This window comes from Hyperoodon ampullatus (genome assembly GCF_949752795.1).
Source record: "Hyperoodon ampullatus genome assembly, chromosome: 15".
Taxonomy (NCBI): Eukaryota; Metazoa; Chordata; class Mammalia; order Artiodactyla; family Ziphiidae; genus Hyperoodon; species Hyperoodon ampullatus.
Genome location: NC_136928.1, coordinates 25,118,334 through 25,190,207, shown reverse-complemented (window position 1 = coordinate 25,190,207; position 71,874 = coordinate 25,118,334). Strand labels below are relative to the sequence as shown.

General features: G+C 44.5%; 4 protein-coding genes and 1 pseudogene across 5 annotated transcripts; all 5 read left to right on the top strand.

Annotated features, from left to right (window-relative positions):
* The first annotated feature begins 889 nt into the window (after positions 1–889).
* On the top strand, positions 890–3,654 carry LOC307064178 (ferritin heavy chain-like; annotated as a pseudogene). The gene is made up of 2 exons: positions 890–910; positions 3,041–3,654. The product of its transcript is annotated as a ferritin heavy chain-like (transcript).
* A 14,300-nt stretch (positions 3,655–17,954) lies between these two features.
* On the top strand, positions 17,955–27,396 carry LOC307064177 (uncharacterized protein C2orf78-like; the record flags this gene model as incomplete). The annotated part of the gene is made up of 5 exons (XM_079720668.1): positions 17,955–18,109; positions 22,412–22,583; positions 22,680–22,743; positions 23,325–24,071; positions 25,502–27,396. 5 exons carry the CDS (start codon positions 17,955–17,957, stop codon positions 27,394–27,396), a joined length of 3,033 nt encoding a protein of 1,010 aa, XP_079576794.1.
* A 1,090-nt stretch (positions 27,397–28,486) lies between these two features.
* On the top strand, positions 28,487–37,925 carry LOC307064175 (uncharacterized protein C2orf78-like; the record flags this gene model as incomplete). Its single annotated transcript, XM_079720666.1, has 5 exons — positions 28,487–28,641; positions 32,941–33,112; positions 33,209–33,272; positions 33,854–34,600; positions 36,031–37,925. The coding sequence occupies 5 exons, from the start codon at positions 28,487–28,489 to the stop codon at positions 37,923–37,925; spliced, it is 3,033 nt and encodes a 1,010-aa protein (XP_079576792.1).
* Positions 37,926–39,015: 1,090 nt separating this feature from the next.
* On the top strand, positions 39,016–48,454 carry LOC307064174 (uncharacterized protein C2orf78-like; the record flags this gene model as incomplete). Its single annotated transcript, XM_079720665.1, has 5 exons — positions 39,016–39,170; positions 43,470–43,641; positions 43,738–43,801; positions 44,383–45,129; positions 46,560–48,454. The coding sequence occupies 5 exons, from the start codon at positions 39,016–39,018 to the stop codon at positions 48,452–48,454; spliced, it is 3,033 nt and encodes a 1,010-aa protein (XP_079576791.1).
* A 1,090-nt stretch (positions 48,455–49,544) lies between these two features.
* LOC307064173 (uncharacterized protein C2orf78-like) lies at positions 49,545–58,982 on the top strand (the record flags this gene model as incomplete). The annotated part of the gene is made up of 5 exons (XM_079720664.1): positions 49,545–49,699; positions 53,998–54,169; positions 54,266–54,329; positions 54,911–55,657; positions 57,088–58,982. 5 exons carry the CDS (start codon positions 49,545–49,547, stop codon positions 58,980–58,982), a joined length of 3,033 nt encoding a protein of 1,010 aa, XP_079576790.1.
* Between the last annotated feature and the right edge of the window lie 12,892 nt (positions 58,983–71,874).

Below are 71,874 nucleotides of genomic sequence, written 5' to 3'. Positions count from 1 at the left end.
ATCAAATTTAATCCAGTATCTGTAATAATGAGGTAATGCAGAGTGAACAGCCCAGAGATATAGAATATTGATGTATCACTTTTCACTACCTCTCATTAAATGATTTATTTATACATATGTATACACACACACACACACACACACACAACACAGAGAGTGAGATAAGCCACCAACTGCTGCTACTTATGGTCTACTTCCTTAAGATTATACCATTGATCCTACTTCATGTATTAATTTTCAAAGAAGGAATTATATGTAACATTTACTAGCACTTAGCTACAAAAGAAATACAAATATGAAGAGCTTATAGAACAAGTTTTTATGTTTGTACCTATAAAGTACCTGTCATATAATAGGTGCTCAATAGAAATATGCTGAATGAATGAATGAGAGCTAATCATTGACATGGAGTCAGAACTTATTGTCTAATATCAGTTGTGTAACTATTAGTTCTGTAACATTTTTAAATTAATGAAGGGAACTGAAAGTCAAAACAGTTTCTGCAGATTATAGCATGAGAATTTTTATTTGTTGACTCTGCATTTATCATGAATAATACTGTGATAGCTAATTTTTATATGTCAACTTGAAAGGGCCAGGGGGTACCCAGATATTTAGTCAAATATTATTGTTTGTGCCTGAAAGGGTGTTTTTCCATGAGACTAACATTTGAAGTAGTAGACTCAGTAAAGCAGATTGCTTTCCTTAAAGTCGATGAGCCTCATACAATCATTTGAAGGCCTGAATAAAATAAAAATGCTGACCTTCCTCTGAGTAAGACGGAACTTCTCTTGCCTGACTGCCTTGGAGCAGGGACATTGCTTTTTCCTGCCTTCAACTTGAACTTCCTGGGTCTTGAGCCTCCTGGCCTTTGGACTGGACCTACACCATGGACTCTCCTGGATCTCAAGTATGGCAACTGCAGATTTTGAGACTTGTCAGCCTCCATAATCACGTGAGCTAATTCCTTATTTTATATAATATTCAAATATATCTTCTATTGGTTCTGTTTTTCTGGAGAATCCTAACATAATGCCAACACTGACCACAAACATTTCAAAGAAAGCTTCATCTTATAGTCCTATACTGATATTTTAAAAGACATTATCTTAGCACAGACCAAGTTATAAACTATAAAATTTGATTATCAAATTTTTTTTAATTTGGGGGCTTCCCTGGTGGCACAGTGGTTAAGAAACCGCCTGCCAATGCAAGTAACATGAGTTCGAGCCCTGGTCCGGGAAGATCCCACATGCTGCGGAGCAACTAAGCCCACGTGCCACAACTACTGAGCCTGCATGCCACAACTACTGAAGCCCGAGCACCTAGAGCCCGTGCTCCGTAACAAGAGAGGCCACCGCAATGAGATGCCCACACGCTGCAACAAAGAGTAGCCCCCACTCGCTGCAACTAGAGAAAGCCCGCATCCAACAAAGACCCAATGCAGCCAAAAATTTAAAAAATAAAATAAATAAATTTAAAAAATAAAATTTAAAATTTTTCTAAAAACATGATCTGCTCTGAAGTTTTTTCATTCTGTGCTTGTATTTAGCTTTACTTTCCTCATTAAAGAAAAACTGGATGCAATGTTTTTGTTTATATATATGTATATTTCCTTCATGGAAATTTGAGGTTACAGTTCATGCTAGTTTATTGATTTCCCTTAGAAAAGTTAGATTTTAAACCTTAGGTTTCTCTTAGTTATAACATGTATTTTAACATTATCTTCTAACCTAGGAAGTAATGATGAGGGATAAAACATCTGAGAAACACCATTATCACCCCTTAGTACACATATAACCATTCAATAGTATTATTTTAATATTTGAAGAGTAAAGTTGTCCAGATAAATTAATTATTAAATAATCTTGGGACATAATGAGAAAATGTTCTACAAAATCAAGATTTCTTCTATTTAAATAGATTCTTCCAGTGAAGTCTACAATGGACTCTTCCAAGGAAATTTTTGAAAGACTGCAATTATATTAAGACTAAACACTGGTGTTAAGCAAACATAGAATACAATTTTATCTCACTGAGAAACTGATCATGTAGTTCTTTTCCATCTCTAATGTATGATCCTATCATTAAAATCAACTTATCAAATAGACATTGTTATTATTCTATTTCTTTACAGACTCAACAATTAAATGCCTCTAAAATTGCTTAGATAAGTTTACAATGTGACAGTTGATATTTGATCCTTTGCTTCCTTCATAAACAATGATTATAGCACAGCATGAGCTTTCAAAGAGAAATAAAGAGACCCCCCCAAAAAAAGTACATTAGTCAAAGCCATGGTAATAAAACTTTAAGTGAAAACAGCTATTTTATCCAAAAACTTTAAAACCATTGAGAGCACTTAACACAGTCCATCACTTTCTTGTACCTTGAGAACAGAGACCATGTTTGATTCTTCTGTGTATCTCCAGAGTCAAACAGTGACACATATTTGGAGTACTGTATGTAAATGGCTGTTGAATTAATGTTGAATTAATTAATTATAAATACCTAGATTGGTCTTATGTCTTCCACTATAATATCCTTAACTTCTAAGAAACTATTGACATTTTAATATCATATACATGTGTAATACCTTATACGTATTTACTTGAGACAATAAAGGGAGAAAAACAGCAGTTTTTTGTTTTGTTTTGTTTTGGTCTGCTTCTCCACTAGAATACAAACCTCATGGGAACAGACTTTGTCTCTCTTTGTTACTAATATATGCCCAAATCCCATACCAGTGCCTGGGCCATATTAAGTAATCAATAAATATTTATTGAATGAATGAATGAAAGATAATTTGAGATCAGTGGTATTCCCTACCTCTGTGGCTCATTCCATACAACATAATTGAGGGGTTAAAAAAAATGCTTGCTGAGTGGCAGTGAAAGGACAAATGAGGTTGGAGGGGATAAATACATCCACACAGTTAAGTTCTTTCTCTAAGAATGCATCTAAGCCTTTTGTTTTCTGACAAAGAAAAGAGAAGTCTGCACTTACCCAAGAGGAAGGAAATTGGTAAATCACGGGAAAGGGGCTCCGAGGCAGCTACCGCAGGCCCCGCGGCTTCGCTTTCCCCTTGGCCTTCACGCCCGCCACGCTGCCCGCGCCGCCCTCGCAGGTGCGCCAGAACTACCACGCCGACTGCGACGCCGCCGTCAACAGCCATTTCACCCTGGAGCTCCACGCTTCTTTCGTGTGCCTGGCCACGGCCTTTTACCTCGACCGCGACGACGTGGCCTTGAAGCACTTCAGCCGGTTCTTCCTGCGCCACTCCCACGAGCACAGCGGGCGGGCCCAGGGCCTGAAGCGCCTGCAGAACCAGCGCGGGGGCCGCCTCAACTTCCAAGACATCAGGAAGCCAGTCAGTGACGAGTGGAAGAGCGGCCTCAAGGCCATGAAGTGCGCCTTGTTCCTGGAGAAGCAAGTGACCCGGAGCCTGCTCCACTGCACCAGCTGGCCACCGACAAGTGCGACCCCCACCTGCGCCACTTCCTGGCAACTCACTACCTCGGCCAGTAGGTGGCGTTCATCAGAGAGCTGGAGGGTCATGTCACCACCCTGAGCATGATGGGGGCCCCGGACGTCGACCTGTCAGGGTGCCTCTTTGACAAGCTCACCCTGGGCGACAGCGACAAGAAGAACTGAGCCTGGACTGGACTTCCCCAGAGCCACGGGGTGACCAGAGCCCTGGTCACCGTGCCTGCCATGCAGATGGCAATAGTGCCCTTGAAGAAGTTCACTTAAGTTTTGGGTTTGTTTTTTTTTTTTGCAACAAGTGCAGGATTCTCTTTTCCTGGACTTTATCACTTAAGTTTTTTTCTTCCAGTTTTTCCGTTTCTTCCAATAAAGTTATTGGTTCATAAATAAATAAAGGTCTCTGGTTGATTCATGTGGGCAAATCTCTCATTTTTTAAGTTTTAAAACAGGTATCCAGGAGTTTCTGAACACAGCCATACCCCAACCATATGCAGCTCAGGATCTCCACAGTGGGAGGGAGAAGGTGTTCCATGGGGCCCTGGAAAACACAAAATCAGTCTTCCCCTTATAAATAATGTAGGTATATGGGGGTAGACTGGGGTGGGGTGGGGTGAGGTAGGGATCCCTGGTGAATGTGGGTGCATGTGCATAGTAAAAGTATAGAACCATAGACTGAAAATCATGATTGCAGTTGCCTCTGGGGAACAAGTGAAGGGAATGGGATTGGGCAGGGATTAAAATAAAGGGTGTCTTCAGTTTCACCTGAAATGTTTATGTGCATTAATTATGCAAATACTAATGGTTAAGTATGAGTAGCAAGATGGGGGGTGGAGGGGTTTGGAAGTCTGAATGGTGGAGTATCTCTTTGACAAGTTCACTCTGGGCAATAGTGATAATGGAAAAATGAGTGTTAGGCTGTCTCGCTCAGAAACACGGGGGTGACTTCCCATGGTCACCAATGCCTGGCATGCATGTTGTAATAACAAAACATCCACTTTTATGTTTTCTTTCTTTGTATCATATGTATATATGCATGCTTGTGTGTGTGTATATATATATATGTGTGTGTATATATATATATATATTTTTTTTTTTTTAATTCCAACCAGCAGCAGAGTTCATTTTGAAGTTCATTAGGAAGACGCCCTTTGTTGAAAAGCAGTTCGGTGATCAGATTACTGGAAATGATATAGCTGCTTCCTAGACCTTTCCTGAGCCTGGCTGTATTTCTGCCCTTGGGTTTCATATATCCAACTTTGATTTAGTTTTTGTTATTTGCTACCAAGAGAACCTAAGCTAATATGTCTTATTATCAACACACTTTTACCAGCCTCCACTGTATTTACAGTAGAGTAATTGGCTCTTCTAGGGTACTAAATGACATTTTTCCCTTTATCCCTACCACAGAGTCCACTGAAAGGAAAAAGAATCAAGGGTGGAAGGGATCAAATAAGAACAAGTTCCCGAATGGAAATACAGAATACTGAAGACTGCTACCATATGCATCTCTTCTCACCTAAACGTGTTTTCCTCATAATTTACAGAATTTTAATTCCTTAGATCAGCCTTCCGAAGACTGTGTTCAGTATCAGCCAGTCCCTCAAAAACATTCACAAGTGTTCGGTGGAAACCTTGTATTAATCGAATTAGCAGGATTTTTTGTTTTGTTTTTTCAGTTTTTGTTTACTCTAGGAATTTTATGTCTGATGTAAAAAATATACATTTTGAATGTATAACGTGTGGATAAAATATTCAGTGTTTCCCTAACATTCTGATCATGGGATTCGTTTTCTACCAAATCTCACAGAACAGTATTCCAAAGAAAATAGCTTTGGAAACAATGTTAAAAGGTCCCACTGTGGCCTTCTCTGGTGGCGCAGTGGTTAAGAATCCGTCTGCCAATGCAGGGGACACGGGTTCGATCCTTGGTCTGGGAAGATCCCACATGCCGCAGAGCAACTAAGCCCATGTGCCACACTACTGAGCCTGTGCTCTAGAGCCCGCAAGCCACAACTACTGAAGCCTGTGCACCTAGAGCCCGTGCTCCGCAACAAGAGAAGCCACCGAAATGAAAAGCCCATGCACCACAATGAAGAATAGCCCCCACTTGCCGCGACTAGAGCCTGCATGCAGCAACAAAGACCCAACACAGCCAAAAAATAAAATAAAATAAAAATAAAGTAAAAAAAAAAAAAAAAGGTCCCATCGTGTGTTGTTCCAGAAGCACATACCTCGTAGCTAAACCTCATTCACTTTCACTTATAGGTCATTATGAGAAACTGGAACCTTTGCTGTGAAAGTTTCAGCACAGTAAGCTTTAGACAGTAAGTGTAATGCAGGGCCCTCACCATGACAGTGGGGAGATATCACACACATCCATTTTGTTTCCTGATAGGTAACTCCCAACACTGTATTTTTCCATCTATTCTCATTTCCATTTCTAAATGAATGGCTTCTGGGAATGATAACACTGATGTTTCTCCAGCACTTACATCAAAGTCAAGAGAAAGTTTAAGGCTGCTAAGTAGTTTATATTCTTCACCTCCCTCTACCTATGTATTCATCTCACCAGCAGCAGAATTCTTCATTTATTTTCCAGACTAGATTGCTGAATTTTGGTCAGTAATACACCTTTGGATCAAAAACAGTCTGTGCCTGCATCTTTTTGAAAATAAGATGACTGTTCCTCTCACCAAAGCATGCTGAAATTTCTCAGAATTCAGATATTTAACTATAAGAAAAAAAATAAGGCATACATACTACAAAACATTGTATTAATAAAGTCCAAGATTGTTAAATAAATATATAATAAGTAATGTGTTTCATGTGTAGCGTGTTTTTCCTCCAGTAGAGATGATCAACATTATTCACATCATTATTTGATTTTTGAATGAGCACCTTATTGCAATGCATTCCTCTTTAGGTTCAATGCAGGACTTACTAAGTTTCTCTCCAGCCCTAAAATACATGATGCAATTCTATAAATTGAAACTGCATTATTCCCAAACAATAGTGGGCATGAGACAATATCAAAAATCTTGCATATTTTTAAAATTTAAATGTGCTCCCACAACAACTCTTAGGTATCAATTCTCATGACACCTCCATTGAATTTGATAAGGTGTCTATTTTATTCCCAGGCAGATTCAGCATAATACACAACTATTATTTTCTCAATATGAGAAATATTCTATCATTTTAATACAGGATTATATAAGGCTGGAAAATAAGAAGGTGATTAAAGTAAGCTTCTCAACAAGAATAGTATTTGTCTGGCCCATCTTATTAACCACAACTTTCATTTGTCTACCGTTTGGCTGATTAATTCGATTCAACAAGCATTTACTCTTTTTTTAAAAAAATAAAGTCCAATATTCTTGACTGTTTATTCTATTTTATTTTATTTTATTTTATTTATTTATTGGCTGCGTTGGGTCTTCATTGCTGTGCATGGGCTTTCTCTAGTGGCGGTGAGTGGGGGCTACTCTTCATTGCGGTGTGCAGACTTCTCCCTGCGGTGGCTTCTCGTTGCAGAGCAGGGGCTCTATGCATGTGGGCTCCAGTAGTTGCAGCACGTGGGCCCTAGAGAGCATGGGCTTCAGTAGTTGCGGCATGTGGGCTCAGTAGCTGCGGTGCACGGGCTCTAAGGTGTGTGAGCTTCAGTAATTGTGACTCATGGGCTCTAGAGCGCAGGCTCAGTAGTGTGGCACCCAGGCTTAGCTGCTCCGCGGCATGTGGGATCTTCCCAAACCAGGGTTCGAACCCGTGTCCCTGAATTGGCAGGTGGATTCCTAACCACAGCACCACCAGGGAAGTCCCAAGCATTTATTCTTAATAAATGAGTTTGTGCTGGGGAATCAAAGTTAAATAAGACACGTACTAGGTCCAGTTAAACTAAATGTATTAGCACTTTGCCAATTTTCTAAGAGTAAAATACAAGTCCAATATGAGGTTATTTTAATAAACAATTAAATCAATAGTATAGCTAGGGAGTGTTTTCATTTATTACTCTCCATTTTATCTTTATAAAGAGGTATGCTACCCAGTCGTTCAACAAACTCACAAATGGGAATGCAGCAATTTTTAATAAGTATGAGAAATAATGTAGGCCAGCGCTTCTTCCTCTCTGAATGGTGGACTCTAAATGAATCTAAAGCATTATCAAAAAAAAATAAAATAAATCAAAAAAAATAAAGCATCATCATAATGACCATCATCTGGGTAAATTATGCTGTTGAAATAATATGTTAAGGAACTTCCTCTTCCTAATAATAAGGAATGTTACCTGACGGGGAGAGAGAATTTGGGGAAGAGCAATAATACAACATGCTTAACAGATTAAATTTTAGCAAACAAGGACACTCATTTGTTTACATATTTTACACTGCTGTTGCCTAGAGACAGAGGAGGCACCTGAAGGTATATTTTACTAGTGTGGGTCACATAGGAGTTTTCTAAGGAACTGGTTTAAAAACATCTTTCCAAAACTAGTAAAAAAAAAAAAAAAGTTATTTCCACTGTAGATTTGAACCTGTAAGTTATCTATAGGTAAATGTAATCTAAAAAAAAATTAGGGCAGCCTTAATGGCAGTTCTTTATATAAGAAAGAAATACATACTTGCTGAAAGCTTTTACAGCATCACTAGCTTGCATCCACTAATAAAAACAGCCTACACTTTTTTTTTTACATCTTTATTGGAGTATAATTGCTTTACAATGGGGCGTTAGTTTCTGCTTTATAACAAAGTGAATCAGTTATACATATACGTATGTTCCCATATCTCTTCCCTCTTGCATCTCCCTCCATCCCACCCTCCCTATCCCACCCCTCTAGGTGGTCACAAAGCACCGAGCTGATCTCCCTGTGCTATGCGGCTGCTTCCCACTAGCTATCTATTTTACATGTGGTAGTGTATATATGTCCATGCCACTCTCTCACTTTGTCACAGCTTACCCTTCCCCCTCCCCATATCCTCAAGTCCATTCTCTAGTAGGTCTGTGTCTTTATTCCTGTCTTACCACTAGGTTCTTCATGACATTTTTTTTTCTTAGATTCCATATATATGTGTTAGCATATGGTATTTCTCTTTCTCTTTCTGACTTACTTCACTCTGTATGACAGACTCTAGGTCCATCCACCTCACTACAAATAACTCAATTTCGTTTCTTTTTATGGCTGAGTAATATTCCATTGTATATATGTGCCACATCTTCTTTATCCATTCATCCGATGATGGACACTTAGGTTGTTTCCATCTCCTGGCTATTGTAAATAGAGCTGCAATGAACATTTTGGTACATGACTCTTTTTGAATTATGGTTTTCTCAGGGAATATGCCCAGTAGTGGGATTGCTGGGTCATATGGTAGTTCTATTTGTAGTTTTTTAAGGAACCTCCATACTGTTCTCCATAGTGGCTGTACCAATTCACATTCCCACCAGCAGTGCAAGAGTGTTCCCCTTTCTCCACACCCTCTCCAGCATTTATTGTTTCTAGATTTTTTGATGATGGCCATTCTGACTGGTGTGAGATGATATCTCATTGTAGTTTTGATTTGCATTTCTCTAATGATTAATGAGGTTGAGCATTCTTTCATGTGTTTGTTGGCAATCTGTATATCTTCTTTGGAGAAATGTCTATTTAGGTCTTCTGCCCATTTTTGGATTGGGTTGTTTGTTTTTTTGTTATTGAGCTGCATGAGCTGCTTGTAAATTTTGGAGATTAGTCTTTTGTCAGTTGCTTCATTTGCAAATATTTTCTCCCATTCTGAGGGTTGTCTTTTGGTCTTATTTATGGTTTCCTTTGCTGTGCAAAAGCTTTGAAGTTTCATTAGGTCCCATTTGTTTATTTTTGTTTTTATTTCCATTTCTGTAGGAGGTGGGTCCAAAAGGATCTTGCTGTGATTTATGTCATAGAGTGTTCTGCGTATGTTTTCCTCTAAGAGTTTGATAGTTTCTGGCCCTACAAGTAGGTCTTTAATCCATTTTGAGCTTATTTTTGTGTATGGTGTTAGGGAGTGATCTAATCTCATACTTTTACATGTCCCTGTCCAGTTTTCCCAGCACCACTTATTGAAGAGGCTGTCCTTTCTCCACTGTACATTCCTGCCTCCTTTATCAAAGATAAGGTGACCATATGTGTGTGGGTTTATCTCTGGGCTTTCTATCCTGTTCCACTGATCTATCTTTCTGTTTTTGTGCCAGTACCATACTGTCTTGATTACTGTAGCTTTGTAGTATAGTCTGAAGTCAGGGAGCCTGATTCCTCCAGCTCCGTTTTTCGTTCTCAAGATTGATTTGGCTATTCGGGGTCTTTTGTGTTTCCACACAAATTGTGAAACTTTTTGTTCTAGCTCTGTGAAAAATGCCAGTGGTAGTTTGATAGGGATTGCATTGAATCTGTAGATTGCTTTGGGTAGTACAGTCATTTTCACAATGTTGAGTCTTCCACTCCAAGAACATGGTATACCTCTCCATCTATTTATATCATCTTTAATTTTGACTCTTAATGGACATTTGGTTTGTTTTCAGTTTGTGCTAATGCAAAACATGGACAGAGGCTTCCCTGGTGGCGCAGTGGTTGGGGGTCCGCCTGCCAATGCAGGGGACGCGGGTTCGTGCCCCGGTCCGGGAGGATCCCACGTGCCACGGAGTGGCTGGGCTCGTGAGCCATGGCTCCTGGGCCTGCGCGTCCGGAGCCTGTGCTCCTCAGTGGGAGAAGCCACGGCAGTGAGAGGCCCGCATACCACAAAAAAAAAAAAAAAAAAAAAAAAACATGGACAGGAATCCTGCTGTACCGGTTATTTTGGTGCATTTACACAGGGCGGGGGTGAGGGCTGCTGGCTCACAGGCTATTTATATACCTTCAGTTGATGGAGAGTGCTAAATGTTTTCCAAAGTAGTTGTGTCGATTTATACTCCAGTAAAAACAGGGTAGAAGATTCCCATAGTACTCCAGGTCTACAATACCTGATACTACCAGATTTTATGTATTTGTCCATCTCATTGGCATGTAGTTTACTTGGCTTTGACTCACTTTTCTCTTATTACTTAATGGAGTCGTACACTGTTCTGTGTTTACTGGCTGTTTGGATTTCCTTTTTTATGAGGTCTACATCAACTATTGTTATTTTTTATTTTTTTATTATTCTTTATTTATTTTTGGCTGTGTTGGGTCTTCGTTGCTGCGTGCAGGCTTTCTCTACTTGCGACGAGTGAGGGCTACTCTTCATTGCGGTGGCTTCTCTTGCTATGGAGCACAGGATCCAGGTGTGCGGGCTTCAGTAGTTGTGGCACGTGGGCTCAGTAGTTGTGGTTTGCAGGCTCTAGAGCGCAGGCTCCATAGTTGTGGTGCACGGGCTTCGCTGCTCCGCAGCATGTGGGATCTTCCCGGACCAGGGCTTGAACCCGTGTCCCCTGCCTTGGCAGTCAGTTTCTTAACCACTGCGCCACCAGGGAAGTCCAATTATTGTTATTTTGAATTCTTCTCCATTTCCAAGTGATACTCTTACATGACTATTTTCTCACTAAATTGGAGACATTATCTGTTCACTTTCTAACTTACTAATAAGTAAGGGTTTAGTTCCTTTACACTCTTTCCTATGTCCACACTGCTCAGTAAAGTTATGTCATCATGAGTTATTCCACTGCTCATGATCTCTTTGACTTGGAGTGATATACTTAAAAAACTTACATTGTTCATCAACTATAAACTCTCTCAACATCACGCTTTGTAAAATGAGGACATTCATACCATCTTCCCTTTTTTCTACCTCCTGTCTACCTTCCAAACCTAGCTTTTACATTGTCAAAGTTGAAATTTATATTCTGTTCTATGTGCAGTTAAGTCTTGTGTTATTTGAGAGTCAGTACGGAGTAAGGTTTAAGAGAACAGGCAGAGAGCCTAAACTCAAAGCCTCGATCCAACCTTAAATTAGGTAAAGCCTGGGCAAGTTCCTTCCCTGTCTTAGCTTCCTGTTCTCAAAATCGGGAATGATATTAGCACCAACCTCATAAGGCTATTCACAGGATTCAATGAGTTAATATATGCAAAAACACTTAGAGCCTAATATATACTAAGTACACACTAGTACACAATACATTTCAGTACACACCAAGTTAATACTAATACATACTAAGTAGAGTTTACTTTAGTTATTTGTGATTACATGCAAGTTGACAATAAAACCTGCAAACCAAGACAATATTGCCATTATTACAATGAAATTAATATTGCCCACTGCAGATGTACTGTGTCTCTGTGTATAGACTACACCTCGTTCCATACTGTGCTAGTGTCACTGCCCTTGTGCAGGGTGACCACATACTCCAAGCCACCTTGGGCTGTTCCAGTTTATACCCGTTGTCCTGATGTTACAGCATTAGAGTGCCTCCTTACACTATTGAAGTGTAAGGAGTTTGGACAAGTTCTGGTTTGGACAACAAATTAGATAGGTGGTCATTACCCCTGTGTGTCACTGAAAAGGGGGACATCTATAGTGTCAAGTTTAAGTGGATTCTTCTCTTCCTCACCAATAGTAGGTTAAAAATCAACCACAGCTTAGTTTGCTTCAGGTTTATGTCCATATAGCCTTTTCTCCTCTGGAGTTCAAGTTCCTTCTCCTCTTCCTCTCCCTCCTCCCTTCCAACAGTGCCTAATACCTAGTAAGTACAATATGCCTCAAGGTGTTTCTAAGCTCTCAATCACACAATCAATAGAAGCCTCTCCACTCTAGACTAGCTGCAATCTGCACTGAATCCCCTATTACCTTCCTTCTTGGTTTATTGCCTCATTTTGCTGGATTATTTCTATAAATAACTTAAGGTGTAGCACAGGAGGTCAATTTTTCAAATTTCCTTGTGTACAAAATATCTTCTTCAGCCTCCACTTATGACTCATAGTTTGGCTGGATACAAACCCCTAGGGTGAAAATTATGTGCCTGAAAAACTTTGGAGGTATCTTTCTAATGCCTTCCAGGATCCATGGTGCTGATGACAAGTATGATAAAGTCAGATTTTAACTTTTTTTTTTTTGGGTGACCAGTATTTTTCTCTCTGGAATGGATGTATCCTCTCAGTATTTTATTCTATGTTAATTTATTTTTTCAGTATTTTAAAGTTTCACAATGAAGTGTGCCTAGGTATGAGTCTATTCTTGCTCATCTTGAATAACTATTTTCAATCTGAGACCTGATGTCTACTTTCAGCTGTGGGAATTTTGCTGCCCTTTGACAGCTTCCCTCCATTTTTTTTCTGGGTCTGGAGTTTCTAATAGTAACATGTTGGATCTCCCAGGTGCAGCCTCTCTAACATATTTCTATCACATTTTCCATTGTGTCTTTCTTTTTTATATACTGAGAAATTTTTTAAATTCCTACTGAATTTATTTCAGCAACCATATTTTCATTTCCAGGAGACCTCTCTTGCTTTCTGACCATTCTCTTTTTAGTTAACACCCTAGTCTTATTTTATAGTTGCTAGCTCTTTTTAAACCTCTCTCAGGATATTAATTAGGGTTTTTTCTTAAATTATTTTGTTCCCTAAATTGTCCCTGGTCCTACTAGGATATGTTTTCACTCTTTTTCCCCCTCTCTCATGTTGTAAGCTTTACTCAACTATCAGGCAAATGACAGTTCTTTTCTATTTAAGAATGAGTGCAGAAAGCTCCCTGAAGTCAACGATTGATTGGCTTCTATGCAGGAAGAAGCAGGGAGTAACTGTAACAGGATCTCCCCCAAACACAATTTTCTAGGGTGTAAAAACTCACACTAGGGCTTCCCTGGTGGCGCAGTGGTTGAGAGTCCGCCTGCCGATGCAGGGGACGCGGGTTCGTGCCCCGGTCCGGGAGGATCCCGCATGCCGCGGAGCGGCTGGGCCTGTGAGCCATGGCCGCTGAGCCTGCGCGTCCGGAGCCTGTGCTCCGCGACGGGAGAGGCCACAACAGTGAGAGGCCCGCGCACCGCAAAAAAAAAAAAAAAAAAAAAAAAAAAACTCACACTAGCTGCCCTAGTTCTTGCCAGTTTCACTGTTTTCAAAATGAAATCATCTCATTTCAGGAGCGTGAGGGCAGGGCTGGGAGTCCACTCCTCCAAACACAACCCTTCAATGAGCTCCCTTATTTCAGTCACACTTTTAACTAACTCCACCCTCTCTCCTACATGAGCATCTGAGCATGGGGCTACTTCTGCAGGTGGGGTCAGAATCCTCCTCAGTTGCAGGTGGTCCCTGTACATATTCTAGGTGATGCTTTTCCTCAGTTCTACTGCTTCAGTTTCACACTCTTCCACCTGTCTTCCATCTTTCAAAACTATGTTGAAATCTCTTGATTGTTGTGGGTTTATATACTTAAACACTTTGATACCATCATTGCAGTGTCTTGTCAAAATGGAGAAGAGCTAAAAGGGTTCTCAGTGCATTCTGAATCTGCTATTCTGTGGTCCCAGTGTTTAAACATCTTGGTTTTCGCCAGTGTCTATCATTGCTTTTAGAAATACAATCTCCTGGTCTACTCGTGAAGGAAATGAATACACCACATCTAAAATGACAAGGAATGCGGGTTAGATGCTCTAGGGTCTTGTCGTACTCTGCCATTCACTAATAAACAACTTACGTGCTACAAATTGTAGGTGCTCATTTATAAAACGAAAGGGGGTAACTCTACATGCACTATAGATTTCTCCTACTCTAACATTTCATAATTTTCTAAGTTCTTTTCTTAAAATTTCTCTATATTATCATTAATTTTAATTAAAAAAATAAAACTCTAACTTTCTCTTTTGAAAATCAAAGAGTAATTCCCATAGTTCTACAATAATGGGATAATTAGTTCTGAAACCTGTCAAGTTTCATGTTTCATATGAAAAGAAAATCACATTAAATAATTTTTAAAATTAAACATGGACTTTGTAACACAAAGACAAGGTCCCCCCAAATGGTGTTCCTTTATTTACTAGAAGTGTTCAGCTTGCATTAAAGTTGAAATAAAATAAATATATTACTTATGAGGTGCAAAAATTTCTTATGAAAATCAATTTTTCTTTTCTGTCCATACAAACAAAAGTATGGAATGACATTAGAGGTCAGGTTTATTTGGTAATAGAATGTAGCTTCTTGATAATTTTGATTTTAGGAAAGGAGAATATCAACAACAAAACTTTTTTCAACTTTACTTTTATTTAAAATGAGGCCATATTTTCCTCTTATAAAAAGATAGTTCAACTAGAACTGTCAATTTTCTCATCTGTAAAACAAGAGCACTGAATCAGCTGATTATATTCATTCAGAACTCAATTTCTTTATCGTATGATCACTAAGGTTCTCTCTAAATCTAATATACTAAGGTTCTAAGGAAAGGAAAATAAATTACTAACGACATGTTTTGATTTTTATTTCTTAGAGTTCAAATGTCCACCATTCACCTTGGTCTAAGCTTAAGGAACCATTCAAGGGGATACAATGCAGATGGGAGGAGAAAACAGAACCCTCACACAAGCTGTGCAGTGTTGCAATCAGCCTTCCATTTGAAAAATAATCTTCTCTATAGCTTTAAAGTGATATCTTTGTACCTGCAATGCTTCTTGTTTCAAACGGATTTTCTCTGGCTCTTCCTGAACACGTTCTGAGGAATCATCGACCTCTTCGATTTCTGAGGAGGAAGGACTCTCTACTGTCACAGTCACAGGAAATTCTGATGGACCTGAGTGTCTGAAGAAGATAGGAAATCACAGAGTTGTTACACTAAAGTGCAAAGAAAGAAGACAAGATTGTAAAAAAGATAACACAAGCCAGATCCAAATATCCAAATATTAGAGGACATTTAACAAAAGTGATCTGAGGTATCATTATTTATAAATGTCTCTCACTGCTCCTTAGTCTAAAACAGGCAATGACTAAGTAAAATTACAGGAACTAATTTTTGCTATGTTACTCTACAGACCTCTGTTGTATATGGTTAGGATTAGTATTGGGAATTGCCCATATTATTTTATTATGTTTCTTTCACAGGAGCCAAGTGAAGATCCAAGGTAAACATTTTTTCTCAGATCAACTTTATACTGCAAATGAAAAATTTATTCTTCACCCTCAGACAAAAACAGTCTGGAAGAAAATGTAGTTTTTCAGAGGAAAATACATCACTAAAGGGACTGATGAATAATCAGAAAGTCAACATAAGCTGTGAATAATAGACATTAGAATTTTAAAAAATAAATCACATACACATACACAACTAAAACTGACCCATCAAACATTTCATCTTCTCACCACCCTTAAGCCAAAACTAGGGTAACAGTAATACAATTCTCCCATCAAGCTTCACTGTCACTGCAATGTTGTTCAATTGGACATTTCCAAATATTTAAAAACAGACCTGGCCACAACCCCATAAAAGTCTACAGATCATAAAGAAGTGTGCTGGGATTATTTAACCACGCAGAAGACAAATCACTAGGACATCATCTTGACAACAAGCAGCAAACCCTGCAGCATAGGAAAACCCTAACAGGAGAACGAGGTGCACACCCCTCTCTCTGGGCATGCAAGGGCAGGACTGACACCCAAGATGCACTTCTCTCAACCTCAGCAGTGGTGCCTTTCGCAGAGCAACTATGCAGTCTCCCAGAACCACTGGGAAGGAGAATCTGATACTGACAGTATTAGCTTGCCATGAGGCCATAAGCGAGGGAATGTGTGTGGCCTTGGTGAGAGAGCAGAGGTTTGGGAGATGTTGCTTTATATTGGCTTTCAGATCAGGAATTTGTACATATAGCCCGCAAACAACATTTCTTGAAAACATGTGAACATTCTTGAGTATGACAGCTCCATGTGAGGGGTCAGAAATGGCAGTCAAGTTCGTTTCACTGGGTAACAGCTGACTGGCGGACTGGAAAACAGGCTTCCTTGTTTACAGACATAACCACAAGGCTGCCAGTTGTGTGCCAAATCCACACAACTACACACTTGCATTGGGAGAGCAACCAAACATGTTTTACATGGATTTATTTCAGAGAGGGAAATGCTTCTTGTAAGGCTCTGTCAGTTTAAAAAGCAAGAAGAATGACCATCCACCTTTCCCAATTCAAGCCATATATATCATAAATATGATAGCTAAACACCAGCAACTGATTACATACATCACGAGCTTTGATGAATGGAAAGCGACTAAAAAGATAACAACAAAACGAAGTTAGATCTTCACGTAAATACATCACCAGTTAAACCCAGTTAATACAACTATTTAGTATTATGTACAGTATGCATAGAGAATTGTGTATAAAAATAAACAAGCTCAAAACAAGGACCTGGAGGGCTCTGCTACAGAGAAAACTGAACAGAATTCAGCCGACTGGCTTGGTAATAACTCTCTGAACTGCTGAGAGGCCCCTTCAGTTCCTATGTTCAGGATGGTTGAGATTTCAGTCTCACTTCTTTAAACGGTGATATTAATCGTTCTCTAATTTACCACCCTGTGTGACGAGGATGGACCTGAGGTTCTGTGTGTTTAGCTGATTTATTACAGTAAAATATTTAAATATTTAAAATATTTAAATATAAATATTTAAATATTTTACTCTGTTCTCAAGGTACAAGAAAGTGATGGACGGTGTTAAGTGCTCTCAATGGTTTTAAAGTTTTGGACTCAAATTTATACCAGGTTAAATGAAGGAAAGGGGAGGAAAGGGGTAAAACCTGAGCAAAGAGGAAGGAACGTGGCCCAGGGCTAGGAAGGCCAGAAGAGATTTATGGATTTATGAAAGGAAGCAGGAGTGAGGATGAAATGGCAGAAGTAAAGAGCAGGGTCAGAGGTCAGGGTTGAAAGAACAAAGTGTGAGTAGAGTTGAAGATGACAGAATGTGAGTCTAGGTTTACTAGGAGAAATAGAAAAAGTCTCTTGGGGAGGTTGGCCTTAAGTCTCACAACCACCACACAGGTATTTAAGAAAACAAGAGGTTCAGGACACATCTCTGAAAGGTTTGAGTTGCCTTATGCAGGTGTGATTATAGTGGGGGTATAGGGAAATCTACCAGAGAGGTGGCTAGGGCTCAGAGTTATCCTAGGGGCAGAGGCAAGGGAACTGCTGCCTCAGGAGGCCCACGAATAGGGCCTGGTATGTAAATTCACCATGTACTCAACACCTAAGCACCAGGGCAGCTAATGCACTATTCAGTTAATCCTGGCAACGACAGGCAAGGCCAGTATTCCTGTGCCACTTCACTTAGAGACGTGCAGCAAAGGGCTGAGGTCACATTGCATGTGGAGGTACAAGGCCTCAATCTGAGGCCCAAATGCCTCTGAAGTCCGCAGTATTTGCAAGTGCCTGCAAGCGTCCAACCTGGCTTTCAGAGCACAGCATGCTGAGGTTACTGCTGGACGATATCAAACTTCTGGACAGGCCTAAGTATTAACTTGAGGGGCTTCCTCCATTGACCAGGGGGTGTGCCACCTTCTGTAAACATCACCATCAACTGAAATGCACGAGAAAAATCCGACGGAAGCGTCCACTCTCACCGGTGAGAGCGGTGGGGGCACGCGCACTGGGCAGCCGCTCCAACAGCCACAGGACGCAGGTGCCCAGCGGTTCAGGGGCTCCCTCGGAGGCCTCGTGGGGCAGCTCGAGGGCGTGAGGTTGGGAGATAGAGGCAGGGGTGGGCGTCAAAAGGAATGACGTGGGGAGAAGGGAGAGATGGAGGCAGTGGATAGTGGATAGTGAAAATGGGAAAACTGGCAATTTTCATTTTCAAAATTATTTTTTTGAGATGTCATTCACATGCCATAAAATTCACCTTCTGAGACCACAAATTCAGTGTCATTTCGTACATTCTCAAGCCTATGCAACCATCACCATCATCTATCCCATCACGTTTTCATCACCCCAAAAAGAAGCCCCCGTAACCATCAGCAGGCCCTCTTCATCCCCTCCTCCTTCAGTCCCTGCAACCACACATTTCCTTTCTATCACTATGTTTTTGCCTTTTCTGGACATTTCATGAAATAATACAAATGTGACCACTGTGTGGGACTTCTTTCACTTAGCATAATGTTTTCAAGTTCGTCCATGTCGTAGCACGTGTCAGTACTTCATTCCTTTTTATGACTGTGTAATATTTCACATATACACCACATTTAAAATATCCATTCATCCATTGATGGGCATTTCGGTTTTTTACACTAATAATCTCCATTTATTGACAGTGTCTTCTGTGCCAGGCAGCACCAGGCTAAGTTACTGACCTTATTTCACAGATAGAGGCTTTGAGAGTGTGAAGAGTTTGCCCACGATTAAGAGCTGGCAATTGGGGGAACTGGGGTTTGAACTCAGGTGAACTTCAGAGGTAATAAATTCACATGACAGAACATTAGAAAAGGTACACAAGGGTATTCAAAGGAAAGACACCCTTTTCCCCACATTCCCCAGCCACACATTTCCCTCCTCAGAGACATCTGCTTTTGCCGTGCCGTGGAATCTTCCAGAGAATTACTTATACCTCAACATGTATGTATCACAATTTATTGACTAATCTGTCCCACTGATTTGAAATGTCACTTTTATGGTATAATAGATTCTTATACGTACTTATGTTACTCTTTTCAGAGCTGTCCTGACTCTTTTTTGCCTATCTTTTATGTTTGCCATTTCTCTAAACTTCTTTTTATCTTCTTTTTGATTTAAAAAACTGTTTCCTTTTCTTGTTTGTTTCTCTTAAGGCATTATCCATTATGTTCATTCACTCGTATTATTTAATTTAATTTATTTCTCTTTGGCAGTGTCGGGTATTAGTTGCAGCACATGGTCTCTTCGTTGAAGTGCGTGGGCTCTTTCTTGCGGCTCGTGGGCTCTTTAGTTGTGGCTCGTGGGCTCCACAGCACGTAGGCTCAGTAGTTGCAGCATGCAGGCTTAGCTGCCCTGCGGCATGTGGGATCTCAGTTCCTCAACCAGGGGTCGAACCTGCATCCCCTGCATTGGAAGGCAGATTCTTAACCACTGGACAACCAGGGAAGTCCCCACTCTTGTATTATTTTAAATTTAGCTGGCTTTTCTGAATTTTTTTCTTTTATTTTGAATTCTGTCCTGAGTTCTATCATCTTACCTAATTCTGGTTTATGCTGTTCGTTCATCTGATTTTTTATTATGGTAAAATATACATAAAACCAAATTTAGTATTTCAACCATTTTCAAGTATACAATTCAGCGACATTAAATACATTCACAATGCTGTGCAACCATCAGCACTATCCAAATTCAAAATGATTATGTCAAGGGCTTCCCTGGTGGCGCAGTGGTTGAGAGTCCACCTGCTGATGCAGGGGACACGGGTTCGTGTCCAGGTCCGGGAGGATCCCAAATGCCGTGGAGGGCTAGGCCTGTGAGCCATGGCCGCTGAGCCTGTGTGTCCGGAGCCTGTGCTCTGCAATGGGAGAGGCCACAACAGTGAGAGGCCCGTGTACCAAAAAAAAAAAAGAAAGAAAGAAAAAGAAAGTCTAAACCACTAAATTCAATCATACAGGAATATAACATTTAAAAAAAATTTCTTTGGCTGTGCAGCATGTGGGATCGTAGCTCCCCAACTAGGGATTGAACCCATGCCTGCTGCATTGGAAGCACAGAGTCTTAACCACTGGACCACCAGGGAAGTCCCAGGAATATAACTTTTAGAGGAGAAGTTATAAACCCCTTGGTTATATGAACTGCAGATTTTTAGTAAGAAGTCATGTATTTTAAATGACTTGGAGCTTTAAAGAAAGGAAGGAAGGAAGGAAGGAAGGAAGGAAGGAAGGAAGGAAGAAAAAGGGACTTCCTTGGTTGTGCAGTGCATATAATATCAAAAATAAATAAATTAATTAAATATATTTAAAAAAGAAAAAAATGCTGAAATCCACTGACTATTTATTCAGGCTGTTATATCTCACTATTTCCAGATACATCCCTTTACAAACTTTTAGTAAAAGGTTATCTTATGTCAGAAAAAATGAATTACAAACTTTTCTCTTTTTCCAAAATTTGAGAAATTCCCCTACACTTCTACCTTCAAATTTTATAAAAACGGAAAAGTAGTGACAACCCTTATACTTATATCCAAATGCATCATCTGGCCACATGCCTTCTACATCAATCAAATAACTACAAAACAACAAAATTCGAGTCATTTGTAAATAAAAAGGAAAGAAAATCAAGTTTTTGCAAAAAAACGTACAATTTCGCTTTACAAATATAGGTAGAAAAATCCTAAGAAAATATCTGCATGTCTAATCAATAATTATTAAAGAATGATATACACCATGACTACAGAAAGGCGTTATTCCAAGGACTCAAGGGTAACGCAACTTTAGAAAATCTATTAATATAACTATTTACATTAATACAACAATTTAATTAATAAATGAAAGAGAATAAAATACAGGACCAAACTGGCAGATGGTAAAAAGTTATCTGATAACATGCAACAGTCAGTTTCGGTGAAAATGCTCTGCACGCTAAAAACAGGAGACTTAATAGGACAGAGTATTCATCAAGAACCAACAAATAACAAAAGACAAATTAGGATAAATATGAACATCATATCTAAAAAACCCTATCCAACCAACCATAGGAGCCAGAAACTTAGGAATCACCATCACTGACGGCTATTTCTCCCTCGCCCTCATCCTCAACCCACCACCAGTGCTAACAATGATACTGCCTACATACCTCTAGAATCTGTCCACATCTTTCCACCAAAATGACCACCATACCCTGGTCCAAGCCACCATTATGCCCAATTTCTACAAAAGTCTCCTAACTTGTTTCCTCGCTTCCACTCTTTCTCCCTGCAGTGCCTTCTCCACTCGGTAGCAAAATGATAGGTTGAAAATGCAACTGGGTATGTTCCACACACTCACCTTCAACAAAAAAAGTTCCACGCTTTTCTATTACTCTTAAAGTCTGAAACCTTAAACAGAAGCCTGCACGATCGAGCTCCCGGTGGTGTGAGCACTTCTGCTCTTAGCGGCTCTCCCCTCCAGTGCCGCCAGGGAAAAGGGCAGAAGGACGCAGAGGCGCTGCTGCCAAAGCTGCCGCCTCCTGTGGGAGCTGCACAGCCAGCAACCTTGCTCCACTTTGCTGGGCAGGGACCCCGTCCAGTACAGTTAGTTCCCCCGACAGCACTGGGGCCAGGCCAGGGGGGAAGGGCCAGCTGTCCTGCCAAGAAGCTCATCACCCTCAAGGCAAACACCTCCAACCCTCAGACCCCGGGATATTCAGAAGCGCTAGACGATCCAGGCTCGCATTCTCACCTGTGCGCCTCAGGGCGTGACGTGTCCTCTGCGCATGCGCCACCCCTCCCTAAACTATTGCGTCCCGCAAACGCAAGCCCATTGTTCGCTCACAGGTTGCAGAGCTATAAATACCGGCAACAGCCCAAACAGTGCGCACTTCGCTTTTGGCCGAGTTCGCAACTGAAGGAGAATGCTCGGAGCCCAGCTCTCTATCCAAGGACCGATCTCACCCAAGTTCTCTATGGGCAGTTACTTAGGTAGGCCCTGCCCCTCACACCTGCCCCAGGCACTGGGGGACCAGCACCTGCCAGGAGGGCTCAGCTGCCCCCAGCCCACTCCCCGTGCCCACCGACTTCCCGTGGCCGGCCCGGGTCACCCAGCTGTCTATGGCCGGCTATCCACTCGCAGGCCAGCCCACGAGTGTCCAGTGACTCTGCATCTGCGCTTTGCCACAGAGTCTCTGAGACCCCATTCTACCATCCCGCAGGCCCTGCGCTCCTTTCTGGGGTTCCGTATCTCCATCTGCAGGCGAGGCCATCGGAAGAAGGCGGTGATGGGTGCTCTCACCTCCATGATGTCCCACAGCTCAGTGTCCGCAGTGGTCACAGTCACTGTCAGTGTGGCGTGGGGGCAGCCAGTGCCGCCCACGACACCCAGCTGTGTCCCGAACTGCAGCACAGAGCAGACGGTGTTGAGGGCCCTAGGAGAGAGCGGGAAAGGGATGGCCAAGCAGGAGGAAGTCCCCATTTTTATTGGTGGTGGTGCTATAACCACTTTACAGATGAGCAATCTGAAGGAATCAGATCGCTTTTTTCTTTCCAAAAGCACTTCAGAAATTCACTTTCGGGTAATCATTTTGAGGTAGGATGAGAAACCAGGCTTGAAGAGGGTAAAAATGACTCTTTAAATTTACCACTTGGACTGAGCTATATGTGAACTCTAGGTAAGAGCGTGGGAACTGCACAAGCAAAGTGAGACACTGAAGATCACAATGGTAATTAATAGCCGTACTGTTTTCTAACGGACAAAGAAAATGCCTATATTATAAGTTCTATTGCTCCTGCTTTCTGGCAGTGTCATGCTCAGAGCAGTGTCCTGGCAAGGAAGTCAGGATACCTAGGTTCTGAAACCTGGTAAGGATACTAACATAATGAGAGAACTTGAACAAGTCAACCTGACCTCTCTGAGCCTCAGTTTCCTTCCTCATGAAATGAGACTGTGAAAATAGAAGTTCTCTAAGGCCCTCCTAGTTCTAAAATGCTTCCAGTCTAGGAAACAGCATAGAAGTCAATACTAGTGCAGGCTGAAGGGAAAGATAGGGCAGGGAGAAGGTTGCTTCCATCCTAGAGAACAATGTCTGAACCATACCACTTGGGTCTTCTGCCCATCTGTGCCCAAGATGGGAGCACAGGCAGTTAATACAGAAGAGTGTAAAACTGCTCAGTCCTTACAACCATCATAACTGTCTGATTTTTGGATTCTCAGTAAGTATTGACAGTAGAGGTGTCCTGATAGCAAGAACCTTCCTCAAACATAGTGAGAATTTATCAATCTCCCTGATTTTTTCATCACCCCCTTGTTCTTACAGAAAATTGCCAAAATCCATCTGTACTTGGAACTCTGAATTCTCTGCAGCACTCTCTTCCTGTGGTGAGCAATGCAGCTTCCCTAACAGCAAGTGTCTGCAACTTCTCCAGAGTCTCTGCTCCTGCCGTCAGTTCGGCATCAGCTACGGCCACCTCTTTCCAGACACACATGGGTAGTGCCTACCTTCACCAACATTCTAGCACAACTCTGTTATCTGGAGTTACTGACCAGAGCCAGATCTCCACTTCAGCTGCTTCCTATCCAGGTGTTTTTGAGTGGGGCATCACAGGAAGCACTGAAAAGAATTCTTCTTCACTCAGAGACTTTACTCTGGCACTCACTGAACAGCACACAGCTGCTTCCTCCATGTTTATGGCAGCCCAGTATGATAAAACTGCAGACACCAATAACATGGCCCCTCTATATCCATCACTTTCTGCCAGCCTTGCTCAGGGAACACCATCTCAGATTCCAAATCAGGGACATAGCCTGTCACTTCCCTACCAGGAAGGAAGCCAGGTATATTACTATAACCACGGCACACTGGGGTCTTTACTGTATGGAGAACTTGGCTCCTGCCTGCAGTCCTATGGCTCTGTGTCATACACAGGAAGTAGGGCCTCTGTGCAACCAGAAATGGTAATGGTACTAAAGGAGATTCAGCCCACAAATATCTTACCACCAGCTTCCACCTCTGGAATCTACTACCCTGTGTCTGCTCACCGCATCCCAGAAACAAGTTTTCAAGGTGAGTACAAACAGCAAGAAAGTTGAACAATGAGGTCAGCATTCAAAAATGGGGTCAAATCTACAGCTGGGGGGCTTCCCTGGTAGCGCAGTGGTTGGGAGTCTGCCTGCCAATGCAGGGGACACGGGTTCGAGCCCTGATCTGGGAAGATCCCACATGCCGCGGAGCAACTAGCCCCGTGAGCCACAATTACTGAGCCTGCGCGTCTGGAGCCTGTGCTCCACAACAAGAGAGGTCACGATAGTGAGAGGCCCGCGCACCACAATGAGGAGTGGCCCCCCCACTTGCCGCAACTAGAGAAAGCCCTCGTACAGAAACGAAGACCCAACACAGCCATAAATAAATAAAATAAAGAAAGAAAAATTAAAAAAAAAAAATCTACAGCTGGGAAGTGGTGTATAGACAGGTAGAATTTAGATCCTGAGTCTTTAATAACCACTACCTTTGCTCAGGGCTGTCTGTATTTAGACTCTACATAAGAACACCTAGGGCTTCCCTGGTGGTGCAGTGGTTAAAAATCCGCCTGCCAATGCAGGGGACACAGGTTCGAGCCCTGGGCTGGGAAGATCCCACATGCCATGGAGCAACTAAGAGTAGCCCAGCAACTAAGAAGATCCAGTGAAGCCAAAAAAAATACATACATAGAATAAATAAGTTCAAAACATAAATAAATGAGTATAAATTTTTAAAAAAAGAACACCTAATGCAGGTGGGAAGGTGGGAGTGACACTGTAAAGGTCATCTATGCTACATGTACAAGAACCCCAAGAGCATACCAATAGGTACCACATTTTTCACTGCTGTAGCCGATCATTCCCCCTGTACTAACACACTGTATCTCTCCCTTCCCTAATCTACTGCTAGAGTCTCTTTGGAAGAGAACTCTTGTTATGATAGTGCCAGTTTAACTGTCCTCACTTCCTTAATATATACCAGGATTTAAGACCTTAGGGTCTGAGATCCTGTCCAGAGCAAGCAGGCTAAGACTCTGTCTTTGTTTATCTATTTCATCAGGAAGGGCTCTACTCCCTCTCCTAGTTCATGGTGTGAAGTGTTCTTAGCCTCTCAGGAAAGTGGGGAGAATTGAACGGACTCTATATGAGAATGCTAGGCTTTGTAAAACATTTCATTTTTGAAAAATAAGACTCATTGTTTAATTGACTTGTAACAATCCTATGAAATACAAAGAAAACCAAGAATCAGTGACAGGAAATGATCACCAGTAAGAATTACAACAGTCACCACTTATCTCGTAGCATAGAACACTGTCCATGATCCTTAAGAAGAGTTAGTAGAAATGCCTTGCCCATCTTGCCCCTAAACACCAACACAGCAAACATGTACCTTGAAAGGTACATGATTGCTGTGTTGGTGTTTAGGGGGAGCATCTCACTTACGAGGGACTGACTTCTACCTTGACTCCTTTGTAGGGATGGAGACTTCCCTGGTGATGAAAACTTCCCTGGGATGGCAACCTCCAATCCAGACATTTTGTGTGACACAAACTCAAGAACTCCCCGAGTCCTGCAGGAGCAGAAGTATTCAGATACTTGAGAGAAATCCACCACCCGAACTTGGGGACATTTCAGGGACAGCTCCAGTCCAGACTGCCAGTAGTCTCCTGGCCCTGCCTCCAGCTCCAAGGCAGGGACAAATAGAGAGTAAGAACTTGGAGGATATTACAACCAAGCTTTCAAGGCCTCTGGATGCCTATCAGATCCCAGGAGAAAACCAAGAGCTTCCACTACTCCCTTCAGAAATCCCTGATATTCACCAGCTCCCGGGCTGCACTGACCCCATCAGCCAAGAGGAGCAGCCTGGTTCTGAAAATGCTCATCTGGGAAAGAACAGCCTGAGTCTTGAGGACCTAGGGACACTTGAAAATGGGATGGAATCTAGCAGTGGTTTTGCAGACACTACTACACTGGCGGAGCATATTCACCTTCCCCAGCTCTTTAATTCATTGAAAGATCTTGATCAATCCAAAGGTCCCAACGTGATCAAAGCCAAAGACACCAGGGTCATTAAAGTGAATCAGGTGCAGGAAAAGCCAAGTGTCATAAAGGATCCCTCTGATCAACCCAGGAAGAACAAACATAAAGCCTCTGAACCTATCAGTGGTGCTCCCAAGGCCAAAATCCAGCCAAAGAATCCACAGTGCCTGTTAGGGGGACAAGTGGTTCTATGCAATGCTGCAGTCAGTGACAGGGCTCCTGTGAACACGGCCAAGCATTCTCAAGGCAACCCTCAGAAAGCTGCATCCAGAAAGATCAGCAAAACTAAGAGCCACGGGCAGGAAAAGACCACAAGGACCAGAGGAAGAAAGAAGGCTGAAGAGAAGAAGCAGTCAGGGAACAAAGTCAAGGCAGAAGAGAAGCCAACAATTCCCAAGACGAAGCGAAAGGAACACCAAACTGAGCTTATCCACGAGAGCATTAAAAAGCCTCGAACCTCCCTAGGCATGCGCATGCTGGAGTCTGTGAAGGTTTTTCATGCACTGGGGAAGAAGAATGATAAGAGAACTGGGCTCTCTTCCTGTCGGGTCTTGGGAAATTCAAGGAACCCTAAAGACCCCCAGCCACCCCCAGCTATCCAGCCATGGTGGCGTACCCCACGTGAGGGTAAGAGTCCTGAGAAAACTCAAGTCGAAGCCCAGAAACCAGGCAGCAGTGCTGAAAAACAGTGCCCATCTCCATCCCAGTATGAGCTGCCTCCACCTAAGAAGGTCAAGTTTTCTGCCTGGGACAAGCCTCAAGCTCGACCTGCTCCTCGGAGGCCACAGTCTCTGGCCTCACATCGGCCTGCTCTGGCGGACCATGCTCAGCCTGCTTCGTCTAACTCAGCTCAACCTGCTGCAGCCAGTTCATGCCAGCCAGCTCCTGCCTCTTTGCCAGGTCCTGCCAAACCAGCTCAGCCAACTGTGACCAACCCAACCCAACCGGGTTGGACCGCCCATATCCATCCTAGTGTCCCTCAGTCTGCTGCTCCTAGGCCTGCACCCTACAAAACTTCATCTTTCGCTTTTCTCCAGCGGGGGCCAGTTCCCCCCGCTGTGACTAAGCGTCAGTCCCCACCCAAGATCCAAACCCCATTTCTACTCCAAGACTTCAGCAAGCAACGAAGACCATGGAGGGAACCCAACGTTTCTGAGCCAGTCATGTCAAAGCCCATCGAACAAGAGCAGAGACCGGAGCGGGAGGCCATGAAGAGGCGGGCTCAACAAGAACGTGAGAATGCTGCCAAATACACCTCTTTGGGGAAACTGCAAGTTTTCATTGAGAGGGAAAAAGAAATGGAAATTGCTGACTACTATGGATATTTATAGTAAGAGCTGCTAGGATTGTTGGTGCCACCTTGGGTACCAGGTATAAATTTCTCTATTTATTCTCTAATTATATATTTCTGGTTTTATTTCTGTATATTTATTAAAACAATAAAACTGAATAAATGAATGTCATCGAATTAATAGATGAGTAATAAACCTTTTGAATTTTGAGATACTGCTAACTGTGGTGTGCTTTAAGCTTTTTTGTTTTGTTTTGTTTTTGATGGGGTTGGAATCAAAGTCTGCATGAGAAAGGAAGGACTGAAAGTCGGATGGGAGACTGAAGGAAAGGGGAGGAAAGGGGTAAAAACTGAGCAAAGAGGAAGGAACGTGGCCCAGGGCTAGGAAGGCCAGAAGAGATTTATGGATTTATGAAAGGAAGCAGGAGTGAGGATGAAATGGCAGAAGTAAAGAGCAGGGTCAGAGGTCAGGGTTGAAAGAACAAAGTGTGAGTAGAGTTGAAGATGACAGAATGTGAGTCTAGGTTTACTAGGAGAAAGAGAAAAAGTCTCTTGGGGAGGTTGGCCTTAAGTCTCACAACCACCACACAGGTATTTAAGAAAACAAGAGGTTCAGGACACATCTCTGAAAGGTTTGAGTTGCCTTATGCAGGTGTGATTATAGTGGGGGTATAGGGAAATCTACCAGAGAGGTGGCTAGGGCTCAGAGTTATCCTAGGGGCAGAGGCAAGGGAACTGCTGCCTCAGGAGGCCCACGAATAGGGCCTGGTATGTAAATCACCATGTACTCAACACCTAAGCACCAGGGCAGCTAATGCACTATTCAGTTAATCCTGGCAACGACAGGCAAGGCCAGTATTCCTGTGCCACTTCACTTAGAGACGTGCAGCAAAGGGCTGAGGTCACATCGCATGTGGAGGTACAAGGCCTCAATCTGAGGCCCAAATGCCTCTGAAGTCCGCAGTATTTGCAAGTGCCTGCAAGCGTCCAACCTGGCTTTCAGAGCACAGCATGCTGAGGTTACTGCTGGACGACATCAAACTTCTGGACAGGCCTAAGTATTAACTTGAGGGGCTTCCTCCATTGACCAGGGGGTGTGCCACCTTCTGTAAACATCACCATCAACTGAAATGCATGAGAAAAATCCGACGGAAGCGTCCACTCTCACGGGTGAGAGCGGTGGGGGCACGCGCACTGGGCAGCTGCTCCAACAGCCACAGGACGCAGGCGCCCAGCGGTTCAGGGGCTCCCTCGGAGGCCTAGTGGGGCAGCTCGAGGGAGTGAGGTTGGGAGATAGCGGCAGGGGTGGGCGTCAAAAGGAATGACGTGGGGAGAAGGGAGAGATGGAGGCAGTGGATAGTGGATAGTGAAAATGGGAAAACTGGCAATTTTCATTTTCAAAATTATTTTTTTGAGATGTCATTCACATGCCATAAAATTCACCTTCTGAGACCGCAAATTCAGTGTCATTTCGTACATTCTCAAGCCTATGCAACCATCACCATCATCTATCCCATCACGTTTTCATCACCCCAAAAAGAAGCCCCCGTAACCATCAGCAGGCCCTCTTCATCCCCTCCTCCTTCAGTCCCTGCAACCACACATTTCCTTTCTATCACTATGTTTTTGCCTTTTCTGGACATTTCATGAAATAATACAAATGTGACCACTGTGTGGGACTTCTTTCACTTAGCATAATGTTTTCAAGTTCGTCCATGTCGTAGCACGTGTCAGTACTTCATTCCTTTTTATGACTGTGTAATATTTCACATATACACCACATTTAAAATATCCATTCATCCATTGATGGGCATTTCGGTTTTTTACACTAATAATCTCCATTTATTGACAGTGTCTTCTGTGCCAGGCAGCACCAGGCTAAGTTACTGACCTTATTTCACAGATAGAGGCTTTGAGAGTGTGAAGAGTTTGCCCACGATTAAGAGCTGGCAATTGGGGGAACTGGGGTTTGAACTCAGGTGAACTTCAGAGGTAATAAATTCACATGACAGAACATTAGAAAAGGTACACAAGGGTATTCAAAGGAAAGACACCCTTTTCCCCACATTCCCCAGCCACACATTTCCCTCCTCAGAGACATCTGCTTTTGCCGTGCCGTGGAATCTTCCAGAGAATTACTTATACCTCAACATGTATGTATCACAATTTATTGACTAATCTGTCCCACTGATTTGAAATGTCACTTTTATGGTATAATAGATTCTTATACGTACTTATGTTACTCTTTTCAGAGCTGTCCTGACTCTTTTTTGCCTATCTTTTATGTTTGCCATTTCTCTAAACGTCTTTTTATCTTCTTTTTGATTTAAAAAACTGTTTCCTTTTCTTGTTTGTTTCTCTTAAGGCATTATCCATTATGTTCATTCACTCGTATTATTTAATTTAATTTATTTGTGTTTGGCAGTGTCGGGTATTAGTTGCAGCACATGGTCTCTTCGTTGAAGCGCGTGGGCTCTTTCTTGCGGCTCGTGGGCTCTTTAGTTGTGGCGCGTGGGCTCCACAGCACGTAGGCTCAGTCGTTGCAGCGTGCAGGCTTAGCTGCCCTGCGGCATGTGGGATCTCAGTTCCTCAACCAGGGGTCGAACCTGCATCCCCTGCATTGGAAGGCAGATTCTTAACCACTGGACAACCAGGGAAGTCCCCACTCTTGTATTATTTTAAATTTAGCTGGCTTTTCTGAATTTTTTTCTTTTATTTTGAATTCTGTCCTGAGTTCTATCATCTTACCTAATTCTGGTTTATGCTGTTCGTTCATCTGATTTTTTATTATGGTAAAATATACATAAAACCAAATTTAGTATTTCAACCATTTTCAAGTATACAATTCAGCGACATTAAATACATTCACAATGCTGTGCAACCATCAGCACTATCCAAATTCAAAATGATTATGTCAAGGGCTTCCCTGGTGGCGCAGTGGTTGAGAGTCCACCTGCCGATGCAGGCGACACGGGTTCGTGTCCCGTTCCGCGAGGATCCCAAATGCCGTGGAGGGCTAGGCATGTGAGCCATGGCCGCTGAGCCTGTGTGTCCGGAGCCTGTGCTCTGCAATGGGAGAGGCCACAACAGTGAGAGGCCCGTGTACCAAAAAAAAAAAAAGAAAGAAAGAAAAAGAATGTCTAAACCACTAAATTCAATCATACAGCAATATAACATTTAAAAAAAATTTCTTTGGCTGTGCAGCATGTGGGATCGTAGCTCCCCAACTAGGGATTGAACCCATGCCTGCTGCATTGGAAGCACAGAGTCTTAACCACTGGACCACCAGGGAAGTCCCAGGAATATAACTTTTAGAGGAGAAGTTATAAACCCCTTGGTTATATGAACTGCAGATTTTTAGTAAGAAGTCATGTATTTTAAATGACTTGGAGCTTTAAAGAAAGGAAGGAAGGAAGGAAGGAAGGAAGGAAGGAAGGAAGAAAAAGGGACTTCCTTGGTTGTGCAGTGCATATAATATCAAAAATAAATAAATTAATTAAATAAATTTAAAAAAGAAAAAAATGCTGAAATCCACTGACTATTTATTCAGGCTGTTATATCTAACTATTTCCAGATACATCCCTTTACAAACTTTTAGTAAAAGGTTATCTTATGTCAGAAAAAATGAATTACAAACTTTTCTCTTTTTCCAAAATTTGAGAAATTCCCCTACACTTCTACCTTCAAATTTTATAAAAACGGAAAAGTAGTGACAACCCTTATACTTATATCCAAATGCATCATCTGGCCACATGCCTTCTACATCAATCAAATAACTACAAAACAACAAAATTCGAGTCATTTGTAAATAAAAAGGAAAGAAAATCAAGTTTTTGCAAAAAAACGTACAATTTCGCTTTACAAATATAGGTAGAAAAATCCTAAGAAAATATCTGCATGTCTAATCAATAATTATTAAAGAATGATATACACCATGACTACAGAAAGGCGTTATTCCAAGGACTCAAGGGTAACGCAACTTTAGAAAATCTATTAATATAACTATTTACATTAATACAACAATTTAATTAATAAATGAAAGAGAATAAAATACAGGACCAAACTGGCAGATGGTAAAAAGTTATCTGATAACATGCAACAGTCAGTTTCGGTGAAAATGCTCTGCACGCTAAAAACAGGAGACTTAATAGGACAGAGTATTCATCAAGAACCAACAAATAACAAAAGACAAATTAGGATAAATATGAACATCATATCTAAAAAACCCTATCCAACCAACCATAGGAGCCAGAAACTTAGGAATCACCATCACTGACGGCTATTTCTCCCTCGCCCTCATCCTCAACCCACCACCAGTGCTAACAATGATACTGCCTACATACCTCTAGAATCTGTCCACATCTTTCCACCAAAATGACCACCATACCCTGGTCCAAGCCACCATTATGCCCAATTTCTACAAAAGTCTCCTAACTTGTTTCCTCGCTTCCACTCTTTCTCCCTGCAGTGCCTTCTCCACTCGGTAGCAAAATGATAGGTTGAAAATGCAACTGGGTATGTTCCACACACTCACCTTCAACAAAAAAAGTTCCACGCTTTTCTATTACTCTTAAAGTCTGAAACCTTAAACAGAAGCCTGCACGATCGAGCTCCCGGTGGTGTGAGCACTTCTGCTCTTAGCGGCTCTCCCCTCCAGTGCCGCCAGGGAAAAGGGCAGAAGGACGCAGAGGCGCTGCTGCCAAAGCTGCCGCCTCCTGTGGGAGCTGCACAGCCAGCAACCTTGCTCCACTTTGCTGGGCAGGGACCCCGTCCAGTACAGTTAGTTCCCCCGACAGCACTGGGGCCAGGCCAGGGGGGAAGGGCCAGCTGTCCTGCCAAGAAGCTCATCACCCTCAAGGCAAACACCTCCAACCCTCAGACCCCGGGATATTCAGAAGCGCTAGACGATCCAGGCTCGCATTCTCACCTGTGCGCCTCAGGGCGTGACGTGTCCTCTGCGCATGCGCCACCCCTCCCTAAACTATTGCGTCCCGCAAACGCAAGCCCATTGTTCGCTCACAGGTTGCAGAGCTATAAATACCGGCAACAGCCCAAACAGTGCGCACTTCGCTTTTGGCCGAGTTCGCAACTGAAGGAGAATGCTCGGAGCCCAGCTCTCTATCCAAGGACCGATCTCACCCAAGTTCTCTATGGGCAGTTACTTAGGTAGGCCCTGCCCCTCACACCTGCCCCAGGCACTGGGGGACCAGCACCTGCCAGGAGGGCTCAGCTGCCCCCAGCCCACTCCCCGTGCCCACCGACTTCCCGTGGCCGGCCCGGGTCACCCAGCTGTCTATGGCCGGCTATCCACTCGCAGGCCAGCCCACGAGTGTCCAGTGACTCTGCATCTGCGCTTTGCCACAGAGTCTCTGAGACCCCATTCTACCATCCCGCAGGCCCTGCGCTCCTTTCTGGGGTTCCGTATCTCCATCTGCAGGCGAGGCCATCGGAAGAAGGCGGTGATGGGTGCTCTCACCTCCATGATGTCCCACAGCTCAGTGTCCGCAGTGGTCACAGTCACTGTCAGTGTGGCGTGGGGGCAGCCAGTGCCGCCCACGACACCCAGCTGTGTCCCGAACTGCAGCACAGAGCAGACGGTGTTGAGGGCCCTAGGAGAGAGCGGGAAAGGGATGGCCAAGCAGGAGGAAGTCCCCATTTTTATTGGTGGTGGTGCTATAACCACTTTACAGATGAGCAATCTGAAGGAATCAGATCGCTTTTTTCTTTCCAAAAGCACTTCAGAAATTCACTTTCGGGTAATCATTTTGAGGTAGGATGAGAAACCAGGCTTGAAGAGGGTAAAAATGACTCTTTAAATTTACCACTTGGACTGAGCTATATGTGAACTCTAGGTAAGAGCGTGGGAACTGCACAAGCAAAGTGAGACACTGAAGATCACAATGGTAATTAATAGCCGTACTGTTTTCTAACGGACAAAGAAAATGCCTATATTATAAGTTCTATTGCTCCTGCTTTCTGGCAGTGTCATGCTCAGAGCAGTGTCCTGGCAAGGAAGTCAGGATACCTAGGTTCTGAAACCTGGTAAGGATACTAACATAATGAGAGAACTTGAACAAGTCAACCTGACCTCTCTGAGCCTCAGTTTCCTTCCTCATGAAATGAGACTGTGAAAATAGAAGTTCTCTAAGGCCCTCCTAGTTCTAAAATGCTTCCAGTCTAGGAAACAGCATAGAAGTCAATACTAGTGCAGGCTGAAGGGAAAGATAGGGCAGGGAGAAGGTTGCTTCCATCCTAGAGAACAATGTCTGAACCATACCACTTGGGTCTTCTGCCCATCTGTGCCCAAGATGGGAGCACAGGCAGTTAATACAGAAGAGTGTAAAACTGCTCAGTCCTTACAACCATCATAACTGTCTGATTTTTGGATTCTCAGTAAGTATTGACAGTAGAGGTGTCCTGATAGCAAGAACCTTCCTCAAACATAGTGAGAATTTATCAATCTCCCTGATTTTTTCATCACCCCCTTGTTCTTACAGAAAATTGCCAAAATCCATCTGTACTTGGAACTCTGAATTCTCTGCAGCACTCTCTTCCTGTGGTGAGCAATGCAGCTTCCCTAACAGCAAGTGTCTGCAACTTCTCCAGAGTCTCTGCTCCTGCCGTCAGTTCGGCATCAGCTACGGCCACCTCTTTCCAGACACACATGGGTAGTGCCTACCTTCACCAACATTCTAGCACAACTCTGTTATCTGGAGTTACTGACCAGAGCCAGATCTCCACTTCAGCTGCTTCCTATCCAGGTGTTTTTGAGTGGGGCATCACAGGAAGCACTGAAAAGAATTCTTCTTCACTCAGAGACTTTACTCTGGCACTCACTGAACAGCACACAGCTGCTTCCTCCATGTTTATGGCAGCCCAGTATGATAAAACTGCAGACACCAATAACATGGCCCCTCTATATCCATCACTTTCTGCCAGCCTTGCTCAGGGAACACCATCTCAGATTCCAAATCAGGGACATAGCCTGTCACTTCCCTACCAGGAAGGAAGCCAGGTATATTACTATAACCACGGCACACTGGGGTCTTTACTGTATGGAGAACTTGGCTCCTGCCTGCAGTCCTATGGCTCTGTGTCATACACAGGAAGTAGGGCCTCTGTGCAACCAGAAATGGTAATGGTACTAAAGGAGATTCAGCCCACAAATATCTTACCACCAGCTTCCACCTCTGGAATCTACTACCCTGTGTCTGCTCACCGCATCCCAGAAACAAGTTTTCAAGGTGAGTACAAACAGCAAGAAAGTTGAACAATGAGGTCAGCATTCAAAAATGGGGTCAAATCTACAGCTGGGGGGCTTCCCTGGTAGCGCAGTGGTTGGGAGTCTGCCTGCCAATGCAGGGGACACGGGTTCGAGCCCTGATCTGGGAAGATCCCACATGCCGCGGAGCAACTAGCCCCGTGAGCCACAATTACTGAGCCTGCGCGTCTGGAGCCTGTGCTCCACAACAAGAGAGGTCACGATAGTGAGAGGCCCGCGCACCACAATGAGGAGTGGCCCCCCCACTTGCCGCAACTAGAGAAAGCCCTCGTACAGAAACGAAGACCCAACACAGCCATAAATAAATAAAATAAAGAAAGAAAAATTAAAAAAAAAAAATCTACAGCTGGGAAGTGGTGTATAGACAGGTAGAATTTAGATCCTGAGTCTTTAATAACCACTACCTTTGCTCAGGGCTGTCTGTATTTAGACTCTACATAAGAACACCTAGGGCTTCCCTGGTGGTGCAGTGGTTAAAAATCCGCCTGCCAATGCAGGGGACACAGGTTCGAGCCCTGGGCTGGGAAGATCCCACATGCCATGGAGCAACTAAGAGTAGCCCAGCAACTAAGAAGATCCAGTGAAGCCAAAAAAAATACATACATAGAATAAATAAGTTCAAAACATAAATAAATGAGTATAAATTTTTAAAAAAAGAACACCTAATGCAGGTGGGAAGGTGGGAGTGACACTGTAAAGGTCATCTATGCTACATGTACAAGAACCCCAAGAGCATACCAATAGGTACCACATTTTTCACTGCTGTAGCCGATCATTCCCCCTGTACTAACACACTGTATCTCTCCCTTCCCTAATCTACTGCTAGAGTCTCTTTGGAAGAGAACTCTTGTTATGATAGTGCCAGTTTAACTGTCCTCACTTCCTTAATATATACCAGGATTTAAGACCTTAGGGTCTGAGATCCTGTCCAGAGCAAGCAGGCTAAGACTCTGTCTTTGTTTATCTATTTCATCAGGAAGGGCTCTACTCCCTCTCCTAGTTCATGGTGTGAAGTGTTCTTAGCCTCTCAGGAAAGTGGGGAGAATTGAACGGACTCTATATGAGAATGCTAGGCTTTGTAAAACATTTCATTTTTGAAAAATAAGACTCATTGTTTAATTGACTTGTAACAATCCTATGAAATACAAAGAAAACCAAGAATCAGTGACAGGAAATGATCACCAGTAAGAATTACAACAGTCACCACTTATCTCGTAGCATAGAACACTGTCCATGATCCTTAAGAAGAGTTAGTAGAAATGCCTTGCCCATCTTGCCCCTAAACACCAACACAGCAAACATGTACCTTGAAAGGTACATGATTGCTGTGTTGGTGTTTAGGGGGAGCATCTCACTTACGAGGGACTGACTTCTACCTTGACTCCTTTGTAGGGATGGAGACTTCCCTGGTGATGAAAACTTCCCTGGGATGGCAACCTCCAATCCAGACATTTTGTGTGACACAAACTCAAGAACTCCCCGAGTCCTGCAGGAGCAGAAGTATTCAGATACTTGAGAGAAATCCACCACCCGAACTTGGGGACATTTCAGGGACAGCTCCAGTCCAGACTGCCAGTAGTCTCCTGGCCCTGCCTCCAGCTCCAAGGCAGGGACAAATAGAGAGTAAGAACTTGGAGGATATTACAACCAAGCTTTCAAGGCCTCTGGATGCCTATCAGATCCCAGGAGAAAACCAAGAGCTTCCACTACTCCCTTCAGAAATCCCTGATATTCACCAGCTCCCGGGCTGCACTGACCCCATCAGCCAAGAGGAGCAGCCTGGTTCTGAAAATGCTCATCTGGGAAAGAACAGCCTGAGTCTTGAGGACCTAGGGACACTTGAAAATGGGATGGAATCTAGCAGTGGTTTTGCAGACACTACTACACTGGCGGAGCATATTCACCTTCCCCAGCTCTTTAATTCATTGAAAGATCTTGATCAATCCAAAGGTCCCAACGTGATCAAAGCCAAAGACACCAGGGTCATTAAAGTGAATCAGGTGCAGGAAAAGCCAAGTGTCATAAAGGATCCCTCTGATCAACCCAGGAAGAACAAACATAAAGCCTCTGAACCTATCAGTGGTGCTCCCAAGGCCAAAATCCAGCCAAAGAATCCACAGTGCCTGTTAGGGGGACAAGTGGTTCTATGCAATGCTGCAGTCAGTGACAGGGCTCCTGTGAACACGGCCAAGCATTCTCAAGGCAACCCTCAGAAAGCTGCATCCAGAAAGATCAGCAAAACTAAGAGCCACGGGCAGGAAAAGACCACAAGGACCAGAGGAAGAAAGAAGGCTGAAGAGAAGAAGCAGTCAGGGAACAAAGTCAAGGCAGAAGAGAAGCCAACAATTCCCAAGACGAAGCGAAAGGAACACCAAACTGAGCTTATCCACGAGAGCATTAAAAAGCCTCGAACCTCCCTAGGCATGCGCATGCTGGAGTCTGTGAAGGTTTTTCATGCACTGGGGAAGAAGAATGATAAGAGAACTGGGCTCTCTTCCTGTCGGGTCTTGGGAAATTCAAGGAACCCTAAAGACCCCCAGCCACCCCCAGCTATCCAGCCATGGTGGCGTACCCCACGTGAGGGTAAGAGTCCTGAGAAAACTCAAGTCGAAGCCCAGAAACCAGGCAGCAGTGCTGAAAAACAGTGCCCATCTCCATCCCAGTATGAGCTGCCTCCACCTAAGAAGGTCAAGTTTTCTGCCTGGGACAAGCCTCAAGCTCGACCTGCTCCTCGGAGGCCACAGTCTCTGGCCTCACATCGGCCTGCTCTGGCGGACCATGCTCAGCCTGCTTCGTCTAACTCAGCTCAACCTGCTGCAGCCAGTTCATGCCAGCCAGCTCCTGCCTCTTTGCCAGGTCCTGCCAAACCAGCTCAGCCAACTGTGACCAACCCAACCCAACCAGGTTGGACCGCCCATATCCATCCTAGTGTCCCTCAGTCTGCTGCTCCTAGGCCTGCACCCTACAAAACTTCATCTTTCGCTTTTCTCCAGCGGGGGCCAGTTCCCCCCGCTGTGACTAAGCGTCAGTCCCCACCCAAGATCCAAACCCCATTTCTACTCCAAGACTTCAGCAAGCAACGAAGACCATGGAGGGAACCCAACGTTTCTGAGCCAGTCATGTCAAAGCCCATCGAACAAGAGCAGAGACCGGAGCGGGAGGCCATGAAGAGGCGGGCTCAACAAGAACGTGAGAATGCTGCCAAATACACCTCTTTGGGGAAACTGCAAGTTTTCATTGAGAGGGAAAAAGAAATGGAAATTGCTGACTACTATGGATATTTATAGTAAGAGCTGCTAGGATTGTTGGTGCCACCTTGGGTACCAGGTATAAATTTCTCTATTTATTCTCTAATTATATATTTCTGGTTTTATTTCTGTATATTTATTAAAACAATAAAACTGAATAAATGAATGTCATCGAATTAATAGATGAGTAATAAACCTTTTGAATTTTGAGATACTGCTAACTGTGGTGTGCTTTAAGCTTTTTTGTTTTGTTTTGTTTTTGATGGGGTTGGAATCAAAGTCTGCATGAGAAAGGAAGGACTGAAAGTCGGATGGGAGACTGAAGGAAAGGGGAGGAAAGGGGTAAAAACTGAGCAAAGAGGAAGGAACGTGGCCCAGGGCTAGGAAGGCCAGAAGAGATTTATGGATTTATGAAAGGAAGCAGGAGTGAGGATGAAATGGCAGAAGTAAAGAGCAGGGTCAGAGGTCAGGGTTGAAAGAACAAAGTGTGAGTAGAGTTGAAGATGACAGAATGTGAGTCTAGGTTTACTAGGAGAAAGAGAAAAAGTCTCTTGGGGAGGTTGGCCTTAAGTCTCACAACCACCACACAGGTATTTAAGAAAACAAGAGGTTCAGGACACATCTCTGAAAGGTTTGAGTTGCCTTATGCAGGTGTGATTATAGTGGGGGTATAGGGAAATCTACCAGAGAGGTGGCTAGGGCTCAGAGTTATCCTAGGGGCAGAGGCAAGGGAACTGCTGCCTCAGGAGGCCCACGAATAGGGCCTGGTATGTAAATCACCATGTACTCAACACCTAAGCACCAGGGCAGCTAATGCACTATTCAGTTAATCCTGGCAACGACAGGCAAGGCCAGTATTCCTGTGCCACTTCACTTAGAGACGTGCAGCAAAGGGCTGAGGTCACATCGCATGTGGAGGTACAAGGCCTCAATCTGAGGCCCAAATGCCTCTGAAGTCCGCAGTATTTGCAAGTGCCTGCAAGCGTCCAACCTGGCTTTCAGAGCACAGCATGCTGAGGTTACTGCTGGACGACATCAAACTTCTGGACAGGCCTAAGTATTAACTTGAGGGGCTTCCTCCATTGACCAGGGGGTGTGCCACCTTCTGTAAACATCACCATCAACTGAAATGCATGAGAAAAATCCGACGGAAGCGTCCACTCTCACGGGTGAGAGCGGTGGGGGCACGCGCACTGGGCAGCTGCTCCAACAGCCACAGGACGCAGGCGCCCAGCGGTTCAGGGGCTCCCTCGGAGGCCTAGTGGGGCAGCTCGAGGGAGTGAGGTTGGGAGATAGCGGCAGGGGTGGGCGTCAAAAGGAATGACGTGGGGAGAAGGGAGAGATGGAGGCAGTGGATAGTGGATAGTGAAAATGGGAAAACTGGCAATTTTCATTTTCAAAATTATTTTTTTGAGATGTCATTCACATGCCATAAAATTCACCTTCTGAGACCGCAAATTCAGTGTCATTTCGTACATTCTCAAGCCTATGCAACCATCACCATCATCTATCCCATCACGTTTTCATCACCCCAAAAAGAAGCCCCCGTAACCATCAGCAGGCCCTCTTCATCCCCTCCTCCTTCAGTCCCTGCAACCACACATTTCCTTTCTATCACTATGTTTTTGCCTTTTCTGGACATTTCATGAAATAATACAAATGTGACCACTGTGTGGGACTTCTTTCACTTAGCATAATGTTTTCAAGTTCGTCCATGTCGTAGCACGTGTCAGTACTTCATTCCTTTTTATGACTGTGTAATATTTCACATATACACCACATTTAAAATATCCATTCATCCATTGATGGGCATTTCGGTTTTTTACACTAATAATCTCCATTTATTGACAGTGTCTTCTGTGCCAGGCAGCACCAGGCTAAGTTACTGACCTTATTTCACAGATAGAGGCTTTGAGAGTGTGAAGAGTTTGCCCACGATTAAGAGCTGGCAATTGGGGGAACTGGGGTTTGAACTCAGGTGAACTTCAGAGGTAATAAATTCACATGACAGAACATTAGAAAAGGTACACAAGGGTATTCAAAGGAAAGACACCCTTTTCCCCACATTCCCCAGCCACACATTTCCCTCCTCAGAGACATCTGCTTTTGCCGTGCCGTGGAATCTTCCAGAGAATTACTTATACCTCAACATGTATGTATCACAATTTATTGACTAATCTGTCCCACTGATTTGAAATGTCACTTTTATGGTATAATAGATTCTTATACGTACTTATGTTACTCTTTTCAGAGCTGTCCTGACTCTTTTTTGCCTATCTTTTATGTTTGCCATTTCTCTAAACGTCTTTTTATCTTCTTTTTGATTTAAAAAACTGTTTCCTTTTCTTGTTTGTTTCTCTTAAGGCATTATCCATTATGTTCATTCACTCGTATTATTTAATTTAATTTATTTGTGTTTGGCAGTGTCGGGTATTAGTTGCAGCACATGGTCTCTTCGTTGAAGCGCGTGGGCTCTTTCTTGCGGCTCGTGGGCTCTTTAGTTGTGGCGCGTGGGCTCCACAGCACGTAGGCTCAGTCGTTGCAGCGTGCAGGCTTAGCTGCCCTGCGGCATGTGGGATCTCAGTTCCTCAACCAGGGGTCGAACCTGCATCCCCTGCATTGGAAGGCAGATTCTTAACCACTGGACAACCAGGGAAGTCCCCACTCTTGTATTATTTTAAATTTAGCTGGCTTTTCTGAATTTTTTTCTTTTATTTTGAATTCTGTCCTGAGTTCTATCATCTTACCTAATTCTGGTTTATGCTGTTCGTTCATCTGATTTTTTATTATGGTAAAATATACATAAAACCAAATTTAGTATTTCAACCATTTTCAAGTATACAATTCAGCGACATTAAATACATTCACAATGCTGTGCAACCATCAGCACTATCCAAATTCAAAATGATTATGTCAAGGGCTTCCCTGGTGGCGCAGTGGTTGAGAGTCCACCTGCCGATGCAGGCGACACGGGTTCGTGTCCCGTTCCGCGAGGATCCCAAATGCCGTGGAGGGCTAGGCATGTGAGCCATGGCCGCTGAGCCTGTGTGTCCGGAGCCTGTGCTCTGCAATGGGAGAGGCCACAACAGTGAGAGGCCCGTGTACCAAAAAAAAAAAAAGAAAGAAAGAAAAAGAATGTCTAAACCACTAAATTCAATCATACAGCAATATAACATTTAAAAAAAATTTCTTTGGCTGTGCAGCATGTGGGATCGTAGCTCCCCAACTAGGGATTGAACCCATGCCTGCTGCATTGGAAGCACAGAGTCTTAACCACTGGACCACCAGGGAAGTCCCAGGAATATAACTTTTAGAGGAGAAGTTATAAACCCCTTGGTTATATGAACTGCAGATTTTTAGTAAGAAGTCATGTATTTTAAATGACTTGGAGCTTTAAAGAAAGGAAGGAAGGAAGGAAGGAAGGAAGGAAGGAAGGAAGAAAAAGGGACTTCCTTGGTTGTGCAGTGCATATAATATCAAAAATAAATAAATTAATTAAATAAATTTAAAAAAGAAAAAAATGCTGAAATCCACTGACTATTTATTCAGGCTGTTATATCTAACTATTTCCAGATACATCCCTTTACAAACTTTTAGTAAAAGGTTATCTTATGTCAGAAAAAATGAATTACAAACTTTTCTCTTTTTCCAAAATTTGAGAAATTCCCCTACACTTCTACCTTCAAATTTTATAAAAACGGAAAAGTAGTGACAACCCTTATACTTATATCCAAATGCATCATCTGGCCACATGCCTTCTACATCAATCAAATAACTACAAAACAACAAAATTCGAGTCATTTGTAAATAAAAAGGAAAGAAAATCAAGTTTTTGCAAAAAAACGTACAATTTCGCTTTACAAATATAGGTAGAAAAATCCTAAGAAAATATCTGCATGTCTAATCAATAATTATTAAAGAATGATATACACCATGACTACAGAAAGGCGTTATTCCAAGGACTCAAGGGTAACGCAACTTTAGAAAATCTATTAATATAACTATTTACATTAATACAACAATTTAATTAATAAATGAAAGAGAATAAAATACAGGACCAAACTGGCAGATGGTAAAAAGTTATCTGATAACATGCAACAGTCAGTTTCGGTGAAAATGCTCTGCACGCTAAAAACAGGAGACTTAATAGGACAGAGTATTCATCAAGAACCAACAAATAACAAAAGACAAATTAGGATAAATATGAACATCATATCTAAAAAACCCTATCCAACCAACCATAGGAGCCAGAAACTTAGGAATCACCATCACTGACGGCTATTTCTCCCTCGCCCTCATCCTCAACCCACCACCAGTGCTAACAATGATACTGCCTACATACCTCTAGAATCTGTCCACATCTTTCCACCAAAATGACCACCATACCCTGGTCCAAGCCACCATTATGCCCAATTTCTACAAAAGTCTCCTAACTTGTTTCCTCGCTTCCACTCTTTCTCCCTGCAGTGCCTTCTCCACTCGGTAGCAAAATGATAGGTTGAAAATGCAACTGGGTATGTTCCACACACTCACCTTCAACAAAAAAAGTTCCACGCTTTTCTATTACTCTTAAAGTCTGAAACCTTAAACAGAAGCCTGCACGATCGAGCTCCCGGTGGTGTGAGCACTTCTGCTCTTAGCGGCTCTCCCCTCCAGTGCCGCCAGGGAAAAGGGCAGAAGGACGCAGAGGCGCTGCTGCCAAAGCTGCCGCCTCCTGTGGGAGCTGCACAGCCAGCAACCTTGCTCCACTTTGCTGGGCAGGGACCCCGTCCAGTACAGTTAGTTCCCCCGACAGCACTGGGGCCAGGCCAGGGGGGAAGGGCCAGCTGTCCTGCCAAGAAGCTCATCACCCTCAAGGCAAACACCTCCAACCCTCAGACCCCGGGATATTCAGAAGCGCTAGACGATCCAGGCTCGCATTCTCACCTGTGCGCCTCAGGGCGTGACGTGTCCTCTGCGCATGCGCCACCCCTCCCTAAACTATTGCGTCCCGCAAACGCAAGCCCATTGTTCGCTCACAGGTTGCAGAGCTATAAATACCGGCAACAGCCCAAACAGTGCGCACTTCGCTTTTGGCCGAGTTCGCAACTGAAGGAGAATGCTCGGAGCCCAGCTCTCTATCCAAGGACCGATCTCACCCAAGTTCTCTATGGGCAGTTACTTAGGTAGGCCCTGCCCCTCACACCTGCCCCAGGCACTGGGGGACCAGCACCTGCCAGGAGGGCTCAGCTGCCCCCAGCCCACTCCCCGTGCCCACCGACTTCCCGTGGCCGGCCCGGGTCACCCAGCTGTCTATGGCCGGCTATCCACTCGCAGGCCAGCCCACGAGTGTCCAGTGACTCTGCATCTGCGCTTTGCCACAGAGTCTCTGAGACCCCATTCTACCATCCCGCAGGCCCTGCGCTCCTTTCTGGGGTTCCGTATCTCCATCTGCAGGCGAGGCCATCGGAAGAAGGCGGTGATGGGTGCTCTCACCTCCATGATGTCCCACAGCTCAGTGTCCGCAGTGGTCACAGTCACTGTCAGTGTGGCGTGGGGGCAGCCAGTGCCGCCCACGACACCCAGCTGTGTCCCGAACTGCAGCACAGAGCAGACGGTGTTGAGGGCCCTAGGAGAGAGCGGGAAAGGGATGGCCAAGCAGGAGGAAGTCCCCATTTTTATTGGTGGTGGTGCTATAACCACTTTACAGATGAGCAATCTGAAGGAATCAGATCGCTTTTTTCTTTCCAAAAGCACTTCAGAAATTCACTTTCGGGTAATCATTTTGAGGTAGGATGAGAAACCAGGCTTGAAGAGGGTAAAAATGACTCTTTAAATTTACCACTTGGACTGAGCTATATGTGAACTCTAGGTAAGAGCGTGGGAACTGCACAAGCAAAGTGAGACACTGAAGATCACAATGGTAATTAATAGCCGTACTGTTTTCTAACGGACAAAGAAAATGCCTATATTATAAGTTCTATTGCTCCTGCTTTCTGGCAGTGTCATGCTCAGAGCAGTGTCCTGGCAAGGAAGTCAGGATACCTAGGTTCTGAAACCTGGTAAGGATACTAACATAATGAGAGAACTTGAACAAGTCAACCTGACCTCTCTGAGCCTCAGTTTCCTTCCTCATGAAATGAGACTGTGAAAATAGAAGTTCTCTAAGGCCCTCCTAGTTCTAAAATGCTTCCAGTCTAGGAAACAGCATAGAAGTCAATACTAGTGCAGGCTGAAGGGAAAGATAGGGCAGGGAGAAGGTTGCTTCCATCCTAGAGAACAATGTCTGAACCATACCACTTGGGTCTTCTGCCCATCTGTGCCCAAGATGGGAGCACAGGCAGTTAATACAGAAGAGTGTAAAACTGCTCAGTCCTTACAACCATCATAACTGTCTGATTTTTGGATTCTCAGTAAGTATTGACAGTAGAGGTGTCCTGATAGCAAGAACCTTCCTCAAACATAGTGAGAATTTATCAATCTCCCTGATTTTTTCATCACCCCCTTGTTCTTACAGAAAATTGCCAAAATCCATCTGTACTTGGAACTCTGAATTCTCTGCAGCACTCTCTTCCTGTGGTGAGCAATGCAGCTTCCCTAACAGCAAGTGTCTGCAACTTCTCCAGAGTCTCTGCTCCTGCCGTCAGTTCGGCATCAGCTACGGCCACCTCTTTCCAGACACACATGGGTAGTGCCTACCTTCACCAACATTCTAGCACAACTCTGTTATCTGGAGTTACTGACCAGAGCCAGATCTCCACTTCAGCTGCTTCCTATCCAGGTGTTTTTGAGTGGGGCATCACAGGAAGCACTGAAAAGAATTCTTCTTCACTCAGAGACTTTACTCTGGCACTCACTGAACAGCACACAGCTGCTTCCTCCATGTTTATGGCAGCCCAGTATGATAAAACTGCAGACACCAATAACATGGCCCCTCTATATCCATCACTTTCTGCCAGCCTTGCTCAGGGAACACCATCTCAGATTCCAAATCAGGGACATAGCCTGTCACTTCCCTACCAGGAAGGAAGCCAGGTATATTACTATAACCACGGCACACTGGGGTCTTTACTGTATGGAGAACTTGGCTCCTGCCTGCAGTCCTATGGCTCTGTGTCATACACAGGAAGTAGGGCCTCTGTGCAACCAGAAATGGTAATGGTACTAAAGGAGATTCAGCCCACAAATATCTTACCACCAGCTTCCACCTCTGGAATCTACTACCCTGTGTCTGCTCACCGCATCCCAGAAACAAGTTTTCAAGGTGAGTACAAACAGCAAGAAAGTTGAACAATGAGGTCAGCATTCAAAAATGGGGTCAAATCTACAGCTGGGGGGCTTCCCTGGTAGCGCAGTGGTTGGGAGTCTGCCTGCCAATGCAGGGGACACGGGTTCGAGCCCTGATCTGGGAAGATCCCACATGCCGCGGAGCAACTAGCCCCGTGAGCCACAATTACTGAGCCTGCGCGTCTGGAGCCTGTGCTCCACAACAAGAGAGGTCACGATAGTGAGAGGCCCGCGCACCACAATGAGGAGTGGCCCCCCCACTTGCCGCAACTAGAGAAAGCCCTCGTACAGAAACGAAGACCCAACACAGCCATAAATAAATAAAATAAAGAAAGAAAAATTAAAAAAAAAAAATCTACAGCTGGGAAGTGGTGTATAGACAGGTAGAATTTAGATCCTGAGTCTTTAATAACCACTACCTTTGCTCAGGGCTGTCTGTATTTAGACTCTACATAAGAACACCTAGGGCTTCCCTGGTGGTGCAGTGGTTAAAAATCCGCCTGCCAATGCAGGGGACACAGGTTCGAGCCCTGGGCTGGGAAGATCCCACATGCCATGGAGCAACTAAGAGTAGCCCAGCAACTAAGAAGATCCAGTGAAGCCAAAAAAAATACATACATAGAATAAATAAGTTCAAAACATAAATAAATGAGTATAAATTTTTAAAAAAAGAACACCTAATGCAGGTGGGAAGGTGGGAGTGACACTGTAAAGGTCATCTATGCTACATGTACAAGAACCCCAAGAGCATACCAATAGGTACCACATTTTTCACTGCTGTAGCCGATCATTCCCCCTGTACTAACACACTGTATCTCTCCCTTCCCTAATCTACTGCTAGAGTCTCTTTGGAAGAGAACTCTTGTTATGATAGTGCCAGTTTAACTGTCCTCACTTCCTTAATATATACCAGGATTTAAGACCTTAGGGTCTGAGATCCTGTCCAGAGCAAGCAGGCTAAGACTCTGTCTTTGTTTATCTATTTCATCAGGAAGGGCTCTACTCCCTCTCCTAGTTCATGGTGTGAAGTGTTCTTAGCCTCTCAGGAAAGTGGGGAGAATTGAACGGACTCTATATGAGAATGCTAGGCTTTGTAAAACATTTCATTTTTGAAAAATAAGACTCATTGTTTAATTGACTTGTAACAATCCTATGAAATACAAAGAAAACCAAGAATCAGTGACAGGAAATGATCACCAGTAAGAATTACAACAGTCACCACTTATCTCGTAGCATAGAACACTGTCCATGATCCTTAAGAAGAGTTAGTAGAAATGCCTTGCCCATCTTGCCCCTAAACACCAACACAGCAAACATGTACCTTGAAAGGTACATGATTGCTGTGTTGGTGTTTAGGGGGAGCATCTCACTTACGAGGGACTGACTTCTACCTTGACTCCTTTGTAGGGATGGAGACTTCCCTGGTGATGAAAACTTCCCTGGGATGGCAACCTCCAATCCAGACATTTTGTGTGACACAAACTCAAGAACTCCCCGAGTCCTGCAGGAGCAGAAGTATTCAGATACTTGAGAGAAATCCACCACCCGAACTTGGGGACATTTCAGGGACAGCTCCAGTCCAGACTGCCAGTAGTCTCCTGGCCCTGCCTCCAGCTCCAAGGCAGGGACAAATAGAGAGTAAGAACTTGGAGGATATTACAACCAAGCTTTCAAGGCCTCTGGATGCCTATCAGATCCCAGGAGAAAACCAAGAGCTTCCACTACTCCCTTCAGAAATCCCTGATATTCACCAGCTCCCGGGCTGCACTGACCCCATCAGCCAAGAGGAGCAGCCTGGTTCTGAAAATGCTCATCTGGGAAAGAACAGCCTGAGTCTTGAGGACCTAGGGACACTTGAAAATGGGATGGAATCTAGCAGTGGTTTTGCAGACACTACTACACTGGCGGAGCATATTCACCTTCCCCAGCTCTTTAATTCATTGAAAGATCTTGATCAATCCAAAGGTCCCAACGTGATCAAAGCCAAAGACACCAGGGTCATTAAAGTGAATCAGGTGCAGGAAAAGCCAAGTGTCATAAAGGATCCCTCTGATCAACCCAGGAAGAACAAACATAAAGCCTCTGAACCTATCAGTGGTGCTCCCAAGGCCAAAATCCAGCCAAAGAATCCACAGTGCCTGTTAGGGGGACAAGTGGTTCTATGCAATGCTGCAGTCAGTGACAGGGCTCCTGTGAACACGGCCAAGCATTCTCAAGGCAACCCTCAGAAAGCTGCATCCAGAAAGATCAGCAAAACTAAGAGCCACGGGCAGGAAAAGACCACAAGGACCAGAGGAAGAAAGAAGGCTGAAGAGAAGAAGCAGTCAGGGAACAAAGTCAAGGCAGAAGAGAAGCCAACAATTCCCAAGACGAAGCGAAAGGAACACCAAACTGAGCTTATCCACGAGAGCATTAAAAAGCCTCGAACCTCCCTAGGCATGCGCATGCTGGAGTCTGTGAAGGTTTTTCATGCACTGGGGAAGAAGAATGATAAGAGAACTGGGCTCTCTTCCTGTCGGGTCTTGGGAAATTCAAGGAACCCTAAAGACCCCCAGCCACCCCCAGCTATCCAGCCATGGTGGCGTACCCCACGTGAGGGTAAGAGTCCTGAGAAAACTCAAGTCGAAGCCCAGAAACCAGGCAGCAGTGCTGAAAAACAGTGCCCATCTCCATCCCAGTATGAGCTGCCTCCACCTAAGAAGGTCAAGTTTTCTGCCTGGGACAAGCCTCAAGCTCGACCTGCTCCTCGGAGGCCACAGTCTCTGGCCTCACATCGGCCTGCTCTGGCGGACCATGCTCAGCCTGCTTCGTCTAACTCAGCTCAACCTGCTGCAGCCAGTTCATGCCAGCCAGCTCCTGCCTCTTTGCCAGGTCCTGCCAAACCAGCTCAGCCAACTGTGACCAACCCAACCCAACCAGGTTGGACCGCCCATATCCATCCTAGTGTCCCTCAGTCTGCTGCTCCTAGGCCTGCACCCTACAAAACTTCATCTTTCGCTTTTCTCCAGCGGGGGCCAGTTCCCCCCGCTGTGACTAAGCGTCAGTCCCCACCCAAGATCCAAACCCCATTTCTACTCCAAGACTTCAGCAAGCAACGAAGACCATGGAGGGAACCCAACGTTTCTGAGCCAGTCATGTCAAAGCCCATCGAACAAGAGCAGAGACCGGAGCGGGAGGCCATGAAGAGGCGGGCTCAACAAGAACGTGAGAATGCTGCCAAATACACCTCTTTGGGGAAACTGCAAGTTTTCATTGAGAGGGAAAAAGAAATGGAAATTGCTGACTACTATGGATATTTATAGTAAGAGCTGCTAGGATTGTTGGTGCCACCTTGGGTACCAGGTATAAATTTCTCTATTTATTCTCTAATTATATATTTCTGGTTTTATTTCTGTATATTTATTAAAACAATAAAACTGAATAAATGAATGTCATCGAATTAATAGATGAGTAATAAACCTTTTGAATTTTGAGATACTGCTAACTGTGGTGTGCTTTAAGCTTTTTTGTTTTGTTTTGTTTTTGATGGGGTTGGAATCAAAGTCTGCATGAGAAAGGAAGGACTGAAAGTCGGATGGGAGACTGAAGGAAAGGGGAGGAAAGGGGTAAAAACTGAGCAAAGAGGAAGGAACGTGGCCCAGGGCTAGGAAGGCCAGAAGAGATTTATGGATTTATGAAAGGAAGCAGGAGTGAGGATGAAATGGCAGAAGTAAAGAGCAGGGTCAGAGGTCAGGGTTGAAAGAACAAAGTGTGAGTAGAGTTGAAGATGACAGAATGTGAGTCTAGGTTTACTAGGAGAAAGAGAAAAAGTCTCTTGGGGAGGTTGGCCTTAAGTCTCACAACCACCACACAGGTATTTAAGAAAACAAGAGGTTCAGGACACATCTCTGAAAGGTTTGAGTTGCCTTATGCAGGTGTGATTATAGTGGGGGTATAGGGAAATCTACCAGAGAGGTGGCTAGGGCTCAGAGTTATCCTAGGGGCAGAGGCAAGGGAACTGCTGCCTCAGGAGGCCCACGAATAGGGCCTGGTATGTAAATCACCATGTACTCAACACCTAAGCACCAGGGCAGCTAATGCACTATTCAGTTAATCCTGGCAACGACAGGCAAGGCCAGTATTCCTGTGCCACTTCACTTAGAGACGTGCAGCAAAGGGCTGAGGTCACATCGCATGTGGAGGTACAAGGCCTCAATCTGAGGCCCAAATGCCTCTGAAGTCCGCAGTATTTGCAAGTGCCTGCAAGCGTCCAACCTGGCTTTCAGAGCACAGCATGCTGAGGTTACTGCTGGACGACATCAAACTTCTGGACAGGCCTAAGTATTAACTTGAGGGGCTTCCTCCATTGACCAGGGGGTGTGCCACCTTCTGTAAACATCACCATCAACTGAAATGCATGAGAAAAATCCGACGGAAGCGTCCACTCTCACGGGTGAGAGCGGTGGGGGCACGCGCACTGGGCAGCTGCTCCAACAGCCACAGGACGCAGGCGCCCAGCGGTTCAGGGGCTCCCTCGGAGGCCTAGTGGGGCAGCTCGAGGGAGTGAGGTTGGGAGATAGCGGCAGGGGTGGGCGTCAAAAGGAATGACGTGGGGAGAAGGGAGAGATGGAGGCAGTGGATAGTGGATAGTGAAAATGGGAAAACTGGCAATTTTCATTTTCAAAATTATTTTTTTGAGATGTCATTCACATGCCATAAAATTCACCTTCTGAGACCGCAAATTCAGTGTCATTTCGTACATTCTCAAGCCTATGCAACCATCACCATCATCTATCCCATCACGTTTTCATCACCCCAAAAAGAAGCCCCCGTAACCATCAGCAGGCCCTCTTCATCCCCTCCTCCTTCAGTCCCTGCAACCACACATTTCCTTTCTATCACTATGTTTTTGCCTTTTCTGGACATTTCATGAAATAATACAAATGTGACCACTGTGTGGGACTTCTTTCACTTAGCATAATGTTTTCAAGTTCGTCCATGTCGTAGCACGTGTCAGTACTTCATTCCTTTTTATGACTGTGTAATATTTCACATATACACCACATTTAAAATATCCATTCATCCATTGATGGGCATTTCGGTTTTTTACACTAATAATCTCCATTTATTGACAGTGTCTTCTGTGCCAGGCAGCACCAGGCTAAGTTACTGACCTTATTTCACAGATAGAGGCTTTGAGAGTGTGAAGAGTTTGCCCACGATTAAGAGCTGGCAATTGGGGGAACTGGGGTTTGAACTCAGGTGAACTTCAGAGGTAATAAATTCACATGACAGAACATTAGAAAAGGTACACAAGGGTATTCAAAGGAAAGACACCCTTTTCCCCACATTCCCCAGCCACACATTTCCCTCCTCAGAGACATCTGCTTTTGCCGTGCCGTGGAATCTTCCAGAGAATTACTTATACCTCAACATGTATGTATCACAATTTATTGACTAATCTGTCCCACTGATTTGAAATGTCACTTTTATGGTATAATAGATTCTTATACGTACTTATGTTACTCTTTTCAGAGCTGTCCTGACTCTTTTTTGCCTATCTTTTATGTTTGCCATTTCTCTAAACGTCTTTTTATCTTCTTTTTGATTTAAAAAACTGTTTCCTTTTCTTGTTTGTTTCTCTTAAGGCATTATCCATTATGTTCATTCACTCGTATTATTTAATTTAATTTATTTGTGTTTGGCAGTGTCGGGTATTAGTTGCAGCACATGGTCTCTTCGTTGAAGCGCGTGGGCTCTTTCTTGCGGCTCGTGGGCTCTTTAGTTGTGGCGCGTGGGCTCCACAGCACGTAGGCTCAGTCGTTGCAGCGTGCAGGCTTAGCTGCCCTGCGGCATGTGGGATCTCAGTTCCTCAACCAGGGGTCGAACCTGCATCCCCTGCATTGGAAGGCAGATTCTTAACCACTGGACAACCAGGGAAGTCCCCACTCTTGTATTATTTTAAATTTAGCTGGCTTTTCTGAATTTTTTTCTTTTATTTTGAATTCTGTCCTGAGTTCTATCATCTTACCTAATTCTGGTTTATGCTGTTCGTTCATCTGATTTTTTATTATGGTAAAATATACATAAAACCAAATTTAGTATTTCAACCATTTTCAAGTATACAATTCAGCGACATTAAATACATTCACAATGCTGTGCAACCATCAGCACTATCCAAATTCAAAATGATTATGTCAAGGGCTTCCCTGGTGGCGCAGTGGTTGAGAGTCCACCTGCCGATGCAGGCGACACGGGTTCGTGTCCCGTTCCGCGAGGATCCCAAATGCCGTGGAGGGCTAGGCATGTGAGCCATGGCCGCTGAGCCTGTGTGTCCGGAGCCTGTGCTCTGCAATGGGAGAGGCCACAACAGTGAGAGGCCCGTGTACCAAAAAAAAAAAAAGAAAGAAAGAAAAAGAATGTCTAAACCACTAAATTCAATCATACAGCAATATAACATTTAAAAAAAATTTCTTTGGCTGTGCAGCATGTGGGATCGTAGCTCCCCAACTAGGGATTGAACCCATGCCTGCTGCATTGGAAGCACAGAGTCTTAACCACTGGACCACCAGGGAAGTCCCAGGAATATAACTTTTAGAGGAGAAGTTATAAACCCCTTGGTTATATGAACTGCAGATTTTTAGTAAGAAGTCATGTATTTTAAATGACTTGGAGCTTTAAAGAAAGGAAGGAAGGAAGGAAGGAAGGAAGGAAGGAAGGAAGAAAAAGGGACTTCCTTGGTTGTGCAGTGCATATAATATCAAAAATAAATAAATTAATTAAATAAATTTAAAAAAGAAAAAAATGCTGAAATCCACTGACTATTTATTCAGGCTGTTATATCTAACTATTTCCAGATACATCCCTTTACAAACTTTTAGTAAAAGGTTATCTTATGTCAGAAAAAATGAATTACAAACTTTTCTCTTTTTCCAAAATTTGAGAAATTCCCCTACACTTCTACCTTCAAATTTTATAAAAACGGAAAAGTAGTGACAACCCTTATACTTATATCCAAATGCATCATCTGGCCACATGCCTTCTACATCAATCAAATAACTACAAAACAACAAAATTCGAGTCATTTGTAAATAAAAAGGAAAGAAAATCAAGTTTTTGCAAAAAAACGTACAATTTCGCTTTACAAATATAGGTAGAAAAATCCTAAGAAAATATCTGCATGTCTAATCAATAATTATTAAAGAATGATATACACCATGACTACAGAAAGGCGTTATTCCAAGGACTCAAGGGTAACGCAACTTTAGAAAATCTATTAATATAACTATTTACATTAATACAACAATTTAATTAATAAATGAAAGAGAATAAAATACAGGACCAAACTGGCAGATGGTAAAAAGTTATCTGATAACATGCAACAGTCAGTTTCGGTGAAAATGCTCTGCACGCTAAAAACAGGAGACTTAATAGGACAGAGTATTCATCAAGAACCAACAAATAACAAAAGACAAATTAGGATAAATATGAACATCATATCTAAAAAACCCTATCCAACCAACCATAGGAGCCAGAAACTTAGGAATCACCATCACTGACGGCTATTTCTCCCTCGCCCTCATCCTCAACCCACCACCAGTGCTAACAATGATACTGCCTACATACCTCTAGAATCTGTCCACATCTTTCCACCAAAATGACCACCATACCCTGGTCCAAGCCACCATTATGCCCAATTTCTACAAAAGTCTCCTAACTTGTTTCCTCGCTTCCACTCTTTCTCCCTGCAGTGCCTTCTCCACTCGGTAGCAAAATGATAGGTTGAAAATGCAACTGGGTATGTTCCACACACTCACCTTCAACAAAAAAAGTTCCACGCTTTTCTATTACTCTTAAAGTCTGAAACCTTAAACAGAAGCCTGCACGATCGAGCTCCCGGTGGTGTCGGCACTTCTGCTCTTAGCGGCTCTCCCCTCCAGTGCCGCCAGGGGAAAGGGCAGAAGGACGCAGAGGCGCTGCTGCCAAAGCTGCCGCCTCCTGTGGGAGCTGCACAGCCAGCAACCTTGCTCCACTTTGCTGGGCAGGGACCCCGTCCAGTACAGTTAGTTCCCCCGACAGCACTGGGGCCAGGCCAGGGGGGAAGGGCCAGCTGTGCCGCCAAGAAGCTCATCACCCTCAAGGCAAACACCTCCAACCCTCAGACCCTGGGAGATTCAGAAGCGCTAGACGATCCAGGCGCGCATCCCCACCTGTGCGCCCCAGGGCGTGACGTGTACTCTGCGCATGCGCCACCCCTCCCTAAACTATTGCGTCCCGCAAACGCAAGCCCATTGTTCGCTCACAGGTTGCAGAGCTATAAATACCGGCAACAGCCCAAACAGTGCGCACTTCGCTTTTGGCCGAGTTCGCAACTGAAGGAGAATGCTCGGAGCCCAGCTCTCTATCCAAGGACCGATCTCACCCAAGTTCTCTATGGGCAGTTACTTAGGTAGGCCCTGCCCCTCACACCTGCCCCAGGCACTGGGGGACCAGCACCTGCCAGGAGGGCTCAGCTGCCCCCAGCCCACTCCCCGTGCCCACCGACTTCCCGTGGCCGGCCCGGGTCACCCAGCTGTCTATGGCCGGCTATCCACTCGCAGGCCAGCCCACAGGTGTCCAGTGACTCTGCATCTGCGCTTTGCCACAGAGTCTCTGAGACCCCATTCTACCATCCCGCAGGCCCTGCGCTCATTTCTGGGGGTCCGTATCTCCATCTGCAGGCGACCCATCGGAAGAAGGCGGTGATGGGTGCTCTCACCTCCATGATGTCCCGCAGCTCAGTGTCCGCAGTGGTCACAGTCACTGTCAGTGTGGCGTGGGGGCAGCCAGTGCCGCCCACGACACCCAGCTGTGTCCCGAACTGCAGCACAGAGCAGACGGTGTTGAGGGCCCTAGGAGAGAGCGGGAAAGGGATGGCCAAGCAGGAGGAAGTCCCCATTTTTATTGGTGGTGGTGCTATAACCACTTTACAGATGAGCAATCTGAAGGAATCAGATCGCTTTTTTCTTTCCAAAAGCACTTCAGAAATTCACTTTCGGGTAATCATTTTGAGGTAGGATGAGAAACCAGGCTTGAAGAGGGTAAAAATGACTCTTTAAATTTACCACTTGGACTGAGCTATATGTGAACTCTAGGTAAGAGCGTGGGAACTGCACAAGCAAAGTGAGACACTGAAGATCACAATGGTAATTAATAGCCGTACTGTTTTCTAATGGACAAAGAAAATGCCTATATTATAAGTTCTATTGCTCCTGCTTTCTGGCAGTGTCATGCTCAGAGCAGCGTCCTGGCAAGGAAGTCAGGATACTTAGGTTCTGAAACCTGGTAAGGATACTAACATAATGAGAGAACTTGAACAAGTCAACCTGACCTCTCTGAGCCTCAGTTTCCTTCCTCATGAAATGAGACTGTGAAAATAGAAGTTCTCTAAGGCCCTCCTAGTTCTAAAATGCTTCCAGTCTAGGAAACAGCATAGAAGTCAATACTAGTGCAGGCTGAAGGGAAAGATAGGGCAGGGAGAAGGTTGCTTCCATCCTAGAGAACAATGTCTGAACCATACCACTTGGGTCTTCTGCCCATCTGTGCCCAAGATGGGAGCACAGGCAGTTAATACAGAAGAGTGTAAAACTGCTCAGTCCTTACAACCATCATAACTGTCTGATTTTTGGATTCTCAGTAAGTATTGACAGTAGAGGTGTCCTGATAGCAAGAACCTTCCTCAAACATAGTGAGAATTTATCAATCTCCCTGATTTTTTCATCACCCCCTTGTTCTTACAGAAAATTGCCAAAATCCATCTGTACTTGGAACTCTGAATTCTCTGCAGCACTCTCTTCCTGTGGTGAGCAATGCAGCTTCCCTAACAGCAAGTGTCTGCAACTTCTCCAGAGTCTCTGCTCCTGCCGTCAGTTCGGCATCAGCTACGGCCACCTCTTTCCAGACACACATGGGTAGTGCCTACCTTCACCAACATTCTAGCACAACTCTGTTATCTGGAGTTACTGACCAGAGCCAGATCTCCACTTCAGCTGCTTCCTATCCAGGTGTTTTTGAGTGGGGCATCACAGGAAGCACTGAAAAGAATTCTTCTTCACTCAGAGACTTTACTCTGGCACTCACTGAACAGCACACAGCTGCTTCCTCCATGTTTATGGCAGCCCAGTATGATAAAACTGCAGACACCAATAACATGGCCCCTCTATATCCATCACTTTCTGCCAGCCTTGCTCAGGGAACACCATCTCAGATTCCAAATCAGGGACATAGCCTGTCACTTCCCTACCAGGAAGGAAGCCAGGTATATTACTATAACCACGGCACACTGGGGTCTTTACTGTATGGAGAACTTGGCTCCTGCCTGCAGTCCTATGGCTCTGTGTCATACACAGGAAGTAGGGCCTCTGTGCAACCAGAAATGGTAATGGTACTAAAGGAGATTCAGCCCACAAATATCTTACCACCAGCTTCCACCTCTGGAATCTACTACCCTGTGTCTGCTCACCGCATCCCAGAAACAAGTTTTCAAGGTGAGTACAAACAGCAAGAAAGTTGAACAATGAGGTCAGCATTCAAAAATGGGGTCAAATCTACAGCTGGGGGGCTTCCCTGGTAGCGCAGTGGTTGGGAGTCTGCCTGCCAATGCAGGGGACACGGGTTCGAGCCCTGATCTGGGAAGATCCCACATGCCGCGGAGCAACTAGCCCCGTGAGCCACAATTACTGAGCCTGCGCGTCTGGAGCCTGTGCTCCACAACAAGAGAGGTCACGATAGTGAGAGGCCCGCGCACCACAATGAGGAGTGGCCCCCCCACTTGCCGCAACTAGAGAAAGCCCTCGTACAGAAACGAAGACCCAACACAGCCATAAATAAATAAAATAAAGAAAGAAAAATTAAAAAAAAAAAATCTACAGCTGGGAAGTGGTGTATAGACAGGTAGAATTTAGATCCTGAGTCTTTAATAACCACTACCTTTGCTCAGGGCTGTCTGTATTTAGACTCTACATAAGAACACCTAGGGCTTCCCTGGTGGTGCAGTGGTTAAAAATCCGCCTGCCAATGCAGGGGACACAGGTTCGAGCCCTGGGCTGGGAAGATCCCACATGCCATGGAGCAACTAAGAGTAGCCCAGCAACTAAGAAGATCCAGTGAAGCCAAAAAAAATACATACATAGAATAAATAAGTTCAAAACATAAATAAATGAGTATAAATTTTTAAAAAAAGAACACCTAATGCAGGTGGGAAGGTGGGAGTGACACTGTAAAGGTCATCTATGCTACATGTACAAGAACCCCAAGAGCATACCAATAGGTACCACATTTTTCACTGCTGTAGCCGATCATTCCCCCTGTACTAACACACTGTATCTCTCCCTTCCCTAATCTACTGCTAGAGTCTCTTTGGAAGAGAACTCTTGTTATGATAGTGCCAGTTTAACTGTCCTCACTTCCTTAATATATACCAGGATTTAAGACCTTAGGGTCTGAGATCCTGTCCAGAGCAAGCAGGCTAAGACTCTGTCTTTGTTTATCTATTTCATCAGGAAGGGCTCTACTCCCTCTCCTAGTTCATGGTGTGAAGTGTTCTTAGCCTCTCAGGAAAGTGGGGAGAATTGAACGGACTCTATATGAGAATGCTAGGCTTTGTAAAACATTTCATTTTTGAAAAATAAGACTCATTGTTTAATTGACTTGTAACAATCCTATGAAATACAAAGAAAACCAAGAATCAGTGACAGGAAATGATCACCAGTAAGAATTACAACAGTCACCACTTATCTCGTAGCATAGAACACTGTCCATGATCCTTAAGAAGAGTTAGTAGAAATGCCTTGCCCATCTTGCCCCTAAACACCAACACAGCAAACATGTACCTTGAAAGGTACATGATTGCTGTGTTGGTGTTTAGGGGGAGCATCTCACTTACGAGGGACTGACTTCTACCTTGACTCCTTTGTAGGGATGGAGACTTCCCTGGTGATGAAAACTTCCCTGGGATGGCAACCTCCAATCCAGACATTTTGTGTGACACAAACTCAAGAACTCCCCGAGTCCTGCAGGAGCAGAAGTATTCAGATACTTGAGAGAAATCCACCACCCGAACTTGGGGACATTTCAGGGACAGCTCCAGTCCAGACTGCCAGTAGTCTCCTGGCCCTGCCTCCAGCTCCAAGGCAGGGACAAATAGAGAGTAAGAACTTGGAGGATATTACAACCAAGCTTTCAAGGCCTCTGGATGCCTATCAGATCCCAGGAGAAAACCAAGAGCTTCCACTACTCCCTTCAGAAATCCCTGATATTCACCAGCTCCCGGGCTGCACTGACCCCATCAGCCAAGAGGAGCAGCCTGGTTCTGAAAATGCTCATCTGGGAAAGAACAGCCTGAGTCTTGAGGACCTAGGGACACTTGAAAATGGGATGGAATCTAGCAGTGGTTTTGCAGACACTACTACACTGGCGGAGCATATTCACCTTCCCCAGCTCTTTAATTCATTGAAAGATCTTGATCAATCCAAAGGTCCCAACGTGATCAAAGCCAAAGACACCAGGGTCATTAAAGTGAATCAGGTGCAGGAAAAGCCAAGTGTCATAAAGGATCCCTCTGATCAACCCAGGAAGAACAAACATAAAGCCTCTGAACCTATCAGTGGTGCTCCCAAGGCCAAAATCCAGCCAAAGAATCCACAGTGCCTGTTAGGGGGACAAGTGGTTCTATGCAATGCTGCAGTCAGTGACAGGGCTCCTGTGAACACGGCCAAGCATTCTCAAGGCAACCCTCAGAAAGCTGCATCCAGAAAGATCAGCAAAACTAAGAGCCACGGGCAGGAAAAGACCACAAGGACCAGAGGAAGAAAGAAGGCTGAAGAGAAGAAGCAGTCAGGGAACAAAGTCAAGGCAGAAGAGAAGCCAACAATTCCCAAGACGAAGCGAAAGGAACACCAAACTGAGCTTATCCACGAGAGCATTAAAAAGCCTCGAACCTCCCTAGGCATGCGCATGCTGGAGTCCGTGAAGGTTTTTCATGCACTGGGGAAGAAGAATGATAAGAGAACTGGGCTCTCTTCCTGTCGGGTCTTGGGAAATTCAAGCAACCCTAAAGACCCCCAGCCACCCCCAGCTATCCAGCCATGGTGGCGTACCCCACGTGAGGGTAAGAGTCCTGAGAAAACTCAAGTCGAAGCCCAGAAACCAGGCAGCAGTGCTGAAAAACAGTGTCCATCTCCATCCCAGTATGAGCTGCCTCCACCTAAGAAGGTCAAGTTTTCTGCCTGGGACAAGCCTCAAGCTCGACCTGCTCCTCGGAGGCCACAGTCTCTGGCCTCACATCGGCCTGCTGTGGCGGACCGTGCCCAGCCTGCTTCGTCTAACTCAGCTCAACCTGCTGCAGCCCGTTCATCCCAGCCAGCTCCTGCCTCTTTGCCAGGTCCTGCCAAACCAGCTCAGCCAACTGTGACCAACCCAACCCAACCGGGTTGGACCACCCATATCCATCCTAGTGTCCCTCAGTCTGCTGCTCCTAGGCCTGCACCCTACAAAACTTCATCTTTCGCTTCTCTCCAGCGGGGGCCTGTTCCCCCCACTGTAACTAAGCGTCAGTCCCCACCCAAGATCCAAACCCCATTTCTACTCCAAGACTTCAGCAAGCAACGAAGACCATGGAGGGAACCCAACGTTTCTGAGCCAGTCATGTCAAAGCCCATCGAACAAGAGCAGAGACCGGAGCGGGAGGCCATGAAGAGGCGGGCTCAACAAGAACGTGAGAATGCTGCCAAATACACCTCTTTGGGGAAACTGCAAGTTTTCATTGAGAGGGAAAAAGAAATGGAAATTGCTGACTACTATGGATATTTATAGTAAGAGCTGCTAGGATTGTTGGTGCCACCTTGGGTACCAGGTATAAATTTCTCTATTTATTCTCTAATTATATATTTCTGGTTTTATTTCTGTATATTTATTAAAACAATAAAACTGAATAAATGAATGTCATCGAATTAATAGATGAGTAATAAACCTTTTGAATTTTGAGATACTGCTAACTGTGGTGTGCTTTAAGCTTTTTTGTTTTGTTTTGTTTTTGATGGGGTTGGAATCAAAGTCTGCATGAGAAAGGAAGGACTGAAAGTCGGATGGGAGACTGAAGGAAAGGGGAGGAAAGGGGTAAAAACTGAGCAAAGAGGAAGGAACGTGGCCTAGGGCTAGGAAGGCCAGAAGAGATTTATGGATTTATGAAAGGAAGCAGGGGTGAGGATGAAATGGCAGAAGTAAAGAGCAGGGTCAGAGGTCAGGGTTGAAAGAACAAAGTGTGAGTAGAGTTGAAGATGACAGAATGTGAGTCTAGGTTTACTAGGAGAAAGAGAAAAAGTCTCTTGGGGAGGTTGGCCTTAAGTCTCACAACCACCACACAGGTATTTAAGAAAACAAGAGGTTCAGGACACATCTCTGAAAGGTTTGAGTTGCCTTATGCAGGTGTGATTATAGTGGGGGTATAGGGAAATCTACCAGAGAGGTGGCTAGGGCTCAGAGTTATCCTAGGGGCAGAGGCAAGGGAACTGCTGCCTCAGGAGGCCCACGAATAGGGCCTGGTATGTAAATTCACCATGTACTCAACACCTAAGCACCAGGGCAGCTAATGCACTATTCAATTAATCCTGGCAACGACAGGCAAGGCCAGTATTCCTGTGCCACTTCACTTAGAGACGTGCAGCAAAGGGCTGAGGTCACATCGCATGTGGAGGTACAAGGCCTCAATCTGAGGCCCAAATGCCTCTGAAGTCCGCAGTATTTGCAAGTGCCTGCAAGCGTCCAACCTGGCTTTCAGAGCACAACATGCTGAGGTTACTGCTGGACGACATCAAACTTCTGGACAGGCCTAAGTATTAACTTGAGGGGCTTCCTCCATTGACCAGGGGGTGTGCCACCTTCTGTAAACATCACCATCAACTGAAATGCATGAGAAAAATCCGACGGAAGCGTCCACTCTCACGGGTGAGAGCGGTGGGGGCACGCGCACTGGGCAGCCGCTCCAACAGCCACAGGACGCAGGCGCCCAGCGGTTCAGGGGCTCCCTCGGAGGCCTCGTGGGGCAGCTCGAGGGCGTGAGGTTGGGAGATAGAGGCAGGGGTGGGCGTCAAAAGGAATGACGTGGGGAGAAGGGAGAGATGGAGGCAGTGGATAGTGGATAGTGAAAATGGGAAAACTGGCAATTTTCATTTTCAAAATTATTTTTTTGAGATGTCATTCACATGCCATAAAATTCACCTTCTGAGACCGCAAATTCAATGTCATTTCGTACATTCTCAAGCCTATGCAACCATCACCATCATCTATCCCATCACGTTTTCATCACCCCAAAAAGAAGCCCCCGTAACCATCAGCAGGCCCTCTTCATCCCCTCCTCCTTCAGTCCCTGCAACCACACATTTCCTTTCTATCACTATGTTTTTGCCTTTTCTGGACATTTCATGAAATAATACAAATGTGACCACTGTGTGGGACTTCTTTCACTTAGCATAATGTTTTCAAGTTCGTCCATGTCGTAGCACGTGTCAGTACTTCATTCCTTTTTATGACTGTGTAATATTTCACATATACACCACATTTAAAATATCCATTCATCCATTGATGGGCATTTCGGTTTTTTACACTAATAATCTCCATTTATTGACAGTGTCTTCTGTGCCAGGCAGCACCAGGCTAAGTTACTGACCTTATTTCACAGATAGAGGCTTTGAGAGTGTGAAGAGTTTGCCCACGATTAAGAGCTGGCAATTGGGGGAACTGGGGTTTGAACTCAGGTGAACTTCAGAGGTAATAAATTCACATGACAGAACATTAGAAAAGGTACACAAGGGTATTCAAAGGAAAGACACCCTTTTCCCCACATTCCCCAGCCACACATTTCCCTCCTCAGAGACATCTGCTTTTGCCGTGCCGTGGAATCTTCCAGAGAATTACTTATACCTCAACATGTATGTATCACAATTTATTGACTAATCTGTCCCACTGATTTGAAATGTCACTTTTATGGTATAATAGATTCTTATTAGAGTAACTTATGTTACTCTTTTCAGAGCTGTCCTGACTCTTTTTTGCCTATCTTTTATGTTTGCCATTTCTCTAAACTTCTTTTTATCTTCTTTTTGATTTAAAAAACTGTTTCCTTTTCTTGTTTGTTTCTCTTAAGGCATTATCCATTATGTTCATTCACTCGTATTATTTAATTTAATTTATTTGTGTTTGGCAGTGTCGGGTATTAGTTGCAGCACGTGGTCTCTTCGTTGAAGTGCGTGGGCTCTTTCTTGCGGCTCGTGGGCTCTTTAGTTGTGGCGCGTGGGCTCCACAACACGTAGGCTCAGTAATTGCGGCGTGCAGGCTTGGCTGCCCTGCGGCATGTGGGATCTCAGTTCCTCAACCAGGGAAGTCCCCACTCTTGTATTATTTTAAATTTAGTCAGCTTTTCTGAATTTTTTTTCTTTTATTTTGAATTCTGTCCTGAGTTCTATCATCTTACCTAATCCTGGTTTATGCTGTTCGTTCATCTGATTTTTTATTATAGTAAAATATACATAAAACCAAATTTAGTATATCAACCATTTTCAATTATACAATTCAGTTACATTAGATACATTCACAGTGCTGTGCAACCATCAGCACTATCCAAATTCAAAAGAATTATGTCAAGGTCTTCCCTGGTGGGACAGTGGTTGAGAGTCCACCTGCCGGTGCAGGGGACACGCGTTTGTGCCCATTGTTCGCTCACAGGTTGCAGAGCTATAAATACCAGCAACAGCCCAAACAGTGTGCACTTCGCCTTTGGCCGAGTTGGCAGCTGAAGGAGAGTGCTCGGAGCCCAGCTCCCTATCCATGGACCGATCTCACCCAAGTTCTCTACAGGCAGCTACTTAGTTAGGCCCTGCCCCTCACACCCGCCCCCGGCCCTGGGGACCAGCACCTGCCAGGAGGGCTCGGCTGCCCCCAGCCGGCTCACCGCGCCCACCGACTTCCCGTGGCCGGCCCGGGTCACCCAGCTGTCTATGGCCGGCTATCCACTCGCAGGCCGGTCCACAAGTGTCCAGTGACTCTGCATCTGCGCTTTGCCACAGAGTCTCTGAGACCCCATTCTACCATCCCGCAGGCCCTGTGCTCCTTTCAGGGGGTCCTTGTCTCCATCTGCAGGCGAGGCCATGGGAAGAACGCGGTGATGGGTGCTCTCACCTCCATGGTGTCCCGCAGCTCAGTGTCCGCAGTGGACATAGTCACTGTCAGTGTGGCGCGGGGGCAGCCAGTGCCTCCCACGACACCCAGCTGTGTCCCGAACTGCAGCACAGAGCAGACGGTGTTGAGGGCCCTGGGAGAGAGCGGGAAAGGGATGGCCAACAGGAGGAAGACCCCACAGTCATAGGGGGGAACTATGACCAGAAAAGTGGCCCCGATGGCACCGGGACGCACAATCTGCATTTCTGTCCCTGGGGGTCTCTTTATTCGTGCCCAGGCCTGGACCTCTGCAGAGAAACCTCCATGCCTAGAGTGCAGAAGACAGTTCCAACAGGACACTCCACACCTCTTGTATGAGCTCCTGCCCCAAAAGAAATGCCATCACGAGCTCATATAGCTCCACCCGAGGTTTCCCACCCATGAAGAGAAGGAGGGGTCCCGCCATACCGCAAGGGCTGCCCCAGATGCCCTCAAAGAAAGGGAGCGAGGAGGGCCCTCCGTCGCCCTCTGCAGCTCTGGTGGTTTCCCAGAGAAAATGCCAGTCTGACAAAGATGCGGAGGCAACAAGAGGGCAGAAACGACCCTGGAGGGACTGCTCCCCCACATCTGACAGTCCCAGGCCCCAAAAACACAGGTTTCCTCTGCTGCCGCACAGGCGAGGGGAGACTCTGAGGCTGCCCTCACCCCCTCAGCTGGGTTTCCGGGTCACCGACGAAGACCTAGACTCAGAGAAGGAAGCAGCGCTCTGGCACATCAACAGTGTACTGCGGGGTGAGACCTAGGCCATCGGGGGCCTGGGCGCCACGCAGCCTTCCTGTCCCTTCCCGCTGCCTGCCGCAGGGGCTGCTTCTTCGTAGAAAATGTTTCTTAGTTATTTCTATTTTAATATGATCATGGTACATTAAAATGTGCTAGTGCTTGCCTGTGAACACTAAGGTCACTTGATTTGTAATTTTCTAGATTGTTCTATATTTTTGTGCATATTTTGGTGCATATATTTTGGTGCATCTGCTCTAGGTCTTGCTTTGTGGTTACCATGAAGCTTACGTAAGACATCTCATAGATTAAAATCGTCCATTTTAAGCTGACAGCGTCTTAACCTCAATTGCCTACAAAAACTTTACCTTTTTACTCCCCACTCTTCATGGTTTTGATGTTGTTATTTACGTCTTTTTATATTGTGTGTTTGTTAATACATTACAGTAGCTATAATTATTTTAAATACTCTTTTCCTTTGACTTTTATAATTAAGTGGCTAACACACCTTCCTGTTACAGATTTAGAGTTTTCTGATTGTATATTTACCTTTACCAATGTGTTGTATACTTTTATACGTTTTCATGTTGCTGATTACTGTCTTTCCATTTCAGCTTGAAGAATTCTTTTCAGCATTTCTTTCAAGGCAGGTCTAATGGTGATGAACTCCCTCAGCTTTTGTCTGCCTAGGAAAATCTTTATTTCTCCTTCATATCTGAAGGATAACTTTGATGCATAGAGTATTTTCGGTTGGCTTTTTTTTTCTTTCAATGTTTTGAATATGTCATTCCACTCTCTCCTGGCCTGTCGGGTTTCTGCTGAGAAATCTGCTGATAGTGTAATGGGGTTCCTTTGTAAGTTAAAATCTTTTTTCCCCTGACTGCTTTTAGAATTCTTTATCCTTTGATTTTTGACAATTTCATTATAATGTGTCTTGGAGAAGGTCTTTTGCATTGAGATAGTAGGATGCTCTTTTAGCTTCAAGAACTTGGATGGTGTTGAGATTAACCTGGTATAAATTCAAGTTAGAGTGTTTTAATTTTAGGATGTTAAAGGTAATCCCCATGGTAAACACAAAGAAGATAGCTATAGAATATACCCAAAAGGAAGTGAGAAAGTAATTTAAATATTTTACTGTAATAAATCAGCTAAACGCACACAACGAAAGATAGGAATGCAGGAAATGAGGGCAAAAAAGCTTTGGGCATATGGAAAACAAATAGCACAATAACAGAAATAAGTCTGGTTTTTTTTTTTTTGTCAGTAATTACTTTAAATGTAAATGGATTAAACTCTCCAATCAAAATACAAAGATTGGCAGAATAGGTAAAAACATATGATCCAACTATATGCTGTCTACAAGAGACTCACTTGAGATCAAAAGACTCAAACAGGTTGAAAGTTAAAGGATAGAGAAAGGAATTCCAAACTCAGTGAGAAAACTCAAATAGTAACCAAAAGAGAGCAGGAGTGTCTATACCAATATCAGACAAAATAGACTTTGAATTTAAAATAGATCAAAAACTTAAATACAAGAGCTAAACTATACAAATTTCTGAAGAGAAAAAGGGATAAATCTTCATAGTCTTGGATTTGGCAACAAACTCTTAAATATGATAGCAAAAGCACAAACAACAAAAGGAAAAAGAAATAGGACTTTATCAAAATTAAAACCCTTTGTGTTTCAAAGAACACCATCAAGAAAGACATAATACAACCTTCAGAAGGAAGGAAAATGTTTGCAAGTCTTATATCTGATAAAGCCTAGTATTCAGAATATGTAAAGAGCACTGGCAACTCAACAATAAAATGTCAAATAACCAAATTTTAAAAATGAGGAAAAGAATTTGCAGATACTGCTCCAAAGAAGAGACACAAATTGCCAATAAGCACATGAAAACATGTCCAAAATTATTAGTCAAAATTATGCAAACTGAAACCACAGTGAGATACCACTTCACACCCACTAGTATGCATATAATTTTTTTAAAAACAAGGGTTGGCAATGATGTGGGGAAATTGGCACTTTCAAGCACTGCTGGTGCAAATATGAAACAGAAAATAGTTTGGCAGTTCCTCAAAAAGTTAAACACGGAGATAAAATATGGCCCAGGAACACCATTCCCAGGTATATGTCCAGGAGAAATAAAAAACATATGTTCACACAAAAACTTGTACATGAGTGTTATATTGTCATATCATTATTCATAATAGCCAAAAAGTGCAAACAACCCAACTATTCGCCAACTGATGAATGGAAAAATAAAATGTGTTATATCCATACAATGAATATTATTCAGCCATAAAAAGGGTGAAGGACAGATACATGCTACAACATGGAGGCACCTGGAATACATTTTGCTTACTGCAAAAGTCAGACACAGAAGTCCACACATTGTGTGGTTCTATTCATGTGAAATGTCCAGCATAGGAAAATCAATAGAGACAGAAAGACCCAGGGCTGGGGTGAAAGGGGAGGAGAGAATGAGAATGACTGATATTAGGTATGAGGTTTCTCTTGGGGATGATGAAAATGTACTGGAATTAGAGATGTTGATTGCAAAACCTGAGTATACTAAAAGCCGCTGAATCACACAGTTCAAAAAAATGTGAATTGATGGAATGTGAATTATATCTCAATAAAAAGATAATATGACTTAACATTTTTATAGTCATTACTCTTGATCAGTTTCATGATGGAATTCCCACAGTGACTTCAATGGAGTGGCTTGTATGGGATGATATTTGAGGCTCAACCCTTTGGGACTAGATGTTCATTTTGAGCTGTTGAATGACGGTGAGGGCCAGCCAGTATATTTTCTTCGCTGAGGATCAATCCCCATATGTATTCTTGGTTAGAATCCTTGCCTTTTTCTCTTCATATTCCTGAAACGAGTTCCTAGGAAATACATTCACAATGGCGAGAGGTGTTGACATCTTCCTGGCAAAAGTCTTAACTAATTCACAGGTCAAACTTCAGATCTCCTTATTACTAGCTGCCCGGGGAGCCCCCTGAATCAAAGTAGGGCTTACGAAGATGGACCTTGCATTTTAGCGTGCACTTAAAATACCCAACAGGCTGATCGCATGGGGAAAATAACTTTATTTACATGAGACAAGTACAAAGTCAGCACAACACAGTGAGGAAGAGTATGGGCGCTGGTGCCTGATGGCCTGAAATCAAATCCTATTTGAAAGCCACGTGTACCTGGGAAGGTTAGTTACTTAGCCCTTCTGTTTCTCAGTTCCCTGGCCAGTGATATGGAAATATTAATAGGACCTGCTTATTTGTATTATGTTCTGAGGCTAAAAATTAGTAAATACAAAGCCTGAAGAAAAATGATGGCCACTTCATAAGTGCTACCTACTGAAATGTTCAAGTATTAAATGCCTGGAAGAATAAGCAGGTTGTCTCCAGAAAGGGCACCTAGGAGGCTACAAACGGAGGATAGAGCCTACTTTTTCACATTGATGACATGAGTAAGAAGTTTTAGAGCTCGTGGAAAGAATACTATTTCTTGTGATGCACTGTGGGGTGGGCAGAGTAGGGGCTGTGACCCATATTTTATGGTTCAGGGCACTGAAATTTAGAGAGATTGAGTAACTTGCCCAGAGTCACAACACTGATGAGTGATGGGTCTGAGGCAGGGGAGGGAGTTGATTCCCGGGGGATAGAGATTCCTGAACATATGGACATGAGATCATGCCCTGGATACACAAACCAAGAGCTCTCCTCACTTCCTTTCCCACATCCTCCTGCCCCAAGGATGCTGCAAGGAGACAGCTGGTAGTCGGAGGAGGTGCCTGGCCCAAGAGAATGGCTCAAATCTGGACCCACCTCCTGGCTCTACATTTCAACCCCTGACCCCAAATACAATGCCTTTCCCCCAAATGAAGACCACCTGATGGACCGGGGTATCCAAATATGTGTGCATCTCCCCTCCCTTCCCCCTCAGCACTTGATTCTAGCAGCTGATTTGCAGTGAGACTTCCTGGTGGTCAGGTGATCACCCTGAATGACCAGTAGTCTACTTGACTCCCTAACTGACTCAGAACCCAGGACATTCCAAACCAACTGCCCACACAACAGTTGCACAGAGAATTAGCATCATCTTCAACTGACCAAACCTAGATGATGAGCAGTTAATATTCATTAGCTGGGAACAGGGTCTACTGGGCTGGTGTTTTGGTGGCTTAATAGATGACGTTTACAGGCCCCCAGGGTCTCAGTGACTAGAAACTGACCAGTCGTCTGAACAGCTTGGACTAAGGCCTGGCTAAGAGCGGGCAGTGGCTGCACGGGCTCTGAGTGGGCACCTTTCCTGTCCAATCCTCCCTCAGCCAGATCCAGGCTCTGCTGTACAAACTACAGCCATTACTCCTGAATCTACTAACTGGTATTATTTCCACAGTACCTTCGATGGAGTGGTTAGTGGTGGTGCTATTTGTGTCCCTACCCTGTTGTTTGGCCAGATGCTGATTCTGATGTGTCTGAACGACCGCTGCAGATGGCCAGCAGATTATCTTGATCGCAGATGATATTCTTGTGTATCCTGTGTTTGATTCCTTTTTAATCTTCCTTTTCTTCTTGCTACCCGAGTCATGATCCTGGAAAACACAACAAAAACTGAGAGAACTATTGATATGTTGCTGGGAGAAGACCATGCGGAGGTGTCAATTCATTCCCAGGTCACACGTCTGTTCTCTTTGTTCACCAGCCTCCTAGGGGAGTCTAGGGGAGTCAAGTGAATCAAAGCTGGGCTTGAGAAGAGGGTGTTGCAATGTGGTGTGCACTTACAACAGCCAGCAGGGTGACTGCATGGAGACATGACTTTATTTAGTGAGATAATATAGAAAGGGAGCACGGCACAGTGACCGACAGAGTGGGGGCTGGTGCCTGATGGTCTGGATTCAAATCATACCAGAAGCCACATGAACCTGGGAAAGTCATGCAGACCCTCTGTCCTCAGTTCCTTGTTCTGTGATAATGGAAATGTTAATAGGGCCCATGTGTTAGTATTACATGATGAAGCTTAATACAACAAATCAGGTAGACCCTGACGAAAAATGATGGGTACTTCATAAGTGCTACCTAAGTGTTCAAATATTAAATGTCTGGAAGAATAAGCAAGAAATGTGGTAGTGCTGCCTCCAGAGAGGGGACCTGGATGCCACAGGCCAGGGGAGTGGGGAAGGTTATGGGTGTGATGCTTTAGAGCTTGTGAAGAATATCTGTTATCATCTCCTGTGATCCCCACATCAGCTCCATGGGGAGCTCACAGCAGGTGCTGTGATCCATATTTAATGGTACATGGCACTAAAATGTTGAGATTTTAAGTGATTTTCCCAGAGTCGCAAAGCTGATGACAGATGGATGTGGGACAGGAATGTGGTTGGTTCCCTGGGACAGAAATCCCTGAACCCCTGAATCCTCTAGATGGTGCCCTGGACTCCTGAACCCAGGGCTCCCCTCCCTCCATCCCCCCAATCCTCCTGCCTGCCCCATGGTTGCTCCAAGGACAGGAGGGGTCTGAGCCAACAGGAGGGCCCATGCCTGACCTGCTGCCTCCCTTACATGTTGATCCCTGACCCCACAGCTGTTAAATATCCCTGAAAGAAGGTCCCTTGAAGGATCAGGGGGTCCCATCTACGTCCCTCCTCCCTCTGCATCTTCACACACCGGGTGAGCCTCCTGGTGGTCTGACCAGTGGTTGGCTTGTCTCCACGTGGCTCAGAGCCCTGGTCTCTCCAAGCCAGCTGCCCACATGGCACGTCTCTAACAAATTAGCTGGGTCTTCAACAACCAGCCCTGGATGCACAGTTAGTGCTGATTAATGAGGACAGTGGCCTGCTGGGCTGTGCTTGGTGGTTTAGTGGGTGAAGCTGGCGTGCCCCACTGTCGCCTGACTATTGATGTGAGCAACTGTCTGAGTAGCCTGGGCTACGGCCTGGCTGGGGAGGGGCCGTGGCTGCACTGGCTCCGAGGGCGCACCTTCCCTGCTTTTCCTTCCTCATCAAAATCCAGCCCCTACAAACTCCTCATCCATGCCTAGACCCTGCCGTGGCACAGGAGAGAGGCCCCTGTCCTCCTAGAGGGACCCCTCCATAGCCACAATCTAGAGACCCCATCCAAGGACTGTCTCTGAGGATGACCCAGGCCCTCCTAATCTCTGTCACCAAATGTTCATTCCACTAACCCGATGGCACTGCCCCTTCTCTCCACATTCCCAGGCAGCGCCCAAACACCCAGTGATCCTGTCTACATCAACCACTGGAAATACTGCCACGAAATCCCAATTTCCTTCCCTTCTGAAAACCTCTAGATTTAGACTGCTAATATTTGCTTTTGGATTTTGACATCGACATTCAGAAGTGTTTAGCCTGTAATTTCTCCTGTCCTGTAATATCTGCTGCTGGTATGACATGAGTATTCTCCTGGTCCAATGAAAGCAGTGTGGGTGTGTTCCCTCTGTATCTGTTCTCTGGAAGAGTGTGTAGGAGACGGGCATCATTTCTGTCTTAAATGCTTGGTAGAAATCAGAGGAAGCCACCTGGGCCTGAAGTTTGTTTTGTGGGGAAATTTTTTTTGCATCTCTTTCTAATTGAAGTTTACTTGGTGTATTGTACAGGGCACAGATCTTAAGCGTAGAGCTTCATGGTTTCTTGTAAATATAAACACATCTGTTACCAACACCCAGTTCAATATACAGGATGTCCCCAGCACCCTGGCAGCCCCCTGTAGAAGGGGAGAAGAATAAGTGCTAACTTATTCGGTTATAAGAATGAAATCAGTTACTCCATGTTATTCCAAGTGCAGTGATTTACACACAAACAACTCAAAATTAGTGTGGCAGCACAATCAGAAAATAGTGGAGGGCGCTGGAGGGTTGGGAGAATCCAGTACCTTTGGGATTTCTGCTGTGGAGGTCTGGGGCCAGAGTAAGGAAGCTGAAAGGAGCTTCTCAGAAGCATCTGGGCTTTTACAGAGGGAAAAACTACTGCTCCCCAGAGTGGAGCACCCATTGTAATTCACTGAGCCCTCCCTTTGTGGAGGGTACTTTTCTATACTTGTGTGTTATTCTACATAGAAATGTTTTAAAAATAAACCAAGGAGGAGATCAATTTTGCTTGATGTAAGAGGCTCCAGTGTTAAAAATGAGACATATATCTAAAATTAATGCTAAATCTGTACAGCTCAGACAGGAAGTAACCGGCACAAACTAGCTGACTCAGGAGCGGAGGGGGAGCAGAGAGGCGGCCCTCCTTCCTTGGCCTCATGTCTCATTTAAGCTGCCAGACGCTGCACAAGCTCCATCCCCTCTGAGTCTCAGGCTGAGGCCTCCAGGTCAAGGTCTTCACAGGTGTCAGACCAGAACCTGCCACACAAAGTCAGGGACTGGAGTCAGTGGGGAGGTGGGCTCCCTGGGGTTGGTGTGTGGGACCCAGGGGCCTACTCAGACCCTGGAAGTGACTTTGGGCCCTGACATCCCCAGGGCACTGGGGCCTGTTTGCTGCTCTTTGCCAAGTGTGTTCTGGTAGCAGGGAGACATGTCCTACAGGGGCAATTTAACCTGGGCATTTGGCCAGGCGGCGTTCAAGTGACTGGTACCCTGAACTGTGAAAGTGATGCAGAGGAAAGGGGAGGCTCTGGGGCTCCAGGGTGAAGAGCGTGGGTCCCTCCCACCTGGGCGCTCTGAGGAGTGGGAGGTCTGATGACACAGGTGGGAGTAGTAACCCTGTCCCTCCAGCCCTACTCAACCCGACCCATCAGGAGACCTGCACAGTGGAAATGAGCAATTAATTGTTAAGTCACATTTTACCCCCAATAATTTTTTTCCTAACATCCCCACCAAGCCTTGCTTGCTTCTTTCACTTTAGAAAAAGATTATTCAGTGGTAATAAAAAAATAAAGTTTATGGCCTAAGTACTCCAATGTGAAAAGGTTATAGAAAACACTGCTATGTAAAATATAATGAGGGCTTCCCTCGTGGTGCAGTGGTTAAGAACCTGCCTGCCAATGCAGGGGACATGGGTTGGAGCCCTGGTCTGGGAAGATCCCACATGCTGCAGAGCAACTATGCCCATGTGCCACAACTTCTGAGCCTGCGAGCCACAACTACCAAGCCCACGTGCCACAACTACCGAAGCCTGTGTGCCTAGAGCCCGAGCTCCGCAAAAAGAGAAGCCACCACAATGGGAAGCCCATGCACCGCAAAGAAGAGTAGCCCCCGCTTGCCACAACTAGAGAAAGCCCGCGCTCAGCAACGAAGACCCAATTCAGCCAATAAATAAATAAATAGATAAATTTATTTAAAAAATAATAATAATAAAATAAAATATAATGAAATAAGGATTTCCCTGGTGGGCCAGTGGTTAAGACTCCGTGCTCCCAATGCAGGGGGCCCAGGTTCGATCCCTGGTCAGGGAACTAGGTAACACATGCCCCAACTAAGAGCTTGTATGCCGCAACTAGGAGTCCGCATGCACAACTAAAGATCCCACGTGCTGCAACTAAAGATCCCACATGCCACAACCAAGACCTGATGCAGCCAAATAAATAAATAAATATTTTAAAAATAAATAAATAAAAAATGAAATATAATCAAATATATAATTTTTTTTACTTATTTACAAATTTGGAAATTAAAGAAACATAAGCAATTTATAATTCTTCCCCCTTACCCTATCCCAAATGAGCATGGTATTGAGTTTCCTTCCATTTGTGTGTGTGTGTTTTGTTCTTACATACATAGGACAAATCTACAGAACCTCAGCC